General features: G+C 31.7%; 4 protein-coding genes and 2 long non-coding RNA genes across 9 annotated transcripts; 4 read left to right on the forward strand and 2 right to left on the reverse strand.

Moving 5' to 3' along the window:
* The first annotated feature begins 4,059 nt into the window (after nt 1–4,059).
* Nucleotides 4,060–9,752, forward strand: LOC114381021 (thylakoid membrane protein TERC, chloroplastic-like). Of its 2 annotated transcripts, XR_003659919.1 has the most exons (15): nt 4,060–4,310; nt 4,387–4,461; nt 4,675–4,793; nt 4,885–4,961; nt 5,364–5,451; nt 5,569–5,649; nt 5,751–5,807; nt 6,226–6,307; nt 6,935–6,984; nt 7,185–7,241; nt 7,322–7,400; nt 7,780–7,838; nt 8,064–8,133; nt 9,277–9,334; nt 9,410–9,457. XR_003659919.1 is itself a non-coding variant. In XM_028340197.1 (14 exons), the coding sequence occupies exons 1-14, from the start codon at nt 4,226–4,228 to the stop codon at nt 9,499–9,501; spliced, it is 1,059 nt and encodes a 352-aa protein (XP_028195998.1). In that variant the 5' UTR covers nt 4,060–4,225; the 3' UTR covers nt 9,502–9,752. The 2 variants fall into 2 exon arrangements, 1 of the variants encoding a protein (XP_028195998.1); XM_028340197.1 differs by lacking the exon at nt 8,064–8,133 and having other exon boundaries at nt 9,410–9,752.
* Nucleotides 9,753–11,620: 1,868 nt separating this feature from the next.
* On the forward strand, nt 11,621–14,501 carry LOC114382373 (glutathione S-transferase L3-like). The gene is made up of 10 exons (XM_028341749.1): nt 11,621–11,757; nt 11,870–11,944; nt 12,055–12,115; nt 12,339–12,425; nt 12,684–12,782; nt 12,885–12,987; nt 13,077–13,153; nt 13,657–13,764; nt 14,019–14,099; nt 14,201–14,501. The coding sequence occupies exons 1-10, from the start codon at nt 11,747–11,749 to the stop codon at nt 14,210–14,212; spliced, it is 714 nt and encodes a 237-aa protein (XP_028197550.1). The 5' UTR covers nt 11,621–11,746; the 3' UTR covers nt 14,213–14,501.
* A 1,276-nt stretch (nt 14,502–15,777) lies between these two features.
* On the forward strand, nt 15,778–18,758 carry LOC114382375 (glutathione S-transferase L3-like). The gene is made up of 10 exons (XM_028341750.1): nt 15,778–15,916; nt 16,016–16,090; nt 16,195–16,255; nt 16,527–16,613; nt 16,844–16,942; nt 17,038–17,140; nt 17,243–17,319; nt 17,817–17,924; nt 18,207–18,287; nt 18,389–18,758. The coding sequence occupies exons 1-10, from the start codon at nt 15,900–15,902 to the stop codon at nt 18,398–18,400; spliced, it is 720 nt and encodes a 239-aa protein (XP_028197551.1). The 5' UTR covers nt 15,778–15,899; the 3' UTR covers nt 18,401–18,758.
* A 9,446-nt stretch (nt 18,759–28,204) lies between these two features.
* On the reverse strand, nt 28,205–29,462 carry LOC114382777. The gene is made up of 2 exons (XR_003660284.1): nt 28,953–29,462; nt 28,205–28,795 (listed from the first exon to the last, which is right to left on the reverse strand). It is a non-coding gene; the product is annotated as an uncharacterized LOC114382777 (long non-coding RNA).
* Nucleotides 28,791–35,038, forward strand: LOC114382776. 2 transcript variants are annotated; one of them, XR_003660283.1, is made up of 5 exons: nt 28,791–29,001; nt 30,647–30,736; nt 32,209–33,191; nt 33,312–34,232; nt 34,361–35,038. It is a non-coding gene; the product is annotated as an uncharacterized LOC114382776 (long non-coding RNA). The 2 variants fall into 2 exon arrangements; XR_003660282.1 differs by having other exon boundaries at nt 33,312–35,037.
* A 5,148-nt stretch (nt 35,039–40,186) lies between these two features.
* On the reverse strand, nt 40,187–43,895 carry LOC114382775 (probable serine/threonine-protein kinase PBL7). Of its 2 annotated transcripts, XM_028342385.1 has the most exons (6): nt 43,445–43,895; nt 42,368–42,546; nt 41,953–42,142; nt 41,464–41,855; nt 40,572–40,831; nt 40,187–40,540 (listed from the first exon to the last, which is right to left on the reverse strand). In XM_028342385.1, exons 1-6 carry the CDS (start codon nt 43,554–43,556, stop codon nt 40,333–40,335), a joined length of 1,341 nt encoding a protein of 446 aa, XP_028198186.1. In that variant the 5' UTR covers nt 43,557–43,895; the 3' UTR covers nt 40,187–40,332. The 2 variants fall into 2 exon arrangements, with proteins under 2 accessions (XP_028198186.1, XP_028198185.1); XM_028342384.1 differs by having other exon boundaries at nt 40,187–40,831; nt 43,445–43,892.
* Nucleotides 43,896–59,587: the final 15,692 nt, after the last annotated feature.

Consider the following 59,587-nt stretch of genomic DNA (forward strand, 5'->3'; position numbering starts at 1 on the left):
AAGGGATTAAAAAAGAATATTTGCATGTTAAATCCTTAGTATTTCATGTTACATTTAAAAGGAAATTTTCATTTAATACTTGATTAAATTGCTCAAATTAATACTATTTAAACTAAATGTTTTTGGTTAAATGTTCAATTTGTTCGGTAATTTTCTTATTTTGGCCTATTCATACTTTTTTTATACTTTCGTAATTCTCTTGTATATCTCAATAAAACTATAATTACTCATGAATTTTTGTATATATTTTATCTGCACTAATTTAAAATGTAACATAATACAATAGATAAATGTGTTATTTATTAATAAATAAAAATAAAAACCATATTATGAACTGTAATAATTACAAATATATTTAATTATTTATGGCTTTTAATGTTAATTAATTGATTGATATTTTTAATTTTTTTAATTATGTTATTATTACGGAATATATTCACTTAAGGGGCACTACCATTCGAATCAACAATTTGGTGGTTTTGTTTTAATTATTCTTTTAAATTTAGCTTGGTTAGATACTTCTTTTACAAAACTAAGTGATATCAATAAAATATATTTTACCAAAAAAAATATTATTTTGAATTTTACTAAATATCAATAGAGTCCTTATTTTTAATTACTATTGTTCGTATAATATGCTTTAATAACTAAATTAGAAAAGTATACTTTTTTATACATACATAATATTTATTTCTTTAAATTTTTATTTTTAATTGTTAATTAAAATAAAATATTATGACTTATTTTAAATTTAATCACATATTTATAAAATTATTATTTTTCATGAGATAAATATGAAACTATATTAAGACCGTTCATGTAAAATATAATATTATTTTTAATTATAAAATCAACGGATGTAATTTTAGTTCTTACATTATGTATAATTTTTCATGAAATCAACAGATATTGTAGGATTATGCAAAAATTATAATGGTTCTAAATGATCTAACATTTTATTGTAAAAAAATTGCATTCAATAAAATCAACAATTGTTGTTAAATTAATAAAAAAATCTAATGGTTCTAAAATATTTAAGTGTTTTTCTTACCAAGAGAAAACCATTAAATCAAATCAATCGTTATTATCAAATTAGAATTTTGATTCAACCACCAACAAATGTTTCGTATCTTATAGATTTATTGAATCAAATAGACGAGTATTGTCAAATTAAAGTTTTGTTGTAATGGTTAACAAATGTTAAGTTTCCTTTATATATAATATATAGATAGATATATATTTTTATTAAAATTACATATTGAAATATATTATAAAATGATAAATTAAAAAAAATTACTTACGTGTGTGTGGGTATATTATAAATATATATTTCTTACTTTCTAATTGTTAAAAAAAAATGACATGAAATCAATGGGATTGACAAGGTTATGAAAAAAAATCTAATTGTTTTAAAATGTTTAAACATTTTTTTCTTACAATTTTTTTTCAATGTATCTAAAGAATGGTTGTTGTTAAATTAATAAAGAAAATATAATGGTTTTAAAATGTTTATTGGCAAAATAATAAAATAAGTTTAATGGTTCTAAAATGTTTAAACATTATTTTACAAAAAAAAATGCATTGAATTAAATCAATGGTTATTGTCAAATGAATAAAAAAAATTAATAGTTCTAAAATGTTTAAGTCTTTTAATCAATGTTGGTCGATAAATTAAAAAAATAAATCTAATGATTCTAAAATGTTCAAGTATTTTTTTATTAAAAATTGCATATTGAATCAAATCAATGATTGTTGTGAAATTAAAATCTCAATTTAACAATTCACAAATGTTTAAGGATGTAAGATATTTATTGAATTAAATTAATGATTATTGTCAAATTAGAATTTTGATTAAAATTCAAACTTCCTTTACATATGATATATAAATATAGATTTTTATTAAAAAAATTAATATTAAAATATATTTTAAAATGAAAAAATTAAAAAAATGACTTAGGTGTGTTGGTATATTATAAACATATTTCTTAGTTTCTAATTGTTAAAAAAAATATAACATGAAATCAATGGGATGCATTTGTAAAATGTTTAAGTATTTTTTAATAAAAAAATTGTATGAAATCAAATCAATGGTTATTGTGAAATGAATAAAAAAATCTAATGATTCTAAAATGTTAGAGTCTTTTAATCAATAATTGTTGCCAAATTAACAAAATAAATCTAATGATTCTAAAATGTTGAACATTTTTTTTAATTAAAAAATGCATATTGAATCAAATCAGGGGTAGTGGCACGTTGCTAGCTGGAGGCATAAGGTTGGTAATTAAGTGTTAAATATTTGAAGTAAAAGTTAAATGGTGGGTGTTATGTTTAGCTTCCACGCGTGAGTAATAAGGATGATTTTTATGATGGAAAATGAATTAAAAGAGATGGTAAAATAAATCTAAAATGAAATTGGATTAGAAATTTAGGATATTAAAAATAAAATAAAATTGGTATAAGTTTAATTGAATAAAAAGAGTAAGACATAATTTAGGATAATTAATTTTGGACACACGTAACTATTTAAAAATTAAGAAAGACTATAGCAATTTATTTTAGAGAATGAAATTAATAGAACAAATAATAGGAATTGCTATAACAATAGTTGGTGTCTTTGAAATTTGAATTTAATTTTGATATATAAGGTAAATGAATAAAAATTATATTTTATTGAGACTGTACAAAGAAGAGAATTATGCTCTTTAATTAATCATTTTAGCTTTTGTAAAAAAAAAAAACAACTTTATCTCTAAATGAGCTCGAAAGTGTTTGGTCATCATCACGAGGCAGTATTGATTATAAGATCACGAATTACATGTGCGCGTCAATAATACATTGGCTATACATGCTCCTGAATCTTATTTTTAATAGCTACAAGTAAATATAATTACAATAATAAAAAAGCTTAAATAATTTTTTATAATCATTATAATTTATCATTTTTATTTATTTTTTTCACAATTTTTTGTTTTAGTTATTACAAATTATATTTATTTTATTTTATTTTTCATGTTTAAAGCGATTTAGATAGTGCTCCAAATAATGAAAAAAAATGATTTAGATAACGTTTGAAGAAAAAAAACAAAACAAACAAAATAATTTTAGTAAAAAGACTCATATATGTTAATTTAAAATAAATTAAAATTTTGTAAAAAAAACTACCAAACAACTTTAGTAGATTTTAAAGTAAAAAAAAAATAAAATTAAAATTCTTGTTTACTTTTTCTAGCTTTCACTTAAAGTAACTTTGAAGTGAAAAAAAAGTTGGATCAAATGATAAACTATTATTTGAGCCTTATTTTTTTTACCTCATTTTATCTTATCTTGTTTTGATATTGTTTTGTTATCAGAGTTTATGGGTATATATGGGTATGTATTAAGTGTGACCAATTGAACGGGGAAGCTGAATGATGGAGAAGAAAAGAGGTAATGTTGGGTGTCCTTGCTAAAGGAATTGTAGATTTTATTTTTTATTTTTAAAAAAGGATATTTTTATGGGGTATCAAAACCCACTGAATTCATATGGAGGATGATATCTCCTTTTTGCAGTAACCTCTCAGATTGTTCATTTACCATGTGTCCTAGAGCTTCAACAGAGGTATATTGTCTCTTTCTTTTTTATATCTTATGCCTTTCTTAGAGGGTCTTTCCATCCAACACTTGGGCGAGACATAGCTTGCACAAAACTTTGGAGGAAGAAGAGCTCTATGAAAAATCAAATATTCTAAACACGTCCTTCTCATCCTAACCTCCAACATCACTCAAGGCCCCACTAAATTGCTAATGTGCTACTTCCATTATACTTACCAGGTGCGAAAGGAAAATAACAATATATATATTTTTTTGTATAAGGACCCAAAAGCAAAAATCAACAGTTAACTGAATTTTAAAAAAAACACTAAATAACTTCCTAATATATTTTTTTATTTCTTTAATGATTCAATTACTTTTTTTATATATTACTCTTTGATTAAGAATAATCTTAAAAAAAATCTTAATGCATCATAAAGCAATATATATATATAATCTGAAAACGATAGAATAAAAGGTAATTCCTCCATGGTGAGTAGTGAGGCTGAGCGAGCGTGACAAGAACTTATCCTTTTATAATTCTGATCGAAACAAATCGGTGCGAGAACATCACCAGAGCAGAGCATCTTTGGAAGTTTGATTTCATTGTTGTTTGGCAACTTGTGTTTTTCCCACCGAACCCAATCCAAGAGTTATGGGATTGGCCTCTGTTGTTCACATTCACGCTCCTCCTTTCAGATGCTCTGTTCTTCACCACCCCATCTCTTCCTTTTGCTCAGGTCTGTTCCTTCTCTCCAACCCAAATATGTCAGATGTCACTAATAAATATAAAGGGTTTTTCTTTGTGTGTGGCAGTGTACCATTATCGTCCTCCTCGCCGTTTCCCACTTCTGTGCTCCAGACGAATTGGCCATGACAATTATGCCTCAGGTGACTACCCCATCATTCAAATCAACAAAATTTGTTTGCTTTTTTTTACTTTCTCTTGTACCCACCTTGTTCAAAATCTTAATTTTCTTGTCCCACGTTTTCAGCTGCTTTCTAATTATGTATATCAGCATAGATAGTCATTTATGCTAGAGTTGTTATCCCATCTTGGACTTGGAGACTAGCCTATAATCTCTCTCTCAATTCAATGTGCAGAAGTAAAGAGGATCAGTGCTCAACAAAATGATGACATAGGCAAAGTTGAGAAATCTCCCACTCAGGAATCTCTGGGAAATGAGGGTTACAATTCTTCCGTCAGAACTGTAGCCTTATGGGTGGGAAGATCTCTGCTAACTATGTTTTACTGCTTTCTTTTGTTGTTTAGAATTTAGAATTACATTGGTTTTTGGTTATGGTTTCTTGTAGGTGTGCACTGCAGTGGCATTTGGTGTTGGTTTGGGTTTTAAGGAAGGTTTTGACAAGGCATCCGAATTCTTTGCTGGGTATGCGGAATAACTGAATTTTGTTATCAACTAGAAAGTTGGTCCAATTTTACAGTGCTGGAATAATTAATGTTCTGGATGAGTCACAGTTGATTTTGTGCAAAGTTTCTTTAAGCTTAATTTTAGAGTGTTACATATGCCATCATCTCTCTACTTCTTTGTTCTGCTTTTGTTGCTCCTTTATATATGACCTTAGAATAGTATATCTCCTATAGATTGATCAAATACCACGTGGTTGAAATTATAGCGTATTGGATGTTTATTTTGGGATTCAAGAATACTTACTTTATAGTTTGAACTATGATGGCACTGCTTTTCCACTCTCTCTCTGCTTTGCTTTCCACTTTCTTGAGCTTTGAACTGAGTGTGATGTTGACCTTTGACTTTTACGTGCTTCTTTAGGTATATATTGGAGCAAAGTCTTTCTGTAGATAATCTCTTTGTATTTGTTCTAATATTCAATTACTTCAAAGTGCCAGTTACATATCAGGTGATGTATAAAACTTGTCATGCGTAAACTATGAGCAATTTTAACTTAACAAGTTATTGATTCTGAACTTGTTTATATTGTTTTAACAAATTTTTCATTTTCTTATTGAACTTACAGAATCGTGTGCTTTCCTATGGTATTGCCGGTGCAGTTGTATTTCGCCTGACAATAATACTTATTGGAACAGCCACCCTGCAGGTGTTTTTCATGATGAAGATATATTTTTTTCTCCATATTTAACTTTTTAAGTGAGTTTTATACTTTTTACTGATCATCTTGTTTATTATGATGATGTTTAGAGGTTTGAGGCAGTCAACCTTCTCTTGGCCGCGATATTACTCTACTCGTCATCTAAGGTGAAGATTCACAATTTTTTTCACCCATGTTCATGTTTGTCAAGGAAACAAGATCCTTAATTAAAGGCTTAAGATATTAGGTGGAACTGCATGGATAATTAATATACCTAACATTGTCATCATGCAAATTTGTGCTCAAAGCATGATAATTAATATGCCCATTTTATTACCATTGAAATTCAGTTTAATTATAAAGGAATGCTAGTTATGAGGATCACACTCTCGACTACGTAGTCAAAGAGGCTTATATGTGATATCAACAATGAATCATCTAAAACATTAAAGTTTTAGATGGAAACACCTGAATGGTTTTATCTCCCTAATAATATATTAGGGGGTTCATACTTCATACTTGTTGTGGTATTCACAATTCCATGGACTGGTTTTAATTACAGCGTGTTTATTGTTTTATGAATAGCTATTTGCCAGTGAAGAAGATGAATCTGACTTATCCGATAACTTTGTGGTGAAGACATGTCAGAAATTTATCCCTGTAACAAGTAATTTTCTCTAAGCACGACTATTTATTTCTCTTTTCCTAGTTGGAGATTTGCTGTTGATTTCTTGGGTATTCTGAAATTGAAATTTGATTCTTACTTTCTGAAACAATCACAAGAATTGGTAGAAAACTTAATCTGAATTTGTTAAAATCCAAATGAATGTTTAAGTAGAAATGGCTGAATCAAAGCTTACTTGAATGATGGTTCAGGAAACTTCAGTTTTTCCTTTTCTTATGGAATTGTCTGTGTGTGTGCCCATATAAGTGCAATTTATGTTGTTTGGTACATGCAAAGAATAATTTTGACTTCACAAGTATTTCTGTCATAGAATTGTGGATATAGACATATGCTATTGTATCTTCGTTTTGGTATAAGCTGGAACATTTTTATATTGGGTTGATCCACTGTTCCATTTTTTGAAATTTTTTATTAGAATAAATAGATAGACACAGGCTTAGGTACATGGCTCCATGTATGCTAATGCTACCATGGGTGACTGCAGGCAGGGGCAAAATATATGTTGGCATATGCTTATCACTTGGCGTGTCATTGTTTTTGCACTGATTCAAGTTGTACTGTGTTGTTATCTTATCATCCAAAATCTTACTTCTGACAAAATTGTTGCAGCGTATTATGATGGAAATCGATTCATAACAAATCTTGATGGGGTGTGGAAGGTAAGCTGTTGATGAGTGTCTGTATGGATTAAAATTACTTCCTTATTGTCTTTATTTTGATCAGTTATCTTTTCCCAGCATGAATGCATTGAACTTTTTATTAGAATATCATTTCTCTTTCTTTTTCAATAAAAAGATTTTTTTTATGAATTAAATTAATTTCAACTTGATTTCTAACAGGGATCAAACATTTTGGGCAGGCCACCCCTTTGCTTCTTACTGTAGCTGTTATCGAGCTCAGTGACATTGCATTTGCAGTAGGTTTTTCTCATCCATCCATTTCATGTGGAATTTGTAGTTAATTTGGCATTGGATTATTGACTCGTTTTTTTTATAGGTTGACTCAATACCTGCAGTTTTTGGTGTAACACGGGATCCATTTGTAGTTTTTACGTCTAATCTTTTTGCCATTTTGGGTTAGTTCTCTTACTTCTGTTCCCCTTGTGCATATCTGAACTTGTTTTCTATGATGTTTTGGAATTGGGATTTGTGTTCCTTAAGTGTACTTGATTGATGCCTGAAAAGCTTACCAACTACAGTTCTTGTTTTATGGGTAGTTCATCTATTTGCTTGTGGAATGTATTGTAATAATTAATTTTATAACGGAGAATTTGTTGCACAGAAATGGTTGTTTTGTAACTTTATTTCTCTACTTTGCTGTCTTGTGGAGGTGGCGATGCAGTTGTATTCATTCTTGTCATAATCTCAGATCAGATGTGTATCTGTCAAACAATTCTTGATGCTTTTCCCCATAAATTTATTTGTATTTAACCATCTGTTATTTGTCAAATGTAGGTTTAAGGTCACTTTTCTTAATAATTTCTGAGGGTATGTCAGAGTTGAAGTACTTACAGGTAAATGTTGACTTGGTTTGTTTTGATATACCTTGGTTGCTGCATAATTTTCTGTTGTTTACAAGTCTATCCTTTAACATAACAATGTGTATACTTTTGGGACTTGAACTATGGTTCTAATATCCCTTCAACATTGTTATTTTCTTTGGGCTTCCTGCTTATATTGAAGCTTGCCACTTCATCCTAAATAGTGGTCGAAAAAAAGACTAATGCTCTTTTTGTCAGGAGAAGAATAGTGGTCTGAGTGGGAAACAGGAACTTTAGAAAGACATGTGGCTTGGGTTCCTTTGTCAAAGTGAGATCTCCCTGCATTTGCCTTGTATCTGCAAATTTATCCTTAGAGGAAGATTGACAATTTTCATTTTGGTGATAAAATAATGGCTTAGTGATGTAGGACAGGAACCAACAGTTATACAAAAGGTCAAGTGCTTATAGATTAATGGTTTATTTGTAGTCCCAACACCCTAAGAGGACAAATCCAAAACAGAATAAAATTCTAAATAAAAAATAATCCCAAATTGAAACCTTCATTTCCTAAACAAAATAACAAAAGCCAATAGCAGTTGACATTAGCATCTATTAGTAGTGAGTTTGGAAAGCTACTAGAATCAATTCTGGTCCCCAAAATCATGGTGAAAAAGTGGAAGCAACTTTGTTGCTTTGGCTTTCAACATGAAATTGGAATTGATTCTGAGAAAATTGAATCTAATTCAAAGACACTATAGTATTACTGTCACCTTAATGTTCACTTTAGCAGAAAACCGTTGAGTATTATGCACCAGACAGAACAATGCATTTGTAGGACACTAGATACTTTCTTGTACAGCCGAATTGGGGTTGTAGTTTGATCTACATCTTAAATGCAGCATAATTCATTTAATTCCTATTCAGAAACCAAATTACTGGTGGTCCATTTGACATACATCATTTAGAATCTCAAATTTGTGGCTGTTCTGTCAGGTTTTGGTTCAAAGGTTTACGCGTTAATTGGTTTGAAATATGACTATTAGTAGTTTGTTCTATGTAATAAACTTGAAGCAAATTATGATTGATTTGTAATATCTATGTCAGTGTATATATAAATCTAGTATTTTATCTAAGGGCGTTCCAATAATTTCTTTGGTTTTAAGGATACAAAATAACGTGTTGTAACCCTCCATTAATTATGTTAGTAGCATTGCTCTTATTTTTAGGAATAATTTTCTTGCATAAGTTGGAGAAGTAAGACCGTACATCTACCCTCCCTAGACCTCACTAGGTGGGAGGCTTGCACATTAGTCCTTTTTTATTTCTTTGCACAAGCTGCTACTGAGAATTTCATTTCTACTTATTCAGGATAGTGCATGTTGAACATTCATTGTTGTGGTATCTTTCAATGCTTCTGTTTGCTTATGCTTCCATCCTTGTTATTGATATCCATTTTTTGGGCTTTGTTTAGCCGTCCATTGCTGTTGTTCTGGGATTCATTGGGGTTAAGATGATCCTCGACTATTTTGGTGAGTACACATCGCTTCTCCACTTAACAATTTAAACAAAGTTGATTTTTCACATCTCCTCATTCGTTCCTTCAGGACTCCATGTCTCAACGGAGGCATCTCTTGCTTTTGTAGCCTCAAGTCTTACCATTGGAGTGGTATTAAGTCTGGTTAACAAGTCTGACTAGCTTAGAAACTCAATTCCAACTCTTCATGAATTGAGCTCTATATGGTTGCTTACATTTACCAAGCAATTTCATCATCCTCTCTACCCCTACACACCCCCTCCACCCCAAAACAATAAAAACCCATGTTTTCTTAAGCCAATAGAGGAATAATTTGTAGCCTGTCCTATAACTTAAGTTGATGTTCAATGCTAAAGCATACTATCTGTTATAATGTTCACTTCACATAATGGTCCAAAATTAATTTTATTTAATTTTAGAACAAACAAGGAGTTTTTTACCCCAACAATACAAAAATAAAATAAAAAATTACCCAAATAATACAACCCCAAATTATTTACCCAAATGGTACAAATTACTGTTTACAATATGAAATCGGTTCCCCCAAATTGATTTCACATTGTCTCTCTCTTTTTTTTTTTTTTTGCGTTAAGACAATTTCTTAACGTGAAAAAAAGAGATGATATAAAACCGGTTTGGGAGGAATCGATTTCATATTGTGAACAGTAATTGTATCATTTGAATAAATAATTTGAGGGTTGTATTATTTGGGTAATTTTTAATTTTTTTTATTATTGAGGTAAAAAATTTACAAACAAGTCCTAAATTTTCAATTAAAATATTTTTTCTTTTTAAAACTTTTCATTTTTATAGATTTACAAAAACTCACAAAAATAATGTGTGGAAAAATGTGTTTCCATTATTTTAATGAATAAAAATGTTTCTTATTTTTGTTTAATAGAAGATTCTAGTATCTGTTTTTGTTAGGTAAACAAGTGAAAATTTAGCAACAAAAAGTTTTCTTCTCATCTCTTTCAAAGTTCTATTATTCTCCTCTATGGCAAGTAGCAAGGCAAAACTATCGTCATCACTTATGAGTGATGATGGAAAATGCAAGACTAGGATCATTTTCATCGGTGATAATAAGCGACTCCAAACTACAATAAAAAAAAGAAAAGAAAAGAAAAACAACAACTGCTTTTTGCTTATTAACTTGTGTACTTAATAGTCCTATATGTAGAACTTCTCTCTTTAGTCACTTCACAAGAGTTAAAATTCTTAATTAATTTAATTCGTGATATTAACTTTAACTCCTTTCCACTTAATTAATGATTTTTTGCATTCTGTACAAAATTACGTAGTGAATGGGAGACAATTTTGACTAGTGATCTTTCTCATCCCTGTGAGAGAAAGAAAACCCAAAAAAATAATTTAAAGACTTCTTATAACAAATGATCAAGACAAATTTCTCAGGATCAATAACCCACTTAAATAATGTAATTGACTAAGATATAGCTCCTTAACTTTATGCTAACTACAAAGTACAAACTAATAACCGATTTTAATAAGGTAATATTGACCAAGATATAGCTCCTTTAAGCAACTAATTTAAAATTGCTCTAAAAAGATTAACTTGCTTGAATGTAGACAGGATTTCGATTCAGATTCTGTCCAAGTCCAAGCAATTATGTACGAAAATTCTTCATTTTCTCAATTGGTTTGTGACCTTTTGCTTGTACAGATCACGTTCCTCTGCCCTGAACGCTAAAGTGAGCCTGTTTGGTTTTATATTGAATAATTGTCACGTGAAACATTTTGTTTGTTACATAGAAAGTAATATGAATTTATACCCGTATCAATAAAAAAGTATCTTAAAATGAATGAATCAAATACTACACTATTAGTATTTTTCTTTAATAATAATTATTTTTTCGCAACAAAGTCAAGGTTACACACTCTAATGCATGACTTTTATGCTTAACAATATATTTTTTCTGTGAATAATTATAAAAATGTTATTTAATTTAATTCCTATATTTAACAAAAACAATGTATTTCATCACCTTAAAATCATGTAAATTTTATAATTTTAGAGATTAAAATTAAATTAAATAAATTTAACTTTCAAATACTGCTAATATAAAAAAATTATATCGTTAACTGATCAAAATCTTATTATGCAATATTTTAAAAGATAATTATTATAAAAATTAATAAAATTATCATGTACAGTAATCTAGTAGTATATAATTTTTTTATAATATCAAATACATACTAATTATATTCCAGAGAAATTTAAAAATTTAATACCATGAACCAATTATTTCCAGAAAATTTTCTGAAATGGAAAGTTATGTCATGGCTGACGATGGGACATGGCCTATAAAAGGGCCAAACTTGCTTGAGCTTAGACCATTCTGATTCTGTCCATCCAAACCTTAAAAATATTCAGTGAAGATCAACCTCAATGGCATCTCTGTATGAAAAATTCTTCATTTTCTCACTTCTACTCTGTCTCTGTTACTTTTTTTTATTTTTTTATTCCAACACTTTCCTCTTCTCTGACACTCTCTCTTTGTAACTGACACAGTGGCGTGCGACCAGTTCTTCCCCCTCCATTAACTTCCATCTCCGACCCACCTCCTCTTTTCGATGGCACCACCAGGTTAATCCCTTCCCACATTCCAAAATTCGCCTCCTTTTTCCATGCTTTTGCTTCAATTTTCAACTTTTCACAGGCCCATGTTCTTATTTTTTTACTATTTATTTATTTAGGTTGTACATCAGTTATTCTTGCCCCTATGCACAACGTGTGTGGATCGCTAGGAACTACAAGGTTGTTTCTTCGCTGTCCTCGTTCTAGAATAATCTATTCATTTATTTGATTCCAATTTCCATCTCTTTATTTTATTCGCCTTGCTTTTTAGTTATGATGTTAAATATTATGTTATTGTCTTTTTTATTATTATTGTTAGTCCTAAATGTCTGTTTGCTGTGTTTTCTTATTAATTTATTCTTTCTGTCACTGTTATTTCTCATGTTGTTAATTGAAACTACAGGGGCTACAAGATAAGATCAATTTGGTCCCTATTAACCTTCAAGACAGGCCAGCTTGGTATAAGGAGAAAGTCTACCCTGAAAATAAGGTTAGTGACTTAGGCAACAAAGGGTAAAAAGGCTATGTTTGGATTAAAGTTTAGAAAGTACTTTTATGAATTCCAATCCATCAAATGAAGAAGGAAAATATTATTGTTGCTTCCAAAGTAAAAGTAATTTTGAGCTCTCCCAATTTTAATCCGAGTATGCACTAAATTGGTTGCTACGTTGCTGCGTTGACTTGACTGAGATAATTTGATTCAGCCAGTTGATAAGTGACTTTGTTCCCTTAAAATATATGTATATAGGTGCCATCCTTGGAGCACAATGGCAAGGTGTTGGGAGAAAGTCTTGATTTGATCAAATATGTAGATGCAAACTTTGAAGGGACACCTTTGTTTCCCAGTGTATGAGCTAAGAACTGCACATTCTCTTTTCTCCCTTCATGGCTTTTTATTTCTTTTCAATTGTTGGATGAATTAATGATGTTAAAGTTGAATTTTTATTAGGATCCTGCCAAGAAAGAGTTCGGTGAGCAATTGATATCCCATGTTGATACATTCAGCAAAGACCTGTTCGTTTCATTGAAAGGGGATGCTGTACAGCAAGCCAGTAAGCAAGATATTTAAGTTTGTAAATAGAGGAAAGGTTTTTTGTCTTTTCAAATGCAAAATGGTTCTTAAAATGGTAATTTAAATCAGGTCCCGCTTTTGAATACTTGGAGAATGCTCTTGGTAAATTTGATGATGGGCCATTCTTGCTTGGCCAATTCAGTTTGGTAAGTTAAAATTTAATGGTCTTCAAAAAAATTGTTTTCCTTTTAAATTCGCTGGCTTTCAGGCTGATTACTAATGCTTGTCGTGATGCATCTGACGAATTAGAATTCATTACCTTATCATGTCACACATTATCCTTTAAGATTAGTTTTCACATTTCCTGTTTATTTCTTAGAATTCATTACCATATTTCTTTATCTTATCAGGATTTGTTTTCTTACTTAGCCTGGATTATGATTGGTATAAATAAGGGCTGGTACTGTAGGTTTTATGAATATATCAAATTATCGAATATATTGATATGTCGTAATAAATCTTAGTTAATATCAGTTTAGTATTTCGTTATCTTTTATATCTCTTCCTCCATCTATCTAAAACCCAAAATTTTAAAAGTTGTCATGATTTGATCCAAAAGTAGTATATACTGGTATCGTATCTGATAATATCAATGTCTATAGCTTTTCTTTCATACAATTTGTAAATGCTTGTGAATTGTGATGATCAGGTGGATATTGCTTATATTCCATTTGTTGAAAGATTCCAAATTGTCTTTGCTGAGGTGTTCAAACATGACATCACAGAAGGAAGGCCTAAACTTGCAACATGGTTTGAGGTACACTAACATCAGTTGTGTTAAAATTTCTTTGGAAATTGCACTTAATTTATATGATGATGATATTCATCATAATCATCAATCTGAACATTAAGCAAATTTCTCCATTTGCTTCAAAAGTTCTAACAGGTTGTTCCATTTGAACTTGGCCCTCAATCTCATGCCTTTGATAGGAACCCTAACTACTAACCCTTCAGACATACTGATTACAAAGAAGAGATCTTCATTTGTGAATGAAAATGTTTGTTTTACAGGAGTTGAATAAGCTAAATGCTTATACCGAGACTAGAGTCGATCCTCAGGAGATCGTTGATCTTTTCAAGAAACGCTTCCTGGTACTAATATACTATGAATCCCTCAACTATTGATTTTTAAGAATTTGTGATTGGTTTCTTGCTAATCTCTTTGCTACTTCCTTTGCATTTCTACTCTGCAGCCTCAACAGTGAACGTTGTATTGCTGCAGGCTTCCTCTAAAATGTAGACTCTGCCCATAAAGCGTCCTTTCATTCACGGGATGGGATGCATCTGCAGTCAAATATCGGTTGTGTTTATCTGCTAGAGTTGCAGGATAGTTTGAAGTCATAATCACGTTCATTTTTCAGCTTGTTTGTTTGATGTCATAATAATGTTTATGTACCAGTTTGTGATCACTGATCAATATGATATAATGACCAATATGGTATTATTATCCTATTTGAACTATGTTATATCACGTACTAAGCTTTGATATCTCAAGTGTCCGTGACCTGTCAGCAAAGGTTTATTGCATGAAAATTATGCATGGTTAACAATATATCACCTCGCAAATTTTAATATTAGTTAATTAATTACGACTGAAGAGCATTGCTTCACTAATATTTTTACTATGTAAATGTGTGAAAGATTTTATAGGACCAAATACACAATGCTTCAATTTCAAGGATTTACTTATCATTTTTCAAATTTCAAATTCAAAGACTAACTATAGGGAATTAGGGACTAATGAGAATACACCAAAGAATAAACTTGTGAGAAAATAATTGTCTTTTTAGTAATTTTTTAAATGAATAGTAATTATTATGTTTATTTTTAACACAAAATAGTAAATTAACCGTTAAATCCCTCTTTTAATTGAAACTTTGTAATTCAAGTTTTTGAGTTGTTAAATGAAACTTTTTGTTTATTACATAAAGCATTTTAGCGCTAGTTTTGCCTCTTTTTTAAATTTTGACGTGGTTTTCTCATTGAATGTGTATGGAAAACGGAATACCAAATATACATATAGATAGTGATAGTACATGAATCAATCAATCTAAAAAAGAATGCATTACATACTATATTATTATTAGTATTTTAAATGAAATATTTATAAATTTACATGAGAGCTTTTTTTTTAATAATAAATTTTGCTTTCGTGTGTGTAAAATATTTGGCAACAAAGCCAAAGTTACACACTTTAATATATGACTTTTATGTTCAAGAATATATATTTTATGAATAAATATAAAAAATTGTTTTATTTAACTTTTTAAAAAATGTATAAACAAAAAATGATAAAATACTTTTTTTACAAATATTTATTTATGTAAAAATAAATTTTGTAACTATTTAATTCTATAAATATAAAATTTAGTTTAAATAAGTTATTAGTCTATGAAAATATCATTATTTTTGTATTTTATACCTTAAAAAACTTGTTTATTTTAATCCATTTATTTTTAAAAAATTGTTCTTGTATTAACTTAAATCTATGTATTTTTTAAATATAACTTTTAGAGATTAAAGTTGAATAAAATTTTAAAGAAATTACAAAATTAATATTTCAAATTCTCAAATAGTGAAATGCAAGTTGATGTTATAGCTGACACTGTATGAACCATGAAGTTTATATACACCTCATTTTTTAGATATATGGGTGTAAAAAGTAAAAACAGAGAGACAGTAAGAAAGAAAAAAGAAATTATTAAGTGACAGTGTGATAAATGATTTGATGAGAAATAAAAGAGAGAAATATGAAAAAAGAAATAAGATGAATGTGAGATAGAAAAGAATTTATGTGTATGTTCCATATTTCTTATAGAAAAGCCAAACTCGCTTGAACTTTAGACACTATTCTGATTCTGTCCATCCATCCTTCAGATTCTGTGAAGAACAATGTTAATGGCAACTCTGTATTAAAATTCTTCATTTTCTAAATTCTACTGTCTCTGTTACTTTTTAATTCCAACCCTATCCTCTTCTCTAATGCTCTTTCTTTGTAACTAACATAGTGGCTTGCAAGCAGTTCGTCCTCCTCCATTAACGTCCACTTCCGACCCACCACCTCTTTTTGATGGCACCACCAGGTTAATTCCTTTCCACACTCCAAAATTCACCTCCTTTTCTATGGTTTTGCTTCAATTTTCACATGCCCATGACCTTATTTTTTTACTATTTACTATTTACTTAGGTTGTACATCAGTTATTCCTGTCCCTATGCACAACGAGTATGGATAACTAGGAACTACAAGGTTGTTTCTTCATTCTGTCCTCCTTGTTTTGGATATAATGTCAATTTTTACTTTTTTTATTTGCCAAGTCTTAAGTGTCTGCTTCTTGTGATTTCTTATTATTTTCCAAGTTTAAATTTTATGCACTATCAGTGTAAAAACAATTGTCAGCCAATAATTTTTTTGGTTAGAATGACTTTAAAAGTAGTCACATGACGTAGATAAACTATTTACTCTTATATAATCTTTTTTCTGTCACTGTTGTTTCTCGAATTGGTAATTAAAACTACAGGGGCTTCAAGACAAGATCAAATTGGTCCCTATTGATCTTCAAGACAGGCCAGCTTGGTATAAGGAGAAAGTCTACCCTGAAAATAAGGTGAGTAACTTGGCAATTGAGGATAAAAAATTGCTGGCTTCTTTGCTAATTTGATTGGTATGTTGACTGAGCTGATTTGATTCAGACAGTTTTTTTTTTTACAATGCCACAATGAGATTTGAATTTAGAATCTCATACATAGTGTTCAAATCTCCCACTAATCCAATTTTAGTGAATTTTTTATTCAGCCAGTTGATATCTTGTTTTGTTCTCCTAAAACATATATATAGGTGCCATCCTTGGAGCACAATGGCAAGGTATTGGGAGAAAGTCTTGATTTGATCAAATATGTAGATGTCAACTTTGAAGGGACACCTTTGGTTCCCAGTGTAAGAACTGCACATTCTCTTTTTTCCAGTCATGGCCCCTCATCTCTTTTCAATAGATCGAATGAACTAATGATGTTAAGTAGAAATGATTTTAGGATCCTGCCAAGAAAGAGTTTGGTGAGCACTTGATATCCCATGTTGATACATTCAACAAAGACCTGAACTCTTCATTGAAAGGAGATCCTGTACAGCAAGCCAGTAAGCCGCATATTAATTTGAGTTTGTACATAGAAGAAAGTTTTTATTTTTTGTTTTCAAATAATAAATGGTCCTTAAAACTAAAATGGTAATTTAAATTAGGTCCTTCTTTTGAATACTTGGAGAATGCTCTTGGTAAATTTGATGATGGGCCATTCTTGCTTGGTCAATTCAGTTTGGTAAGTTGAAATCAATTCAATGATCTTCGATTTTCGTTTTCCTTTTAAATTTGCTGCCTTTCAGGCTGATTACTAATTCTTGTCGTGATGCATCTAATGTGTAAGGATATATGGAAATATCTTATCATATCTTATATTATCCTCTAGCATTTGTATTTCATTATTTTTGAGAATTAGTTACCATATTTCATTTCCTTGTCATCATTTATATATTTTCCTAATTAACTAGGATTATGATTAGTATAAACAAGAGTTAGTGCTATAAATTTATGAATATATCAAATTAATATGTTGTAATATATCATAGTTAACATTAATTCAGAATTTGATTATCTTTTTATATCTCTTCCTCCCTCTGTCTAAAACCCAAAAATTTCAACATGATAAAATAAAGTGGTCAGATTTGATCCAAAAGTAGAATACTAGTATAGTATCTGATAATATCAATGACAAAACCTTTTTCTTTCATATAATTTGTAAATGCTTGTGAGTATCAGGTGGATATTGCCTATATTCCATTTATTGAAAGATATCAAATTGTCTTTGCCGAGCTGTTCAAACAAGACATCGCAGAAGGAAGGCCTAAACTTGCAGCATGGATTGAGGTACACTAGCATCATTTGTGTGTAAAATTTCTTCCATTGGTTGTGGAAATTGTGCCTTGTTTATATGATGAATTCACCATATAATCATCATAAGCAAATTTCTCCATTTGCTTCGCAAGTGTTGACAGAATGGAATCTCCATTTGCTTCGCAAGTGTTGACAGAATGTTCCATTTGAACTTGACCCTCAATCTCATGCCTTTGATAAGAAGCCTAACCAACCCCTTCAGACATACTAGTTACGAAAGAGATTCATTTGGGAATGAATATGTTTCTTTTACAGGAGGTGAACAAGATTGATGCTTATACACAGACAAAAAACGATCCTCAAGAAATCGCTGATAAATACAAGAAACGTTTACTGGTACCAAATATATTGTGAATTTCTTACTAATTTAACTATTGATTTTGAACTTAACTGTGATTGGTTTCTTACTATAATCTCTTTGCATTTCTACTCTGCAGTCTCAACAGTGATCCTTGGATTGTTGCAGGCTTCCTCTAAGATATATAGACTGTGGCAACAAAACGTCCTTTGCATTCATGGGATGCATCTCTTCAGTCAAATAATTATGTTCACTTTTCAGCTTGCTTTTTTGGATGACATTATAATGTTTATGTACTAGCTTGTGATCGCTGATCATTATGGTATAGTTATCCTACCAGTACTATGTTAGTATTTAGCTTTGATATCTCTCAAGTGTCCCTGACCTCATACATGTCAGCAAAGGTTTATTGCATGGAAATTATACATGGTTGTGAAAAAAACGTTGTGCTGAAAGCATTTTCTAATTATTAATAGGCTTAACTGCAGAAGACGGGAACTTTTCTGGTACATCTAGGCCATGGAAACGAGGAGACTGTACTTTCTTCCAGAGGATTGACCCAGAATTTGTTAAAATTTTTAAACATAATTAAGTATGCTTTTAGTACCTGAAATTTGGGGTGAATTCAATTTTGATCCCTTAAAATTAAAAAGAACATACTATAGTCTCTCAAATTTAATAAATAAATAATAATTTTAGTCCTTTAAATTTAGTTTTAAGGAACTAAACGGTTTTGAAAAAAAATCATTTTAGTCCCTTAAATTTAGTCTTTAGGAATTAAAATTGTATCTTTTTTTAAAAAAAAAAATTAAGGGATTAGAATGATTTTTTTATACATTTAGGAGACTAAAATCAAATTTATCCTGAGTTATAGGGACAAAAATATAATTATGCTCATTTTTCAAGACAGAAGACCTTTTTCATGATGTTTAATAAAATTTACCCAATATTTCTTTTTTCTCATAACATATTTAATCTTGGGATATAACTTAATTTGGCGTAATTATCACAACATATTTAATCATGGAATATCATTTAAGTTGATCCTCAGAACAATTATTCAACTAAAAAAACTTATCATGATTATGACGGGTCATGATTGATGTTTATTTGGTACAAGGTAGAAAATAATACATTATAATACGACAGAAATAACCCGTGGATGGCCGATAAAATGAAACCTATTAAATCGATATGTATATCTTGAATTGACTTGTGTCTCTAGAGTTTTATTAAAGTCGTTGATGAGTTTTTATTTAGTGTTTGTTTGATCTTTCCGTTAAAACATAAGTTAACGTAAGTTAAAGTTAATATAATTTTTTTTGAGGGATTAATATACCTACGTTATGTCTTTTATTTTCTAATTCGTATAATATATTTTCAATAATAAATAGAGAAAATAAAAATAAATAACACACACTTGATAATTAATATTTTTTATACAATGATGAATCATCTAATTATAATCTCCTATAAATAATAAATTTTGTTAATTTTTATAATAACTAGTTATAAATGATAATTTATGCTTAATTGTATTTTTTTTTTTTACAAATTCATGTCTATTTTTTTAATACATAATTAAAGACATATTTAAAAATTTGAAAGAACGAATTAATGACCAGTAAATGTAATATATTAAATATTTCAAATTATTTAATATATATTGAATTTAAATCATTTTTATATTTCGATATAAATTTATTAGGTAAAATATTTTATTTTTTCTTTAACAAATGTGTTAAAAATGCTTCTTATTGTTTTTTTTATAAAATTTAATTTTATATATTATTGGTCTAATTTTTTTTCAATACTAATCAATTAAAGATCACTTTTGGAAATTAAAAAATTATTATAAAAAACAATACTTTTAACACATGATAATATATAATTAAATTTGTAAGTCGATGTTAATTTAAATCTTCATTACAATATATAATTTAATGTTTCAATCCCATATTCAAATACACATGCATGAACACATTTTTTTGGGATATAATAAATGTATCATTTGCCCATGATCAGTGTAGTAAAATAGCAGCACTTTAAGGTTCGTCATTATTCAAAGGACATAGTTCCTCTATTGGGTAAATAATGATAGGAGTTTCCCCTTCCCCACGAGTGCTTTTGTTAAATACTAGTAGTAATAAATAGTAAAGAATGACAAACCTTTGGCTGTGACTGATGATTTTTGAGTTAATCATCCAGTAATTATTGCTCCTTCCATTTCAAATTATTTGTCCTCTAAAGTATGATGCATATCTTAACAAAATTATCAATTCCACCAATTACTTTGACATAATAGTCTTTTTAAACTAAAATACCTTTATTAAAAGAGTTACAGTGTATTGCAAATTAATTAAGCGTTTGGGTGATCAATAGATAAGGGATCTTATTGGTGACAACCTAGATGGGATTGCAAGCTCTAGGGTGAAGTTAACTAACCTTGGTTCATTAAAAAAAAAAGGGATCTTATTGAAAAAATGTAATTAATGCGTTCTTGATTTTTCAAAGTTAAATAATTAAAAATCCTGAAGTGACAAAGGGAGTAGTTGCAACAAGAAGATGGAGAATAAATAACATACAACATTAAATGCATACTTGTTCCAATAGGTAATAGTTAATGTCAAGTGTCTTCTCTTTTATGAGAGAAAAAATAGTTTTTGAAGAGATTAATCTAAGGCAGCTTATTGAATTTTTTTTCTGTTGGTCCAAAAAAGATGCATAATGTGTGCAGACATGTGATTAAACATGGGCAGCCCAGTGCATGAGACTCCCACTTAGTGGGTTGTTGGAGGGTAGATGTACACATACATAGTTTTAGCTCCACAAGCAGAGAGGCTGTTTTCAGGATTTGAACCATGACCTCTAGGATATAAGGCAACAAGCTCACTGTTGCGATAAGGCTCACCCTCTAATAATTGTCTAGATGTTCCTTGTGCAGTATGACATTAACATAAGAAATAAATGAATTTATAGGCAACATTTTAATTTTCTTTCCTTATGATTTCAAGAAGCAATGATCCTAAACAACAAAAGCATTGCATTTTAGCCCTTTGATACTGCAAAAATGAAGCCTAAATAAATGATGTTATCCTTTGCAATTCTGAGAACTGGTTTTGACAATAAGTAGCACAAATTCAATTTAATGATCATCCCCAAACTGATATATTCATTGTATTAGGAGGAGGAAGATGAAAGATCAGATAAATGGAGCGACTTCCTTGAACAGGTAGCTGAATCATCTGAACCAACTTCTGAGAACGAACATAAAGATACATTGAAGGCTGAACCTGAAAGTAATGAGGCAAGAGAAGAGAGAAATCTGCATAGGCTAAGTAATGGGGATGATGCAAGTGGGAGGAAATTTTCTGAGTTAGAGGAAGAGACTATTGTTGTCGGGAAGTCTGCTGAAGGTAATGAGATAATAGAAGAGACAATTCAAGATAGGGTTAGCAAAGGAGGTGACTCAAGTGACAGGATGACTTCTGGAGGTACTGAGATAAAAGAGGGTACTAGTCTAGGGAGGGTTAGTGAAGGGGATGATTCAAGTGGCAGGAATTTTATTTCTGATAGTGCCACAGGAAATAACTCTGGAAAGGAACAACACTATTTAGAAGAAAGAAAGACTCGTAAGGTTCAATGCTGGGCTGAAATTAGGCCATCTCTTATTATCATTGAAGAAATATTTAGTTCTCGTGTAAAGAAGGGGAAAAAAATGAAAGGTGGGGAAATAAATGGAATTAACGACCATCTTCCATCTATAGAAGAATCTGAACCTGTAGATGATGGTATCAATGGCTCAAGGGTAGAAATTGCTTTACTATATCAAGACTTGCCTGAACTTTGTTAAGAAGTCCCAGATCGTCTGTCTCAGTTCTTGGGGTGCAACTTATATATTTGATAGACAACTTTACTTGGTGCCAATTGATTTTAAGTTGAAATCTAATATTGTTAATTATATGCCTTAAATTAAAAATAGTAAATATTATTTAAGGTAAATTAATATAAACCATATATATTAATTTAATTAAATTAATATGGACCACAAAAGACTGCTGACAAGCTTTGGGCAAAGCTTGAAAGTAGATACATGACAAAGTCTCTCCATAATCGTCTCTGTTTGAAGAAACAGTTATATACTATGCAGATGCATGAAGGTGAGTCTATTCACAAACATATTGATAATTTCAACCAGGTTGTTCTTAGTTTAAAAAATATTGATGTTGCGGTTGATGACGAGGACCAAGTTGTTCTTCTTCTTAGTTCTTTGCCAAGAGCCTATGATAATTTTGTAAACACAATAATTTTCGGTAGAAGCTCACTATCTATGGAAGAGGTGAAAACAGCCTTACAATCTTGGGAATTGAAAAGGCGAATCACAGATTCATATGGAGGTACTAGCTCTGGTGAAGGTCTAATGGTAAGAGGAAGAATGGATGAAAGAAAAAGTTTCCAACGAAGACGATCTAAATCGCGCAGCAAGAATAAGAACAACAACAAATGTCATAACTGTCAGAAGGGAGGGCATTGGAAAAGGAACTGCCCGGAGCTCAAGAAAGATAAAGTGAGTACTTCAGAGTTTGGTGGAGCAGCTGTTGTCTCCGAAGAATCAGATGGTGGAAATGTTCTCTTTGTCTCATCTAATGTTAATGATGATGACTGGATTCTTGATTCAGCATGTACTTTCCACATGACGCCTAACAGAGACTGGTTTGCCACATTCCAAAATGTTGATGGTGGCAAAGTTCTGATGGGGAATGATGGTGCTTGTAGTATAGCTGGCAAAGGTACGGTGCATATCAAGATGAATGATGGTATTGTAAGAACATTAACTGATGTGAGGTATGTTCCTGAACTCAAGAAGAACTTAATATCTTTGAGCACTTTAGACTCTCTTGGTTGTACATATCGAGCTGGAGGTGGAGACTTAAGAGTTTCTAGAGGTTCATTGATAGTTATGAAAGGAAAATTAAAGAATGGACTATATATTCTGCAAGGCAGCACGGTGAAAGGTACAACTGCAGTTTCTTCTATTTCTAATACTGACCAATCCCGTTTGTGGCATATGAGGTTGGGTCATATGAGTGAGCGTGGAATGGATGAGCTTAGCAAGAGAGGCTTGCTTGGTGGACGTCGTATTGAAAAACTTGACTTTTGCGAACATTGTGTTTATGGTAAACAAAGTAGAGTAAAGTTCAGCACTGGTGTTCACAGAACGCGAGGGACTCTTGACTATATCCATTCAGACCTATGGGGTCCGTCAACTGTTCCTTCTCATGGTGGAGCAAAATACATGTTAACTTTCATTGATGATTATTCACGGAAAGTTTGGATTTATGTTTTGAAGCAAAAGAGCGATGTATTCCTTAAGTTCAAACAATGGAAGTCACTAGTGGAAAAACAGACGGAGAAAAAGGTCAAACAACTTAGGACAGACAATGGATTGGAATTTTGCAATAATGAGTTCAATGAGTTTTGCGCAAATGAAGGAATAGCACGTCATAGAACTGTAAGACATACACCACAGCAAAATGGCGTGGCAGAACGGATGAACATGACATTATTGGAGAGAGCTCGATGCATGCTCTCAAATGCAGGTTTGCCAAAACAGTTTTGGGCAGAGGCAGTTAATCCTGCATGTTATTTGGTAAACAGATCTCCTTCTACAGCTATTGATTGTAAGACTCCAGAAGAGATGTGGTCAGGCTCTACAGCAAATTATTCAATTCTGCGTGTATTTGGGTGTCCAGCTTATGCTCATATTAATGAAGGAAAGTTGGAGCCAAGAGCCAAGAAATGTATATTATTGGGTTATCAAGATGGTGTAAAAGGATACAGGCTGTGGGACCCAAAGGAATCTAAGCTCTTAATTAGTAGAGACGTGACCTTTGATGAGACATCTATGCTTAACCCAAGACCACATAAAGACCATGATAATAAAGTTGAAGTTCATGGTGATATCAAGAAGGTGGAGTTTGAAGTTGAAGCACGGAAACCAGAGGAGATCTATGATGAATCTGAAGTGACACCTACAGAGTTTGAACATACATTGGCTAGTGATAGGCCAAGGAGGCAAACTAGGCCACCTCAGAGGTATGATGACTTTGTTGCTTTCGCACTCAACATGGCCGAAAGCATCGATGATGAACAAGAACCAAGTTCATTCCACGAAGCAGTTACTTGTGATGAAGCATCACAGTGGATTGGTGCCATGAAAGAAGAGCTTGAATCCCTCCACAAGAATCATACTTGGAAGCTTGTTGAGAAACCAGTTGATCAGAAGATTGTGGGTTGCAAGTGGATATACAAGAAGAAAGATGGGATAAGGTTCAAAGCAAGGCTTGTAGCAAAAGGCTTTACACAAAGGAAAGGTATTGACTTTAATGAAGTTTTTTCCCCTGTGGTAAAGCATAGTTCCATTAGAGTGCTTCTTGCTTTAGTGTCTTTGCTTGACTTGGAGTTGGAGCAATTAGATGTGAAGACGGCTTTTCTCCATGGTGATTTGGAAGAAACAATTTATATGCAACAACCAGATGGGTTCGTTGTTCCAGGAAAAGAAGACCATGTGTGTCTTCTTAAGAAGTCATTGTATGGATTGAAGCAGTCACCTAGACAATGGTACAAACGTTTTGACTCATTTATGATTGATATTGGGTACATAAGAAGTGAATATGATAGTTGTGTTTATCAAAAGAAACTATTTGACAACACATATATTTACTTGCTTCTTTATGTTGATGACATGCTAATTGCATGTAAGCACCCAAATGAGATCAATAAGGTGAAAACACAATTAAGTGGTGAATTTGAGATGAAAGATTTGGGTCCAGCTAAAAGAATCCTTGGTATGGAGATTATACGAGATCGAAAAATTGGAAGGTTGTGTTTATCTCAAAAGAGCTATGTTGAGAAAGTTCTAGAGAGATTTGGAATGCACAATGCAAAAGCAGTTAGTACACCTTTTGCGGCCCATTTTAAGTTATCCGCAAATATGTCACCACAAACAAAAGAGGAGGAAGAGTTCATGTCTCGAGTTCCTTACTCAAATGCAGTTGGGAGTCTGATGTATGCTATGTTCTCAGATATTTAAGGGGTTCAACTAATCTGGGTCTAGTGTTTGGCAAAGCAACAAATGAATGCAATGGTCATGTCATTGGATATTGTGACTCGGATTATGCTGGTGATCTTGATCGTAGAAGGTCCTTGAGTGGTTATATTTTTACGCTTGGAGGTAGTGCTATAAGTTGGCGTGCGACTCTACAGTCCACTGTTGCCTTGTCGACTACAGAAGCAGAATATATGGCAGCTACTGAAGCGGTGAAAGAAGCTTTATGGCTTAAAGGTCTTGTTGGTGATCTTGGTGTAAGTAAAAAGGAAGTTGTTGTGCATTGTGATAGTCAAAGCGCAATTCACTTAACCAAAAACCAAATGTACCACGAAAGGACAAAGCACATAGATATAAGGATGCATTTTATTCGTGATGTGGTAACACAAGGTGATGTGTTAATAGAAAAGATTTCTACTTCAGATAATCCTGCTGATATGATGACAAAAGCTCTTCCAACATTAAAATTCAAACAGTGTCTGGACTCAGTGGGGATTAAAAATTGACACAGGAAGTAGATGGAGCAACACTAGCACACAGTGAAAAGTTTAAGGTCATAAGAAATTTAAGGCAAGGTGGAGATTTGTTAATTATATGCCTTAAATTAAAAATAGTAAATATTATTTAAGGTAAATTAATATAAACCATATATATTAATTTAAGTAAATTAATATGGACCACATGTAAGTTAGAGGTTTATATTCTTTGGATCCTATTATAAAAGGGTCATTAAGGTTTATAAATTTTCATTCCATCAAGAAACATCAGAGAGTTTTGAGAGATAAAGAATTCAAGAGAATTCTTCTTTGTAGTTGTTTTCTTTTCTCATTAATAAAGAGATTCTTTGCAGTATAATTTTCATGTCATAGACGATTAAGCACAACAAATATGGTATCAGAGTCTATAGCCCATCTTAGTTCTTGCCTATTCTAGTAGGCTCACTTGCCTACACTACAATATTGTTGTTACGGGTGGAGGGATATTATGATTTATGAGGATCTGTTAGCTCATGATGAAAGTGAGGAGCAAGATGTCTCATTTGCTGCATTTGGGAAATGGAAAAAGCAGATTGAGAAGGTCATTAGCTGCATGCGCCTTGGACTTTATTTTGATTTGTACGTGCTGCATCTTATGCTTTATATTGCATACTGGCTCTCTCCTTAGACCAAATCATACTTCTCATTCTCAAGACTTACCACGAACTTTCCCAGGTCACCCTGCTTTGGATGAAAATGGAAGAAATTCCTTGAGGCGTTTACTACTAGCATATGCTCGGCATAACCCTGAGGTTGGGTACTGTGAGGTAATTGGATTTGGAGTTCAAAAGATTCTTTCTTGGAAAATATTGCTATTACTTCCTCATATGCAAGCTTCATCGGACTTCTCACTCGTACAATTTCCATCCCTATCCAAATAAGTATTTTCCATGCAAAGGGTTAAATAAACTGAAATATGTGGTGCCATTGGGAAATTCAAAGTTATTATCTCCAGAGGCTATTTGGGACTTGGTCACTTTCCCTTTTATTAAAATTTCCTGTTATTGATGATGTAAATGAAAATCTGTGTAAATATTTTTGTTCATTTCTATGTTTTCACTTAAATAGAGAATAAGTATTTCATGTATTATTAAAATTAATTTGCATAGAGATAAATGCTGAGTCTAATTTCTTCAACATTTAGGTACTTAATTATCCACTTTTACATATTATGAGATATTACTGATGATGGAAGTTTTCTTTCAAGGACTAAAAAATGTGTTTATAGCTGTTAATGTACTGAAAAACTGAAAAGTTCTTTTGGATTTCATTTGTCTCATAATTTTAATTTTCAAATCTCCTTCCATTTCTTGTGTAACGTTGAAACTTATGCTTTACTATATTTGGTGTTTTCTTTTGATAAAAGACTACTGTTCTTGAAAATGAAAAAGCACAATGGGGGGAAAATAACTGTCAAAATAAGAAGCTAAACAAATTTTGTGAACCATGGCAGAACACTTAATGAAAAACAGGTTTAGGCTGGAAGAACCTTAAAAAATGCTGTCTGGCTGTGTTATACTATTAATGACTACTTTGCAAACCAATATATCTTGCTGGCCCTCTCTCTCTCTCTCTCACACACATATTGTTTATGCTGTTGTGACAATTGTGAACTATGTTCAAGGTGGGCATTGTGCTTTTTATAGATCATTAAGTCAGTAATTACTTGATACTGACCAATTTTTGTCCTCAAGATATTTGGTTGTTGGATAAGATTTGTTAAGATTCCATTTGGTGGTCCTAGGGTTAAGCAATTGAATAAACAGAAAATAAGTCTAAAACAGAGATGATGCTTAGGAATCAACTTAAACTTTGGTGTAGTTTTGCATACTAGTCATGTCTCTTCAAGTTATGGCTGGATCTCTAACATTGTTGCTAGTGGTCTGCTAAGCCCTGCCTACTAAATTCTAGTCATCATTTATTGATTTAATGCTTTTTTCAATTACTTTTGGTATAAGCTTTAATATGTTAATGCATTTCAATATATAGTGTATCTTGAGAGTTCCAGGGTTCCTGCTTCATGTTAGTACCCCCTTCAGACTTAAATGTATGTTTGCTAGAAAAATGTTGAATGTTTAAAGCCCAAAGCCTAAGTCAATCGAAAATTTTGTATGTCTTGTAAGTATGAGGTGTAATATACTGACCATAGATTTTTGACCATGCATTGCCGTAGTTGTTGCTCTTGTGTTTTGTGTGGTGGTGGTGGTTGTTGAGTTTGATGGTATCTGTTGAAGATTTGATTTCCATATTTCTGCATTTATTAATAATTGATCTGTATTTGATATGTTATTGATTTACATTTATTCTCTGATTATGTAATCCCTGCAATTATGGGATTTGATTGCTCATTGAATTTAATACTCAACATTATAAATAAAGAGCTGAGGAACAATTGTCCTCATGCATTCAGTTCATACATAGTCTAAAATTCAAGTTGGTGTTAGAGTCTACATCATATGGGCCTGATAAACTCGTTTCTGTCGGCCCAAAGGTCACCATTGACCTGGTTGTTCCGATGGCCACCTTCGATTGAGGTTGTATCGCGGCACTAGAAGCAGAAAGTGCCAATCTTCCCAAATTCAGAATCAGCGACGCCAACCGGTCATCCACGGGCCGATCTGCCAATGTCAGTCTCGCCAGCACATGAAGTACACGCGCCGTTTCTTCCATTGCACTCGCTGGCCTTTCCTCTTCCTGTTTCAGTGGTGTTTCATCATTTTTCACCACTCCCACACAGGGCGTTTGGCTTTGCTCCTTTTTGGTACTGTTCATTCGTACCTTGTTACTTTCCGCATGTTGTTTGGCTTCTCTTTACCCCTCTGTTATTGTTCAGATACTATTGGTACTGTTCATTCGTCCTTATGGCAAATTCCTTATGCACCACCGTGCCTAAATGCTCATACTGTAAGGGTATGTGACACACATGAGATAAGTGCTACCAATTGATTGGCTTTGGCGCTAAGTTTGCAGTAGTCGCTGACAAGCAGTCTTCAGTATTTGACAAACAAATGGAGAACAACACACAAAATATATTGTCAGACACTGAATATAAAGAATACCTCCAGGACAAGGCAGCCCAACAAGGTTTTGCTGTCACCGCTCAGTCTGGTAAGTCTGGTAATTCTACAGTTTGTATTTCTCATTCTCCTTCTGTTGGATCTTGGACTCTGGTGCTTCTAATCACATAGTCCCTCACTTGTCTTTAATTTTTCACAAACAAAATCCTCCCACGACATCGCCCTAGCTGATGGATCAAAAGCCCATGTTACAGTTGCTGGGCAGATCTCCCCCACCACTTCCTTATCCTTAAACACTGTTCTTTTTGCACCTAAGTCTCCCTTTAATATTTTTTTTTGTTAGCCAACGCACCCATACTCTTAATTGCTCTATTACCTTTCTTTCTAACTCCTTTTGTATACAAGACCAAAGTACGCGACGGATGATTGGCACAAGATGAGTCACATCGTCTCTACTACTTTCATTCACCAAGAATTGTCACCTGCACCACCAGAGTCTTCTAGTCTTCTACGTTATGAAGTCCCCCACATTGTGTGTCTCAACTCTCGGGATGTAACTTATATATTTATTGGGTTACTTCACTTAGTTCTAATTGGTTTTAAGTTAAAATGTAACATGATATCAAAGCATGTAGCCCATCTTGATTCTCCCCTGTTAGGCTTTCCTGTTCTGGTAGGTATCTATGGAGGAGAAAGTCCCGTATCGCCTGCTTCAACTTTCGGAATACAACTTATATATCTATTAGGTAACTTCACTTAATGCCAATTGATTTTAAGTAGAAATCTAACAATCGTGTTTCGTCTATGTTGGGTTTTAGGTTTATGTTACTTTTATTGATGATTTTTTTAGAAATACTTGGATTTTCTTGATGAAAGAACGATCAGAGTTGTTCTTTATATTTCAAAAGTTTTCTCTTAAAATTCATACTCAATTTGACAACAAAATTTGTACTTTACGTAGTAACAATGTAACATCTCATTTTTCGTAAATAAATTAAAAATATTTTTTAGTTAAAAAAAATAAAAATAGAGTTTTAAAAAATGGTGAGGTTTTTATAATTAAATAAATAAAGAGAAATAACTGTATTAAAATAATGATTTGAATGAAAATAAAAAAAATTAATTTATTCATTTGATAGAAAATACAATAGAGTTTCTTTTTATAAAATAATAAAAATAAATAAATAGAGTAAATAATAAGTTGTGAGTACCCTTAGTTATAAATAGAGAGACACGTTAGGTTAGTTTTGAGACTGATGATAGACTATATGTCACCTCTTACTCTCAAATTTTGTTTTCTTTTTTTTCCCTCCCAAAGCCCTCTCTTTTTTTGGTATACACTCAAACCTATTTTAGTAAAACGACAATCTCGAACTCGTTAATCGTTGAATCGTCGTGATATTTCTGCACCAGGTTCGCAACTCATTTTCGAGCATTCTCATCGTTGAAAATTGCAAAAAAATGTCAGAGCTAAGAGAAATGTCTTTCGCATTGTAGCTTTCTCTTTTCCCGCTAGAACTCAAAACCTGTCCACTAAAACTATAATCTTAGACTCGTTAACCGTTGGATTGGCATGAAATCTAGACACCTGGTTCACAATTCAATTCCGCACGCACTTACGGTTGGGGTTTGGGAAATAATATTCATGGAGAGAGAAAAGTGAATTGTACGAAGACAGTAGAAAATGAAGGCTTTAATCTCTTCTCCTTCTATCTAACACTTGGAAACCCTATCAGAGCAAATCAGAGGAAAAGCTCGAGGAATCTCAGGAAATTGCTAGAGATGACACTATCGTTGTCGAAATACACACGTGAGCCTGCTTAGAGGTAAGAGATGAATTTATCGCAATTGGGGTTAGAATGAACATGTGTAAGAATCCTTAAGGGATCAAATTGAGGTTTATTTTAGGATGTTTATTGAATTATAATTTTTCTTTACAATTATAAATACGATATTGTTGTGTTGATGGACTAATTGATGTTCTAATGCAAATTGGTTGATAAACTTGAGTGCTTTTGGTGTTTTCATATTTTTGACCTATGATTTGATTTATTGATTTTTATATGATCGTGTGGAATTGTTTGAGGGATTTTACTCCCCATGTTGTGAGAAACATTTTGTATAAATTGTTACATTATGATTATGAAATTGTGATTCAAATTGAGTTAGTGACAAATTGAACTTGTGATGAATGGTGAAATACATGTGTATTGAGATGTGTGTATTGAATTGTTAGCTATAAACTGTGCAATTACACAATTGTAAGATCCTTTAAGGGCGACGAATTTTTACACGACGAGTATTGTGATGGGATCCACTGTATGGACCCGACGAGTTTAATCACAAGCGTGACGAGATAAAACTATTTTGAGAATAATTGAGGAGTCGTGTGTATTGCATAGTTCATACGTAAAGTGAATATGATTCATAAGGTGTGATAACGTGTTTAATTGGGATTATACCATTGTGATTGAGACCGAGTGTATATGATAAATTGAGTATGTATTGACTTGTAATATATATGTGCATTGAGATATTGTGTGCATTGGGTGAATTGTAGTACAATCACACAACTATAAGACCTTTTAATGGCGACGAGTATTGTGATGGGAACCACAAAGGGGACTCGACAAGTTTAATCATAAGCGCGACGAGATAAAATTATTTTAAAAACAATTGAGGAGTCATGTGTTTTGTACAATTCATAGATAGAGTCTGCGTGATAAAATGTTTTCTGAGTTGGACTTGAATCAGGAGGAAGAGGCCCTGACGGACTCTTTGGAGTGTAGGCCTTGGAGGCAAATACACCCGGTTTGAGTGCTTCTTTAAGTCTGTGTTGATCCCACATGGTTGGAACTTTCTCGCAAAACAGTGTGACTCCGACTGGTCTCCCTATGATTTTACCTAATGAAAGTGACCTGATTTACTAGTGCATGATTTGTCTTGTCATGTACTCTTAGGCGCCCGACGAGGTTTTTCACTGACATGATAAAATCTATTGCATAATGCTTGTGTATTGATCGATATTGATTGATTTAGTGATATTATGTTTTGATCCTTGAGTACATGAATGATGTGAAAATAAATGAGATGTGTTGTGTTGTGATGTGATGTCGCACAACAAAGTGATGGAATGACGTGAGCTATGTTTAAGTAATTTATATTTCGTTTATACGATATGTATATCTACATGTTGTCTTGTTTCTCTCTATTAGCTAGGAATGTCATAACTCACTTCCTGTGTGTTATTTGTGTTTGGATCCTGTGATGATCTCGAACTTTGTGTTCGTGGGAGCAGATGATTAGGTGGATGACTATGAAGAACTTCATGTTAGAGGACACGGGAATAGAATGCTCTGATAGGATGTGACATTGGGGTATAGGTTTCTATATTAATTGCATGAAGTCTTGAATGATCTTGTTTTGAATTGAGATGATTTATTATTTATTTGGACAAGTTTTATTATGATGTTAGAAAAGTGAATATGAGTCTTTTATCCTTTTGAAAAACTTGTATTTAAATGTGTTTTAAAAACTTTTAATTAATTCTAATTTCTTATTCCTTTTATTATTAGTATATATATGTGAGGGATAGAGGGCGTCACAGACAATGCAAAATAGTACTTTTCTTAATCTTTTTGCAATTTTATGGCATCTCATGGAATGATTCATTAGTCTTCTTTTTGCAAAATGGTGTTGTCAAACGCAAGCATCGACATATTATTGACATTGCACGAACCTTCCTAATCCACTCAAATGCACCTTTAAAATTTTTGGAGATGCAGTTTTTATGGCCGGGTATCTTATTAATAAAATGCCCTCTTCTTCTGTTAGTAACAAAGGTCCTCACTTTATTCTATTTCCTTATGAGCCTTTGTTTCATATTCTTCCTCATGTTTTTGGCTCTACTTGTTTTGTGCATGATCTCAATTCAGGTCTTGATAAGTTGAAAGCTCGTGCTATTAAGTGCATTTTTCTTGGTTATTCACGCACTCAGAAAGGTCATTCATGTTACTCTCTTACCAACAACTATTTGTACATGTTTGTTGATGTCACCTTCTTCGAAGATACACCATTATCTTTCAACTAGCCCATCTCCTCTGAGTTTGTCTCTCAGGTATTGCCTATTCCCTCTGTCATTCCTTACCAGATAGTTTCTTCTCTTCCGTTGTCCTTGTTCTCAACCTGTGGAAGAACCCCTTATTGAAGAGAATAGTGCATCATCTCCTGCTCCAGTCATTCACCCTGTTGCGGTCGACTTTGACTTACCAATCGCGATAGGTATCTGTACTACTCGCAATCCCCATTCCATTCATAATTTCTTAAGTTAATTGTCTTTCACCTTCCCATTATGCCTTTCTGTCTTCCCTTTCCTCATTTTCTATTCCTAAAACTGTCCAGGATGAACTTTCACATTCAGGATGGCGATCGAGTGATGATTGATGAAATGCAAGCTCTAGAATCTAATCAGACATGGGCTCTTGTCCCTCCACCTCCAGGGAAATCTCTTGTTGGTTGCAACTGGGTCTTTACTATTAAAGTTCGACCTGATGGACAAATCGATCGGTTGAAGGCATGCCTTGTAGCCAAAGGCTTCACTTAGATATTTGGACTTGACTACAATGACACCTTCTCTTTGGTCGCCAAGATAGCCTATGTTCGTCTCTTACTGTTGATGGTAGCTACGCGTCAATGGCTCCTTTATCAATTGGACATCAAGAATGATTTCCTACACGGAGAATTAGTTGAGGAAGTCGCAACCTCCCAAGTTTGTTGCTCAAGGGGAGTCTAGTGGATTTGTTTGCAAGTTACGAAAAGCCCTATATGGCCTCACACAAAGTCCGAGAGCATGGTTTGGCAGATTTGGTTCCGTCCTTCAGAGTTTTGGCATGACTCATGGTGAGTCCGATCACATAGTATTTTATAGACTTTCCTCCACTAACCAGTGCGTTTATCTTGTGGTGTATGTAGATGATATTGTTATTACAAGAGATGACCACAGGGGTATCCGAGACCTTAAAAGTCATTTGTTTCAGCACTTTCAAACTAAAGACTTGGGTCAATTAAAATACTTTCTTGGGATTGAAGTAGCCCAATCAAAAACTGGTATTGTCATTTGCCAAAGGAAATATGCCCTCGACATCCTAAAAGACACTGGGATGCAAAATTGTAAGCCGGTCGACACTCCCATGGATCCGAATACCAAACCTATACCAGATAAGGGGTAGAGTCCTTCTCGGATCCAGGAAGATATCGAAGACTAGTTGGGAAGCTGAATTATCTCACCAGACTAGACCTGATATATCCTTTGCAGTCAGTGTTGTAAGTCAATTCCTTAACTCTCCTTGCACAAGTCATTGGAATGCTGTAATTGAGGTATATAAAAGGGTCTCTAGGAAAAGGGTTAGTTTATGAAAATAGAGGTCACACTGATATCGTTGCATATACAGATGCTGATTGGGCTGGATCTACGAGTGATCGCATGTCAACCTCAGGATATTGTATCCTAATTGGTGGAATCTCATTTCTTGGAGGAGTAAGAAATGAAATACTGTGGCCAGGTATAGTGCAGAGGCTTAATATCGATCTATGTCTGTTACTACGTGTGGGCTGGTTTGGTTGAAACAACTCCTTAGTGAACTCAAATTCTGTAAAATTGGGTCCATGAAACTTATCTGTGACAACCAAGCAACACTACATATAGCATCTAATCCAGTCTTCCATGAATGGACTACTCACATTGAAATTGACTGTCACTTTATGAGGGAGAAGATAGTGTCTAGAGAAGTCACCACTGCCTTTGTCAACTCTAATGATCAACTGTCAGATATTTTTACCAAGTCTCTTAGAGGGCCAGGGATATCCTACATTTGTTCCAAGCTGGATGCATGTGACCTATATGCTCCAACATGAGGGGGAGTGTTAAAGATTTGATTTCCATATAACTGCATTTATTAATAATTGATCTGTATTTGATATATTACTGATTAACATTTATTCTCTGATTATGTAATCCCTGCAATCATGGGATTTGATTGCTCATTGTATTTAATACTCAACATTATAAATAAAGAGCCGAGGAACAATTGTCCTCATGCATTCAATTCATACATTGTGAAATTTAAGTGTATCTAACAATTTCTTCACTGTTGGTAATGGTAACCTTTACTGTTGTCATCATCATATTCTGTCATTAAATTTTGTTATTGTAATTCATTCAGGCAATGAATTTCTTTGCTGGTTTATTGCTACTTCTTATGCCAGAAGAAAATGCCTTTTGGTAGGTTTGCAAACCTTTCTAATATTTTCCCCTTCTCAGTCCCTCTTTCCAGCATACAATAGCTTGGGCTAGGCAAAATCTTGGTTTGTTTAATTGCAGATGTAAGCAGATTGATTTGTGATATATGCGGTTGAATGGGTTTGGTCTGGGTTTGCATATCAACCTGTTTAATCATACCCATTTACCCACATGTATATATACAAATCTTCTGTTTTAGTAAAAATAATATTTTTGGACAGGCCCACAGACCATTTTGACCAGCCCACAGATCTAGTATTTTGAGAGGGGAAAAAAAGATTCGTAGGTATGTGGGCTGATCTTTAATTGTGGGTTGGTTAAATGCAAGCTCATTTAAATGTGGGCCTATACTAGTTGGTCTGCATAACTGTGGGATTAAGTGTGCCGCTACAGATCTGTCCCGACTTGTCCATATATACTTTCATTGATTTTTTTCTTTTGGTAACTGATTATTAGGTAAACTCAATCTTTTAAAAATGCTGTCTATTTAAAGATATGATTGTATCTTTGTATTGTTTAACAAAAAAACACTTGGTATGTCTTCGGTTTTTATTATCTAATGTTTTATTGGGATATCTCAGGGCATTTGCTGGCATTATTGATGAATATTTTGCAGGCTATTATACTGAGGATATGATTGAATCCCAAGTAATGATCAATTTTCTATCCTTTTTTCTTTTTAAAAAAGGAAACATTCTTTATCCTGTTTCCTGAGTCACATGTCTTTTTGATAATTATAGTATTAAGGTACTTGTAATTTTCCTTGCCAATGATGGAAGCTTTTAATGTGTCAGGTGGACCAGCTTATTTTTGAGGAATTAATGCGTGAAAGATTTTACCAAACTGATGGGAATAGTCTCAATGTTGATTCAGAAGTGGATTCCCTACCACATCTCCAGGAACAGGTTGTCTCCTCTGCAGTCTGCACCTCAACATTCAGTTCCCTCTTCCATTCCCCCCTCCCAGCAAAAAGGCCTATATTTGTGAAGAATATTGAAATTTAACTACCATTAAACACTACTTTCACTTATAAATTCACCTTAGTATACCATTTGATGCTTTCAAGATGTGACTTTTGTCTTATCCTATCTCGAGTCAGGTTAAAGTTAACTTAATAGTGGTAAAAGGTGCTAGCATGCTTTACAATGTGAAATCAGACACTTAATGTGAAATATGAGCATGAATAATTTTCTGCTGGTCATAATTTGCTTCATTGGTTAAGTTCATTTTTTGTCATTGCTGCAGTCATGTTATGACTCTGTCTGTGATATATCATTTGATTCAGTTCCACTTAAAAGATTGAAAAGAAATCAGAATAAGATGATATTGAATAATTTTCTGACATATGCTGGCTCTTTAGTGGGTTTTTTATTTGTTGTTTTCATATTCCTGAATTTTCCCCTTTTAAATAGAATTGAATATTATGCATCAGAAAATTGTATTATTGAAGATTTGAAAATTTCTCATGTTTTAGAGTTTAGACCCTAAATTCACCATGTCTCGTCTTTCTGAATTCCTGTTATTGATTAACCAAAATTGTGGTTATGAAATAAAATTGGGGGAAGGGGATTTACTAGTATAAACAGTGCTATTGTTTAGATTTCTTGTTCCACCATAGTCAAGTCAGGTTGTAAAAATGCTTGCCTTGTATGGAACTAATTATCTTTGTATCAGAGTATGTGTTTCTTTAGTATTTCCTTCATTAGAAGGCCATTTTTTAGATTTTTTCCTTGACAGATAGCAGATAGCATAGTAAAACAACTTTAGATAATTCTCCTGGTTTAAAACTAGATGAAAGCCTCTTTGAAGTACCCATGTTGCATTGCAAAACAAAGTCAAATATTTTTTATGTTGTACTTGGTAAATTATGAAATGCAAGAAAAATTTAAATAGTGGCCCTAAATGGTTTTAAGGTTCCTCGATGAAATCATGAAACTGAAAAGCAATGAAGCAGCTGGGGCTTCAATGAATGGCTTGAAGTCTCTGGGTAAGAGAATTGCTAGGAACTCACTCTTTAATATACTATTTTGAACACGCTCTCTCTTATTGTAAAAAAATTGTGGGTCTCATATCATATTTAATGATTCTCTTTCATGATTTTGTAGTTTTTAAAAATTTTAATTAATTAGAAAAAATGTTTTTGAAAGAATGTGTTAGAGAGTGTGTTCCTAACACTTCTCTCAGTAAATATCATTGTTTGCACTTCTCGAATGCTGAACTGGAAGTAACTCCAAAATAAAAAATTATGTTGAAAGGATTAATCGTTCTTAATATTATAGTATTCTGGGAAACCTTCAAAATTTCATATATGATTCTACAAACTGTGGCTGCTAATACTCATTCACTTGACAGTAAATAATGCCTGCTCTGTCATCTGGATCCTTGGACTTAGACATAACCTAATTTCCATGGATTTGTGGGGAAGGAATGTCAATACAGGGAGCGTGTTGCATATATGATATATACTAAATCCTTTTATTGTTGGAAACCACATTCTGTTTGCTCAATTTCATTGGAGTTATTTTTGTAGGACTGGTCGTGTACAAAGCCCAAGGTTTGAAAATCCCTCCCGGAAAATTGGTCTGCTAAGTTTTGGACTTGGCTGGCGTGACAGAAACAAGGTAAAATCTTCTCTGTCCTCTCTGTGTCCCAATTTTCATGCAGAGGACATGCAATTTGGTTATTTACAATTATGGGTTACAAAATTGAATTCTAAAGAATTCACCATTGGTTGTTATGCCAGTCCAACTAACAATTTCTTGATATTGAAATTGAAATTTACTGCAAAGTTATCTTGGTGTGCATGGCTATGTGAACTCACATCTACATGTTTCAAGCAAAAAAGTTGTCTATTTCTAGTTTGGGGTATAGATCTTTGAAGGTGTTCCCAAATTGTATAGTATGTCCATAATCCATATGGTTGGGGTTTACTGTTTTTCTGCTGATAAGCAGCATATTATTCGTAGAGATTATCCCTTACACATCCTATGAAACAGGGCAAACCAAATGCTGAGGAATCTAGCGAAAGTTTGCATGACAATGGCTCTCCCAGAAAAGAATCTGATAACCAAGAAACAGATAGATAGAACATGCAGAGCATTACCATCCCGGTGCTTTCCTGTCTACATAGAAGTTCTTAACTGTTTCTGACTATCACTGCTCAATTTTCTACGTTAATTGTGTCATAAAGTTAGGGGAGGAATCCATTGTAAGGAATGTTTTATATGTTGATAGGTCAATCAACTGTAGAAGGCACAATCTGTCTCTGACACTAACACTCGCTGGTAACCTTTCAACATTTAAAGTTAAGCACATTCTTTCTTTGACACTAACAATCTTGCAAAAACATTGTGTTGATCTGATTTTTGTAATAAAGTGAGGCGGAACAACTGCGCCATTACCATAGTTTAACGCGTGCAAACATGTGCCTCCTTTCCACACACATGAACAGTTCAGACTAAAATATAAAATTGCGACAGGTAGTTTTTAATTTTCACCCTCCATTTGTAGCTGTCACAACTTGTTTCTCCTAAAAGTAATCCTCTCATTTTAGCTTTTTTAAAGTAAAGAACTACACCTCAGGAAAAAGTGCATTGATAGCCATTATTGATTACAAAATCAATAATTAAGATTGTAATAAAACACATTCATATGAATAACTAATTATGAAATCGATAAAATCTCCACAGAGTTGATCTTGTAATTAATGTCTATAATATGAAGTGCAACAACCCTCTTTCTTTAGATGAGTCATAAAATAGCCATCTTTTTTTGTACAGTAAAATAGTCTTCTTTTAATAAAACTAGATCTATTCCTGCTTGTTACAAAATTGTTTTCAATTTGATTTATTTAAATTATATTGTAGCTTTATTATGATATACATTATCAAAATGTGAAACTTTGAAAAGGCTTTGGATTTTTTCAAGATTAAAAAAAAATTGTCACTAGGTCTAAAGTGCTACATTGTAATGCGTGCTACCGAGCATAAGTAACTTTTATTTTGAGTACCAGATGTAATCAGTGGTTCTTTCATTTGAAAAAGTGAGTAGGAAGTAGGACTTGTTGACGTGGGTGTAAAGTGGCTGAGAAAAAATTGAGATCGAACCACATTGTGAGATAACAATCAAAATGTTCATTTAATAAAAACAAAATGAAAAGTGTGATTAAGTGTATGATAACCTAGGTTATCCAACACTATCATTTTTTCATTCATCAAATCAAACGTTACATTCTTTTTAAAAATATTTCAGAAAAAAAGAATAAAGAATATTTTTCTCCAATAATACATCCTCGGCATCTTAAAAGTATGTTCCGAATAATTGTCCAAACATGCCATTAGTTATCATAGTCACAATTTGTGCTTCATAATGTATATATTATTATAAATATATTAGTGTTAACAGATTAATGAATGACACTTTAAACTTTAAAGAAGTCATCATGCCTCAGCACATTGGTTTCTCTCCAACGAAATCCCATAAATAAAATGATTAGCTTCCCAAATTATAAACCAGTTATTGAGCCAGGTTCCACGTTAAATGAGTTTCAGGTCCCACGCACTTCGTTTGCCATTTCTGCGTCTTGTGGTTTATTTATTGAATGTAACATTGTATCTATGTTCTTGCGGTGTCCAATATCCTTACAAGAGTTTTTCTTTTCTTTTTTGTGAAATATCCTTGCAACTTGCAACAGTTATTGCTTCTTAGGTTCAATCTAATTTTTAAGCGCTGAGATTTAAGGAAGCTTAAAATGTATCAGCATTTTAGATGATATTATTGATAAGCCTTGGAAAGTCGAAGTTTATTACAACATGCAAATGCAATGATACTCATGTTCAAGTGTTGTGTAATGAAAATGTGTTCATGAGCAATTGCGAGGCATAAAACAGTAAACAAGTTACCATGAAATTCTGTACACCACAATATAAACTTCTAAACAAGATGAAAGTAGGACATAACACTACATATGCATACTTTCTTGGTTGAAAAAGCCAAATTTTATAGAGCTTCATAACTATACAAGCAACCGGGACAAAGAAGAATAGACAGCTATAGAATGCTGGGACTCCAGTAAGACAGAAGGAACATGAATCATGAATCCAGCAATATGCCTTTAAATAGAAACTAAGAAAAGGAAGAGGATATACTATCTTGGCTCCAAATGGAAATAGGAGCAGTTCTGTGCACCAGGGTAGAACAAAAATTTACAACATTTTTAGCATCTATGCTCTGAAGAAAGAACACCACCATAAGACAACTGGTATTAACATCTACAAATCTATAACTTGCAGTGTGTTGTAAGATGTTTGAAATTTTCACCAGACTATTATATAGCTAATAAACATTAAGCTCCATATCAATATCCCCTCTTGGATCTTGGAGGAGTACCAGGAGCAAGGCGAGAGCTTTGTAATGTCTGAGTATTCGGGTCATATTTTTGTGAAGCAAGGTAACTCAAAGCTGTGACAACATCAGCTATAACTGGACGCATATTGGCCTGCTCCTGAACACACATTGCTGCAACAGCAAGGGCCTGGAATAGCCCTCTTGGAGGATATTGACCTTGGAGCATTGGATCAGCCATTTGCGAAAATTTTCTTCGATCTTTGAACAAGGGTCTGGCCTGCAATTTAATAAAATTACTTAAATAAGGAGCAAGGACAAGGTCATCATATCACAATTTAATATGCTAAAGCCAGTTGAAGAGTTTATGGGATATGCAGAACTTTGAGCACTAACTTCAGTCTTCAACATCACGGTAAACGGAATTACATTGTATGAGAAGAATTTATTGAGAAGGGAATAAAATAACAAGGAGGGAATCAGAAAGAGTCCCAAAAGAAAGGAAAAGCCAAAAAAAGAACTAAGAAGAAAATATCAGCTGAAATGTTTGAATTACCATGACACTAATTTCCTCTCTAAAGCATTGTGCATCATTAATTATATATACCATGTTTTTTTTTTTACTTTTAATTAGACATAACTATTAACTATTTGAGTCGAAATGATTTCTTTTCACAAATTCTCACTCTCAAGTCCAATTATGCATGTAAAATTTTCCGAGCATGGCCAATTTATATTGAAATACTTACTTCCCCTAGTCCCCTTATTTAATCAACACAAGACTATATTTTGATTATTAATATGCAAATGAAGCTATCCAGAATGTTATATTTGACGATCCATTATTCAGCTTTCCAGCTTATAAATCATCAGTCAGACCCATGAGATGAGATAACAGTATGAGTTTCTTACCCATGCAACAAGATTCTGCTCTCCTGCAGCTTTTGAATTGTCAATTGCTTTCCTTCCAGTAATTATTTCCAGAAGAACAACACCAAAGCTATAAACATCTGATTTCAGAGTCAGTTGACCTGTCATTGCATACTCTGGAGCACAATATCCATAGGTGCCCATAACCCTTGTTGATACATGGGTGTTTTCCCCCACTGGACCAAGTTTAGCCAAACCAAAATCAGATAACTTTGGATGATATCCTTCACCGAGCAAAATGTTGGAGCACTTTAAATCTCGGTATATGACAGGAGGATTAGCTTTGTCATGCAAATATTCCAATCCTCTTGCAGCCCCAGCAGCTATTTTCATCCGTGTGTTCCAGTCAAGTCGTTTCTTGCCAGGAGAAATATCTGTGTATCAAACATTTACATTTATTACCAATATCTGCTAGAAGACTATACATAAAGAATTGAAACGAGATAATGTGCAAATTTTTAATAAAAATACCATGTAAGTGGTCTTCCAAGGATCCTAATGACATAAATTCATAAACTAGAAGTCTTTGATCCCCATCAGCACAATAACCAATCAGGTTGACAAGGTTAGGGTGGTGAAGAAGACTTAACATCAGCACTTCAACAAGGAATTCTCTATTCCCTTGTAGCCCATTTCGGTCAAGTTGTTTAATTGCAACAATCTACATTCAATATTAGAAAGCATGAAATGTGTTGCCATATCAAACTACACAAATTTAAACCTCATTTCCATGCTGGCAAAAGTCATATGGTGTTACTCTGGCTATTAGAAAGCAACATGGCTGAGGGAGAAATAATGAATAACAAGCAAAAGGAAGCATTTCTTCATCTCCCTTAAATTTTCACCTATTCTTCATAAACACAGAAATCATGAGAAACAGATTCACCTGATTAATATTTTCCAAACGCCCCTTGTATACTCTGCCAAAGCCTCCCTCACCCAAAAGACATTCGGCTCTGAAGTTTCTAGTTGCAGTTGCCAACTCACGGAATGAGAATGTCTGTGCAGCAATGTGCTCAGGGTTCCCATTTTTGGAATTCATGGATGAATTCCTCTTTAATTTCCCTGCATTCCATTCCAAAGACTAATGATTTTAGTGGGAAGAAGCAAAAATTACAGCAGGTTTAGACTTAACATCCAAAACCAACCGTGTTCCTTCGGAGTCTAGCATTCAGAAAGTACTCATTTTCAAATTCCCATAAAAAGAATCACATACTTTGTCTCATAGGATGCATCATTTCAAATTACCATCATCAATAGTACAATTTTAAACTTGATACACACACACTTTGTAAACGAAGAAACCAGTAAGCTGAAAAAAAAAAACTCAAATAACAAGGATAAACTGATACAATAATTTCAGGGAAGTTTATTAACTCGAGCTATTGTATGCTATGACATAGAGAATTACCAGAACCAATGCTAGTAATACACCAATTAAAGAAACGCAATCCCCCCCCCCCCCCCCCAAAAAAAAAAAAGCTAACGTACAAATTCTTAAATCCAACACAAAAGGCGAGCATAAAAGATTTCTCCTAAAGAAGATCCTATAACTAAATATAGCAGATGAGTATACATATGCAGATTTATTCTACTCACCCTGGGTTTGAAGGAGAAAAACACTTTAAAAAATGTTAAATAAAAGCAGCCAGTGATTTCTATATCAAAATCCCAGCTATCTTTACCTAGGAAGTTCACTCATCCAGGACTCAATCAGGTCTACCAAATACATAAATAATTAAAATTCACACAATTTCATTTATTAGAAAGCACCCCATATAAAGCAAGAGACAAATTAGCACAAGAAATATTATTATTATTTAACCCCAATCAATCTTCACAAAAAAAAAAAGAGCAGCAGAAAATGAGGGAAAACACAACTATCACATGAGGGGTCTCACTATCACAAACCATTGATGACTTGTTTGAACACCCAACACTACAATTACAGCAACATCGCTACCTGGGGTGGCTTTGATCGGATCAACGAGGCTGCTCTGCCCTTCCATCTTCTCCAATTTCTTCTTTAACTTCTTCTTAGTGTTTGAACTTCCGGAACAGGGAATCCAACCCATGTTTCAATTTCTTTTCCCCTCTTCCTTTTTCGAGTAGATAAGAAGATGGTAGCAGAAGAATCAATGAATCACTCAAAACTCACATGAAAAGGAGCCACCTTTGCTCTCTCTTACTCCTGATGATGTTGCTTTAATATCATCATCATCATCATCGGTGGTGTCTCTTGTGTTTGAGAAGTGGTCTACGATTGATTTTCGATTTTCGTAGTATTTTCGAAGAGGAGGAATTTCGTCATTGGTTTCTTTTTGGTCGGAAAAACACTATCATTGGCTGATATGCGCCCCACTGGATCAAGCCCGAAACAAACTTCTCGCTCACGCCCCCTTTGACGATGTCGTTTAGGTGTTCATGTCCAATAAATAAATTAGGTTTAAATGCGTTTTAGGCTTTTATAGCTTTTTTTATTATTTTGATCTTAGGGTTCATTTGAGATGGTGATCAGTTTTTAATTTTAAATTTTTAAATATATTTTCCAAAACAAAATACTTTTTCATTTATTTATTTTTAAAATAAATAAAAAATTATGAATTTGATTTTTAATTTTAAAAGAAACACATTCTTATTACATTTAAGAATAACATTGTTACCACCATTAATATTGGTGTTATCAGGGTTAACATTATTATCATTGCTTCCATCATCATTAATGTTGTTATGTTATTATTGTCATCGCTACCACACATATAAAATAATTATAATAATAATCTATCAAAACACCAATTGTCTTCATTACACAATAATTACAATAATAATCTATCAAAACATCAACCGTCTTCATTGCATGTCATTAAAATCATCTATATGAATTTATACTAAACTTTTTAGTAATTTGTTTTTCAGGAGTTCATCTTCCATATGAGAAAAATAAAAGATTAATTATATAATAATTAGAATTAGTCAAATATAATATTCAGATAAGATTTCTTTATAAAAAAGAAAGAGATAAATTATGATTGGTTTTATAATTTAAAATTTAAGGAGATAAAAGTTGATTGTGTAATAACTAAAATTTGATAAAATATAATATTTAAATATTTTTTCAAAAAAAGATAAAATTGCTATTGATTTTATAGTTTAGAAAAAAAAATAATCGATAAAAAAATAAATATTAACTAAAATTAATAAAAAAAATATAATGTTAAGAAAATATTTCTTTTAAAAACAAATGAAATTACTATGGATTTTATACTTAAAAAATGTCAAGGATAAAAACATACTCTATAGTAAGTAGTAACTAAAAAAAATAAACCTTTAAAAAAATATAATTAATAAAATATAATATTTAAATAAGATTTCTTAAATAAAAGATAAGATTGTTATTAATTTGATAGTTTAAATAAAAAATAAAGTTAAGAAATAAAAATGGATTATACAATATTAATAACTAAAATTTAATTAAATATAACTTCTAGATCAAATTTCCTTAAAAAAATAGCAGGTAAATATTTATTTTTGTTCTTGAATTTGTTAGACACTAACAATCAAGTCCTTAAAAGATGGAAATTTGAAATTTTATTCTTGAAAATATAAAAAGTGTGACAAATTAATTTTAAGTTAATTTTTTCTATTAACTCGAATCTACATGACACTTTCAATTATGACATGACAACTGACCGTGGTCAGGTGTCATCTAAGTGACTATCATATATCAAAAAGTTTACTTTTTTATTTGCTCTATAAACTTAATAATTTGTTATCATTTTAGTCCTTGAATTTAACTACTTACTAATATTTTGGTCATTGAACTTAACACATATTGTCATTTTGGTCCCTAAAAACACTTTTTAATTTTTAATTATGTGACACACTCTACCCCGACACACATATAAATAAATAAAGCATATAAACATATTGATCAACAAATTTATATGGGTAAAAGGTTCACATTCACTTCATTATTACCAAATAAGACTTATTAAAAACATATTCGGCTCAAAACAAGGCTGTCAAAGTTTACAAAAAAAATGTTTTGTTAAATCGGTAAGGTAAAATAAAATAAAATAAAATCATACGATTAAAATAAAAATGCATCCTCAATGTCACATCCTATTAGAGCATTACGTCCCAACGTTTTCTGACACGAGGTTCTTTAAAGTCATTCACCTAGTCATCTACTCCCACGAACACAAGGTTCGATATCATCACAGGATCCAAACACAAATAGCACACAAGGAGTGATTTATTACACACAAAAAAACAAAACAAATAAACAAGATGTAATCAAAATAAATTATGAAAATATTTATAACATAACTCAACTTAATACAACCCGCGTCACTTTACCACTTTATCTTTAGAATTCATTTTTTTCAATCACTAATCACATTACACATGAATCACACACTCAAGTCAAGACGCAATAACACTCATCAACACTCATCAATTTCATAATAAATAATTAGCAAGCGTTATGCAACAATTATACTAAGACTCAAACTTACATGCAATATGATACCATGTCAGTGAAAAATCACCCTAGGGCACTTAGGAGTACATAACAAGACACACCACACAATGGGTATGTCAAGTCACTGTCACTAAGTAAAATCATAAGGTGACCAGTCAGGGTCACTCCGTTTTACGAGAATATTCCAACCATATGAAATCAACATAGACTTAAAGGAGCACTCAAATCGAGTGTTTTTACCCCTAAGGCCTAGACTCTGAAGAATCCGTTAAGGCCTCACCTTCCTGATTTAGGTCTAATCTCTAAAACAATTTTTTTTGCAAGTAGACACTGCTTATGAATTATAAAATACAAATGACCTCACACTCGTGTTTCAAACATGTTTAACACATTGTGCTACAATTTAACACTGGTTCCTAACTAATAACCTACACCTTCTCTTTAACACTGCGCATAAATATTTTTCTCAATATAAACATTGGTCGGGTTATTGTATAATTCAAAGCTCACAACATAATTATTATCACATCAAGTGTTAAACACACGCACACTTATTCACAACCAAATATCATACCCACACTTTAACATCTCATAATGTCACAATCCACCATCACAGGTTTACATGTATCTCACAAATTAACACATGTTCAACTTTGTACTTATACTCAATTTCAACAATAATAATACAAGCAGACACAGCTCATGAATTATACAATACCCACGACCTCACACTCATGTTTCAAACATATTTAACACGTTAAGCTATAATTTAACACTGGTTCCTAACTAGGAAACCTACATTTTCCCTCTAACACTGCGCATCAACATTTTTCTCAAGATAAACATTGGTATGGTTATTGTATAATTCACAGCTCACAACACAGGTAATGTTACATCAAGTGTTAATCACACACTTATTCACAACTAAAACTCATGTTCACAACTTCACATTTCACTATGTCACAATCAATCATCTCATGTTTACGTGTATCTCGCAATTTAACGCATTCAACTTTGCATTTATACTCAATCTCCATAACAATATTATAGTCTCAAAGTAATATATTATTCTACAATTCATCTTATATTCAATTTATCACTTATATACAATTTCAATCATAATTTCATAATCCCAATATAACTATTTATTATGTTAATCTTATTTAAAACACAAACAAATTATACAAAAACATTTATCAATGCATGGGAAGTAAAACCCCTTAAACAATTTCACATAATCATACAAGAAAATTTTCAATACAATAAACATCTCAAAATAAATCTCAATTTGATCCCCTAAGGATTCCTACACATGTTCATTCTAACCTCAATTGTAATAAACTCATCCCTTACTTTTAAGCGGGCTCACGTGTGTATTTTGAGAGTGATAGCAGCATCTCTAATAGTTTCCTGAGATTCCTCAAGTTTTTCCTCTGATTGTTCTGATAGGCTTTCCAAGCGTTAGAGAGAGGAGAAGGGATTGAAGCCTCCATTCCACTGTCCACGTGCGATGAGTATTTCTCCCTCTACAGACTCTATTTTACAAATCCCAACAATGAAGATGTGTGAAAATGAATCGCAAACCACATATCAAAATTTCACGACAATCCAACGGTTAATGAATCCAGGATCGTAGTTTTACTGAGACAGTTTTGAGTTTCTACGGGAAAAGAAAAATCTACGATGCAAAGGGTATTTCTCTCAGATCTGACATGTTATCGTAATTCCCAATAGTAAGAATGTTCAGAAATGAGTTCCAAACCTGGTGCTCAAATTTCATGACAATCCAACGGTGAATGAGTTCGAGATCGTCATTTTTCTAAGACAGGTTTAGTGATTTGCGGGAAAAAAAGAGAGTTTTTGGGAGGAGGAGAAGGGAAAACGAAATTGAGAGGAAGATGAGACGTAGAGAACATCGTCAATCTCAAAATTGATCTAAGTAGCTAGGATACTCACAACCTATTATTTACTCTATTTTTTATTATTTTATAAACAAATACTCTTTCTTATTTCTTATGAAATGAATAAATAAAATATTATTTTTATTTTTCTTCAAATTATTATTTTAATAAATTTATTTCTCCTTATTATTTATTTATAAAAGCTTAATATTTTTCTAAAACTCTATTTATTTTTTAATAAAATTTATTTTAATTTATATACAAAAAAATGAGATGTTACAAATTAAGTTTCATGTTGCATGAAATTATTAGCATATTATATCTCTTTTGTTCTTTATGCAAATTTGTCATTTAAATTATATTATAAATATGAAACTAACTTATGAGTGATTACATCATAATAGTAAGTGTTAAATTTAGAACATTACCAATAATATTTTATAAGGTTTCAAACCAGATATTCAACCCAAATTAAGTCATTATCTTATATTCTATTAATATATGTAATATGTTAGATTAATTAATTAATTAATTTATTTTATGAAATAATGTTAACGACAAAAAAGACATTTGAATAAAACTTGACCCATTATAACAATTGAGTATAAGAGGATATGAAAATAAAAGTGTTAGAACTATTTACATATTCTTTTGTAATTTTTACATCGTTATTCAAATATTGAGTATTAGAGAACATAGTCCATTGTAAGTTAAAAATATACTACATACAAAATTGAGCATAAAATATAATTCACTCATTACATTTTCAATGGAGAAGGTAGTTGTGGCTTGTCATGTTATAGTATATAATATATATACTACCTACAAAATTGAGTACAAAATATAGTTTACTCATTATATTAGTCATGTTGAAGTATACAAAATAAAAGAATATACAATAAAAGGTGGCAAACCAAAAATATCTAATTTTGTAAAAAAAAAATGGTCAAATAAAATGATTCATTTTGTATCTCTTTTGACTTTTAATTTCCTCGTTAATTAAATAATTATACCAACTTTTATAATAAATTATTTGTTAGTTATATATTTACATAACACACATTTTTAATTTGATTCTCATGAAATATTAAATTAATTTTTATATGTTCATTTATTTTCAATTCAATTATATTTTTGTTTGTCGTTGTTATAATATTATTATTAGAATTTTAACTTAATAAAATATAATAAATAAATTAATAGTGATTTCAAATATAAAATTTAATAATTCTAATGTCTATACTTGACAATTATTTTTTATTCAGTTTGTATCAACATAAATAATTGTTATTTCTATAAACAAATGTCATTTATTATCATTATGCTAACAATTTATATGTAGTGTGACACTTAATTAAAAATTCAAAATTACTTTCAGGGATCAAAATGACCATATATAGTTAAGTCCAAGGACTAAAATAATAGGAAGTTGTTAAGTTAAGAGACCAAATAAAAAAGTCAACTTTTTAACATGGGGCAACTGTTAGTTGCCACATCATCACTAAAAGTGACACGTAGGCACAACCATTTGAGTTAATGAAAAAAATTAACAATAAGACTAATTTGTCGCACTTTTTACAAATTCGAGGACAAAATTTTAATGTTCCATCTTTCAGCCTTAACCGTCAGTGCCTAATAAATTCAAGAATGAAAAATGAGTATTTACCCAAAAACAAAAGCAACAGGGTGATTCTTACGCACCAGCCAAATTTGGAGCATTTCACGACACGCACACAGCCAAGTTTTGCTAGATGCAACACCCATATTGTAACATGATGTTTTTTTTATAATGTTTGATTAAGTAGTTTTAATTAATTAACAAGTGTAATTAAATTTAAATTAAGTGGTTGAAGTAAATTTATGTGGTAATGTTGTGTTTATGTTTGCGTGTGTTTAGTGAATTTTAATGAGTTTGGGCCTAAGCATATGAGCCTTGATGTATGTTATGGGTAGGTGTGCTCAGAGAAAGCCTGAGTGTCAAAAGGAGAATTGTAAGGGTCATAAACCCTTCCCTAACCTCACAATTCATATTTTACATTTACAAGAGACTTTCTTTCTTTTTTCTTCTTTTCCTTTAAAAGAGATACAAATGGTAGAAGCTTGAGGTTTGGTGTTGGTGATCAAAAGAGACTTTTTTCCTATCCCTTTGATGTTGTTTGACTGAGTCATGGAGTGATAAATACCTCTTTTTCCTCCCTTTGACTCCATTTTTGTTTTTCTCATAGAGCACCCATAGGAACTCATGAAAAAGCTTTGTTTTTGGGCTTTTGATTCTATTTGTAGTCGTTTTTGGGTTTTGGGTGATGTTGTTGTGATGGACTTGTTGTTAGAGTGGAAGAAAGTTCCTTCCTTGGACCTTAACCTCACTCCTTTCTCCTTCTTCTTCACAAAGTTCTCTTTTTGCTTCTATAGTTGTAAGGGAAGCTTCAATTTGGTTTGATTAGTCTTTGATTGTGTGATTTATACTTGGGATGATGATGTTTTGGTGTTGTTATATGTTGGATTTGAAGGAAAAATATTTGGGTTTGATGTGGGATGACTGAGTTTTTGAAAAACTTAAAAATTGGAAGCTTGGCAAAAGAGGATGAACTAATTCAAAATATGTTTTGCATAATTCTAATTGGGTGCAACTTTTGGCTCGTTGGGCTAGAATTCAATTTTTAAAAATGTTGCCTCTAGAGCGTTCTGGCTTGGCCGCGCATTCTAGTTGGGCAACAATTTTGATTGGCTAGGCTAGAATCTAATTATTTTAAAAATTGTCTTGAAATTCTTCCTTTTTTGTTTCAAATAACTTTAAAATGTTTATGCAAATGTAGTATACTTATTTATACAATAATTATGTTATTTTTGAGGTGTTTATATTATGTTGAGGTGATTGTATTGTCGTTACAATGTTTATGTCTTGATGAATGTCTTGAATTATATTGGGTTGATTTCGTTGATAATGATATGAATATTGTTTGATGAGGTGAATGTGTCGATGGCTATAAGTTGATAATAATGGATGATAATTTTACATTATAATCATCCCTATGTGTTGGAAGGATTAGCTATATCCTTTGGAAAGGTTTTGTTGTTGTTGTTGGAAAATGGTATACTTAAAAAGGTGGGTTCCATGCCAGAACTCCGTCTCACAAAGGCGACTTGAGGGTCTCGCCTAGTGGGATATCTTGCTGAGTATCACCCATACATTTTAACTTCGAATACCATGTTAGAGTACTGAGAACTACTTCTCAAGACGTTTAGTTATCCTTTTAGTGTATATGAAATGAATTGTTATTGATGATGAAACTTGGGTCCTAGAGATCTCAAAACCTCAAGGAATTTAAGTTTAGTTATTGGTTGAGAGTAGGCACGTAAGTGGGGGGGTGCTAAGAAGACCCTTAACCTAGTGCAAGGGGTTTTCGTGGTGGCTAACATCAATGGGGACTATAAAATATGAGTGACAAACTCCTAAAGAGGTTAAGGTTAATCATACCTTACCGAGGTAAGTCATTACCCATACTCATATATTTTCGATAAAACCACAAAACCTCCGCAAGAATTATCTAGGTCTCCTCGAATGGTCAAATCATAGAGTACAACTATGTTAATGGATGTGTTTAGTTTAATCGCTCATGTAATGTAAATCTCCATGGAATTGAGTCTATCTTTGGTGTAATTGATGGATTGATGATGTTTGATTGATGAATTATGGTGATGATGAAAATGATGTATAATGATTGAATCTTTATGTGATGGTTGACAAATTGAGGATTATTATGAGATGCTTTGTTATATGAATTTCTAAGATTTATACCTAAGTATGATTTCTAAACATGTTCTATATGTATATGATGGTGTTTGTTTATGCTTTAATGGTTAAGTTGTATACTATTTTAGTATATTTATTTTTTGTAAGCTTACCCTTATGTTGCTGTGCATGTGGTTTATGCATTATGGTTTACCCGTATGTGGGGAGCATATGGCTAAGAGGTGGCCCACGTCTTTCAGAGACTTCATGGACATGCATACTTGGACGTGAAGACATAGTTTTTCCATTTATTGTTTCCTTTTTAGCATTATGTATAGTGTTGACTGACTCATAGTTTAAGTGGTTTATCTTTATAGAGTTGTTTATGTTATATGCATGTTTTGAGAAGATTTGAGTTACTCTAATGTTATATAAGTTCATGTTATGATTGAGTGTTATAAGGCACATGGTATCTTTAGTTGTGTTTGAGTATCACGTGATGTTTTATCTTGGTATGTTGCGTTTTATCGTTTACCTTATGAAACACGACAAATTTACAAGCGTTTTCATAATGAAATTAATGAAAGATTTTTAAATAAATTAAAATAAAATATTTCGACGCATATCATTTGGAACAATTTTATTAGTCGCACCACCCACTGGTTTTGAAATTTAGAAAAAAGTCAGGGGACCATGGCCCCCGTCTGTTACATGTGGGTCTGCCCCTGATTATTGTTGCACTGGAATAGTTTTACTAGTTGCACCACCTATTAATTTTTAGATTTAGAAAAAAATTGGGAGAGTTATGGCTTCCCCTCTGTTACATGTGGGTCCGCCCCTGATTATTGTTACTACTAGCTTACTATCACCACTACATAAACGCTTTTAACAAGATAGGGAACTTCTAAATTGAATTTATTCTAAAACTAAAATTTAGAAGAAAAAAACAAATTATTTTTTAAAAAACAAAAATTGGTTATAGTTTTTGAGATTTTTTAAACTTACAACTAAAAATCTCCCCAAACGATTTTTATCCTATAATTATATTTTTTTAGGTTTTTGGTCCCTATTATGTCCTCTGTGTACTCTTTCAGAGATAACCAATAACTACAAACCAATTTGAAGTATATTATAAAGATAAAAACTTAAGAGGAATGAAATAATAGAGATCTAAGGCTGACAAAGCGAATCTGTTAGAGCTATAAATCTAACTTGTACACTTTATTTTATAGGATAACGAAATAGAAATTAGAAAAAAATAGAGCAGAAAGAAGTTAAAAATAAAATAAAATAAAGGTGAATTTTAAATAAGATTATGTATTGCTTGGATTGATAAAGAAAAATGGGGGTGAGAAGAAAGAAATTATTATTTTTTTACTTGTTTAGTTGGATTAAAAAATTGGAGAAAATAAATTCACTAAATTGAGATTAAAAGAAATACCTTTTCAATTTTATAATAGCAAACATACGCATTGAAAATAATACAAAATCTCACTAACCATTTATCATGGTCTTAATATGGTTTGGAATATGGGTTATAAAAATGTCATTTGTGAATCAGATTGCAAAAATGCTTTGTCTCTCATTTTGCATGGTACTCATCAACTTCATCAGTATTTGATTAAAAGGATACAATTTTCATGCCATATTCATGATATATAATTGTCTTTCTAACATGTTTACTACAAGAGAATGCTTGCATAGACTGGTTGGCTATGACTCTAGCTTCTACTAATGAGATTTTTATTACTTGGGATGTTGTGCCTAGCTTAGCTTGTTTATGTAGTCCTAATTGATGCTTTAAGGATTGTTAGAAGGGATATCTTAGCTGGTTTATGTTGTCCTAATTGATGCTTTAAGGGTTGTTAGAAGGGATGAAATTAAGTCAAGCCATTGGGACTTGTGGCCTAGCCTATATAAGTCCATGTCAAGTCATATTTTTTAGCAAATAAACTAGACTTAGACTTTTTATAAAAAATATTTTTTGGTTAAAAATGTTAGACTTGGACCTTTCAAAAAAGTCTTTTAACTCTAACAATTTAACCTATCTAAGTAACTATAAATAATATTTTTATTAGTATAACTATTATATTAATTTTATATAATGTATGAAAATTATACATATTTCCTTTTTAAATATCAAGCATGTTAAAAGAGTCCATCCTACAAGCTTATTAGTGGATAAATTTTCGTCATGTTTAGAGATCATATTGCAACATTTACATTTAAATAAGTTATCATACACATTAGATTAAACTTTAAAAATAGGATTATATCATTATACAAGTTAGACTTGAGTTTTATAAAGCCTAACATGTTTATTTTTACTTTTGTGGCATATTTTGAGTAGTTGTGATGTGATTTTAAATACGTCTATTTAGATTAAGATGGATCAAATATATATAAAAGATTTCACGTAAAAGACTTTTAAATAAGTTAATAAATGAAATCAAACTTTTAAAAAGTTCATATCTAACCTAAAAAAATATTATGACAGATAACTTATCAGTCTTACATCTTAATTATCACTATTTATAGCAATTCCATATGAGACAACTAAGTAATTATAGCCTAGTTTTTATACAATGCAAGTTCACCTTGTGAGAAATTAAAAGTCCAACAAAATTTCTCCTTTTGTTCCAATTAGTTTATCTTATGCATGTTACCCCACAAGTTCTGGTAATGTTGGCAACAATATTAAATCTCATTTAATATTACAAATAGTGAGTGTTAACTAGTAATGCATTACTCTTACCAAGTTAAATGTTTGTTAGTGATTTAATGTAACATTTTGATGAATAATAATTATGTATAGTTTTTATATTAAAGTTATTTCTTAGGTTTTTGTAAATAATCACTTTTGAGAGTTATATTTAAGATAATTTTATGTGTTGATCATGGATGACCAAACAATTAAAAAATATTTCTTATGTTTTTGTGCATCTTACAGAATGTATACAATTGAAATTTGTTGACTTAATTTTCGTCATACTGAGAGTCATAGATAGACTGTGATTACTAATTTGTTTGTTTAAGATTATTTTGCTACAAAAGTAAAAGTTACATGTCTCAATGTATATTTTTCATTTTAAAACCATTTAAATAATCGATCAGGAGTTTCTAAAAGGTGAAAAGGAAAACGTAGTGAATAAGTTATTTTTTTGTCGGTAAAAGTTAACAAAAACTGTAATTATATGACAAAAGCTCAACTTTTAGCAATGATTGTATTTGACCACCCTCAAAGCTCAACTTTTAGCAAACAGTTGAAGAAGTATTAATTAACAGCTGTGGATCTTAAGACATTCCAATAATTATTACAAGGCGGGTCTCGTTAGACCAACTCAAATTTTGTTCCCTTCTAGTCAATTAAAGTAGCTCTTAGGATTGAAATAAGTTATTATGGTGTTCTAATTATTATTTTCAGTTGAAAGTAAGCAAAAGATAAATAAATAATTAAAGGACAACCAGAGCCTGGATAACGTTCCTATCTAAACTAAAGGAACTTTATTAAATGAAACACGCACTATATTAATGTGAAAAGAACACTAGTGTGTCTTATTTCATCCTTTAAATTACCCATTGTTAAGAAAAAGTAAGGTTTTCTTCTAAAGAAATTGAAAATATGGATGGGGCCTGGAGGTTTGAAAATCAACTGCGGGAGGCAGCTGATAGCCTGATATGAAGGGAGGGCAATTAATGAGCATAAAGTCATTTAGGTATTTAATAAAAATATAATACTCCCAGGTCATATTTTAGTAATTAACTTCCTTTTTAAAAATTTTAATACTATTATAATATTAGGTTATCGTGTAAACTTTAGGCATTTAATAAAATTTCTAAATCCAATACTGAAGAAAATTTTAGCTTTAACCTTATATCTTTTTGTTCATATATCTTCCATAGGACTAGAAAAGGTTGTGTATAAAACATTTTCTTATTCCATCAATTAAATAAACCAACCCGGTTCTGGGCATGGTTTTCAAGTGGTTAATCTTTGCGTGATAATCACGGACACATTATATTCTTTCCTTTCTACGAACCGTGAATTTGTTCACGGACCGGTCAAGATTTTCCAGATTTCATGCACAACATACATACAAATTAGCGATCATCAATCTTTTGTTTTTTTTTTTGTTTTGCTACAATGACGTCAAAGTTTAAATTTATAAGCTTGTACAAATCACTCAAGCCCCTCTTATCATGAACCGACTTTTAGTTTGGGTTTAATCTAAATCTTTCTATAATGTTACAAGTACAATCTCATGACACATATGCAGCATCTAACCTACCCTATGCAATGTGGAGGCGCATGCCTTCAGTTAACTAAAATAATAATAACAATACTATTCTTTCTATTATAGTGTTAGGTTATCATTTAAATTTTATCGTTTTTAACATTGTCTCTATTTAAATTTTGTTCTCATGTGACCTAAGAGAGTATTATGTTAGGGTGATCCAATCCATTTAAATTCGTTGAGTTTTGAGTTGGGTTACATGTTTTAATATTCAGACTAGTTGATCTAACTCTTTGATCCGCTAATTTGTATTGAATTATTATTATTATTATCATTATTATTTATTTTATATATAATATATAATTTTAAATTTGAAAAATTAATTAATATTATTATCAGACTTAGTCACTAAAAGTGAGACCATCTCTTATGTGATTAGTTCATACAATTTCACTTGGTCACTCTTACGAAATTAGGATTTCAACTCTCAATTGATTCTAGAATATCTTTTTGCTTTTTAATTGTTTCAAATTATTTAAAATTTAGTTGAAGTTTTAACTGTACTATTCATTTGATTATTTGAGAACATTGAAATTTTCAAACTATGCTCTAATAGTTTTAGTTTTTGTATTTTTAGGCTTCATGAGTATTGTTCTTGAACTTGTTTGTTATATTTCAATTTTTAAACCATGTTTCACATAATAGCTTATGTGATGATGATGATAACAATGAGATTTCTTCCTAATCTTTTCTTCCACTATTTGACAGCACATAACAATTATAAATAATGTACTTGGTATTTTATTTAATAAAAAAATTAGCTTGTAAAAAATATTGAATGTTAAGAACATATTATTTACCATTGGTTGAAAATTGAAATATATTAAAAATTACATAATTTTATAAGTCTCATGTCTTTTTTTAATGAATATTTTTTTTATTTTTTTATTTTTAATAGTCTTTAACCATGAGAAAATATCATGTTAAAAAGAATGTATTCCTGCTACTTAACAATTTTTTTATTGAATGGGTACTTCACTAAATTCATAATTTTGGTATAATCCTCAATTTTGTTATTTCTTTTATTTTTTATATTTTAATTAATTAAATCATTTTTAATGATAACTTAAATATATATGTTAGGAATATGGATAAATTAGACTAAAATAAAAGAAATAGAACATATACAAATTGAATATTGAACTAAAATTACTTATTTTAAATAATGAAAGGATTAAATATCTTTATCTTAAAATAAGAAAATTAAAATTACAAATTAAATAAAATATTAGAACTAAAGTTATATGTTAGCCTTTATTCTATGTTAATTTTTCACTTATCACGTGTCTTCCCACGTTACCAGCCTAAAACTTATTTTACCAATAAGTTGCGGGTGATAAAATCCATTGTAAAAGAAATTGTCAATAATTCACTACTTATTACAATTCTCTTTGTAACACATTCTTGTTATTAGTTTAAATTTATTATAAATTATAAAATTATGTTAGTCTCATTCTTTATTAAATTCATCTTATAATTTTATAATTTTTTAATAAATTTTAATTAACATAGTAGAAAAAAATGAGTTAATCAACAAAAATTAACATAAATGATAAGGTTTGTATTTCTCCCTGGCTGCAAATATACTTTATTCATTATTATATGAAAATTAAAGAAATTTTTCAGTTTTTTTTAGAGGGAGATCTGTTTTAGTTGAACTACCCAATTCTGAAAGGAACTTCATCAAAATTGAATCAGTCTTTATTTTAATCGAAATTATGCATTAACTTTAATTCGTTGAAAAAATCAAACCAATAAAAATTTGAAGACAAAACTGTCTAAACTCTAGACGAATAAGGAATTAATTTTCCAGCATGCAAGAGTCGGAGTTTTAATTTGCTTTATCTTTGTTATCTGTTTTGATTGTGAGACATGAAAACTTGTATCCAACAGAATGATTTATTGTTGTTTGTTTTTCTTAGTATGATTTGAAGTGCACAACACATGCCTTGTCCATAGAAATACATACACAATGCACTATGTATCGATATTTTTTTTAAAGGAACAAAAATGCACTAAGGATAGAAGTTACGCTAGCAGATGATAATTTAGCACGCTAGAGATTAGTCCAGACCAAAGTCATGTCCCTTTCCTTTACCTGAAATTGTCACTTGCACGTGACCAGTCAAAATCCAAGATAAGAGTCATCCATTTCTACTCTTTATTTCAGTGATTTGTTTGTACTTGTAATTTCCTTGCATAGTAAATTTCCTGTTCAAATCACATTTTCCGTTGCCTAACATTCACTGTTTCTTTTCCAAGAGCGTGCATGACCAATTTTGGCTGCATACCCTTTTGACAAATAGACATATATTTAATATAAGAAGTCCGATTTTCTGTCGAGTAAATATTGACCTTAATGCTCTCTCATAAATTTCATGTGATGTGGTCATATGCATATATTTGTCAGGATACATGCCAAAAGTATTTACTCCACGACAACTGAAAAAAGCCAATATTCGCGTATGAACTCAACCAGCGTTGGAGTGTTTCATACGAATATGTACACAAGTTAGCTTACTACAGATTTAAGAACTGTTATCTATTTAGTTACGCGTCGTTATCGTTACCCTTATAGAGCATGTTTACAAATTGGTTTAGAACGACGTTTACACATTAATGCATCAAATGAAGAAGGAAAAAAATGTCATTGGCGTTGTCGTCGGGGTTTAAGTGTATCCGAACTATATTGCAAACATGCTACTAATTAGCTACATTAGTTCATAATCAGGGAAAATTGATGAAAAGTGGAAGGAATATAGTCACATAGTTGAGTGTCAATGATAACAGATCATGTCAATGATAACAGATCATTGTGTACGTGGTTTTTCAATCAATGCACGAGGAATGTTCGTTGTTTCACTGATACTTCAATCAAGAGCCTTTGCAAACACGAAAAGGTGACCTGAAAAAGAACTACCTAGGAAGTGATTAGGGAAAGAAGGTTGGAAGTGAAAACCATCACAAGTAAGGACAGCCATGAACACCAACTTATTTTTCACAGTAAGTAAATATAGAAGCTCAATGATACCAAGTCATGAAGCTCTTTTTTTTTTTCAACAGAGAGACTCTCATCATGAGTTTAAGTCGTGCATATAAAAATAGTAATATTCAAAGATTAACAATGGCCAATGGGAAAACTTGCTAAAGCTAGCACGGGAGTCCTTTGTCCGAGAATTGGACTTTAATATAAGGGATTTTATGTTTGGATATGTACGAATTGATGCTCAATCAACTAAACCGCATCCCCTCAATGGATGTCATAGAAGGTTAATAGAATGTTTAAGATTTCATCAATTGGATAATCCTTTATATTCACTTATCTCCCCATTGCCCAAACGATGCCTTCCATACTAGTATAAATAAGAGACCGATAGTATAAATGATACAAGGAATAACTGGGATTGCATTTAGACATCATCCGTCAATGCCAATTTGCATGTTCCTTCCTCCACATTGGCCTTTTTGCTCATACAACAAACCCACTTAGTCACCTTGACTCTATTAACTGTTTAAATGTTTAATAGTACTGTATTTCTATTTCTTGGGACCAGCATAATCCCAAATTAAATTCCAGAAGGAAATCTTTTGTCTTGAGGTCTCTTAGCCTTCAGAGATTTATGGCTAGGGATCTGGAAAGTACCAAACAACAATTTACAGATTTCCAAAAGAATTGGCAGCTGATATCTGACAA

Source organism: Glycine soja, chromosome 13 (assembly GCF_004193775.1).
Source record: "Glycine soja cultivar W05 chromosome 13, ASM419377v2, whole genome shotgun sequence".
Classification (NCBI taxonomy): Eukaryota; Viridiplantae; Streptophyta; class Magnoliopsida; order Fabales; family Fabaceae; genus Glycine; species Glycine soja.

What these genes read in the sequence shown, in the direction of transcription:
- LOC114382775 (XM_028342385.1), bottom strand. Translation starts at nt 43,556, where the DNA reads ATGGGTTGGATTCCCTGTTCCGGAAGTTCAAACACTAAGAAGAAGTTA. An exon ending in CTTGGAAGACCACTTACATG is followed by an intron (nt 41,856 to 41,952) that starts GTATTTTTATTA and finishes TTTGATACACAG; the next exon opens with ATATTTCTCCTGGCAAGAAA. An exon ending in CCTCCAAGATCCAAGAGGGG is followed by an intron (nt 40,541 to 40,571) that starts ATATTGATATGG and finishes TGTTTATTAGCT; the next exon opens with ATATAATAGTCTGGTGAAAA.
- LOC114382373 (XM_028341749.1), top strand. An exon ending in GGATCGCTAGGAACTACAAG is followed by an intron (nt 12,116 to 12,338) that starts GTTGTTTCTTCG and finishes TTGAAACTACAG; the next exon opens with GGGCTACAAGATAAGATCAA. An exon ending in TGCTTGGCCAATTCAGTTTG is followed by an intron (nt 13,154 to 13,656) that starts GTAAGTTAAAAT and finishes TGTGATGATCAG; the next exon opens with GTGGATATTGCTTATATTCC.
- LOC114381021 (XM_028340197.1), top strand. Translation starts at nt 4,226, where the DNA reads ATGGGATTGGCCTCTGTTGTTCACATTCACGCTCCTCCTTTCAGATGC. An exon ending in TACTCTACTCGTCATCTAAG is followed by an intron (nt 5,808 to 6,225) that starts GTGAAGATTCAC and finishes TTTTATGAATAG; the next exon opens with CTATTTGCCAGTGAAGAAGA. An exon ending in ATCTTGATGGGGTGTGGAAG is followed by an intron (nt 6,985 to 7,184) that starts GTAAGCTGTTGA and finishes CATTTTGGGCAG; the next exon opens with GCCACCCCTTTGCTTCTTAC.
- LOC114382375 (XM_028341750.1), top strand. An exon ending in AAGTCTACCCTGAAAATAAG is followed by an intron (nt 16,614 to 16,843) that starts GTGAGTAACTTG and finishes ACATATATATAG; the next exon opens with GTGCCATCCTTGGAGCACAA. An exon ending in AACTTGCAGCATGGATTGAG is followed by an intron (nt 17,925 to 18,206) that starts GTACACTAGCAT and finishes TTTCTTTTACAG; the next exon opens with GAGGTGAACAAGATTGATGC.